Below are 57,954 nucleotides of genomic sequence, written 5' to 3' on the forward strand. Positions count from 1 at the left end.
ACAAAATAAAAGATTATTTCTGGTTAATAACATTGACCTCTTTATTTGTAAAAAAAAAAGAGGTTATTTTGTATTTGACGCCTTTCAGAAGAGTTAACAAACATCATGAATGTAATTCATGGCTGTAAATTACGTTATTTTATAGCGATTTTCAAGTGAGTGTCGAAAGTTATTGCGTGTTTGCTTTGGTTTTGCATTACGACGCTCTGTGATTGGCTGATAAAAAGTTGCGCCTCCAGTTTCAACCAATAAGATGTAAAACCAAAACCAATCGTGCCTCGCTCGCTCGCGTTTTCCCGCGCTTGGCGCCAGTTACATGTATTTGCTTTGAATTCTGATTGGTTCAGTGCGCTGTTTGCACCTGTTGTGATTGGCCAGAGTAATTACTTTGGTTTTGGTTTTACGTCACTCAATTGAAAACCGCTCTATCATTGCTGTATAATTAATACTATACTTTTGCTGTTCCTTTTTTTATGCAATACCATCTATGTATATGGGAATGCAAATAAATTGTTTGTTGTTACTAGTTTCTGTGCATTAGTGGGATTATTGTTAACTAAACTGAGTCATTATTTTGACGATTCCATCAATTCAAATATGTCTTTTGGTTATTAAAAGTAACACAAAAATAGGTTACATTGCACGCTTAAAATAACAGCGACCCGAGGGGATAGTTAGATTTTCGCGCTATGCTGTTCACCAGAATGGCAGAGAAGACAGAGTGGATTAAACATTATTAAATGGTCGCTTGCACTTTAACTAAGTTACGTTTTCGGCTGGATAGAAATGAAACATTCCGACTTGATTTGGGATGGTCGAATGATTTAGGAGCTAGAGCAATTCGTATTTCAATGACATTAAATGTGGCCATGATGATAATAGGTATATGTGAAGGCTCGGGAAATTATTAGAATTTTGAGAAAACGCGCTTGAAATTATTTCCCACTTTCACGAGTATGCCATTGATTACCCTCATGGGTGACAAGTTACGCTCCCAGTTGTGGTCGGTTCCGTCTTGTTTACACACGCAGGCAAAAAACCGCTCGAGTACTTTCATCCAACTGCTCAGGACGAATCATCTCAGGGTTTTAATTTTTCTGAACTGGCCATTTTCATCACACTAGTTCTCAAAAACCCTCACCCAGTTAATTGTGCTCTTTCGCGTATTTAGGTTTTCTGTAGCGTCTTTTAATGCCTTAACTTCTTACATCCGTAACATCTTTAAACCTGGACGCCATCTAGGCACTGAGACATAGGAAACGTTTCCATAGCAATTTTGTAATTTCACGTGTGAAATTATAAATTAACGCTGAAATTTCGCGCCAGAATTAAGGAGTAATTTGTCAACCATGATATTAATCGTTTTATTTGATTGAGTTTCTGGTGGCGACCTATCTGGGAGGTAAGTTCAATTACAAATAAGAAATATTCAGTTATTACTTTAATCAATTTTGGAAGATATGGAATGTAAGATTTGTGCCATTACCGTTTAGTTCCTTAGTTCAATTTTATCGCAGCACTCCTTTCCTGTAGCTATGAAGTTTCGGCTAACCCCTTCCATATTGATGTCGACACTAGCACTAATCCCTTCAGAGATTAAAATATCAAGCGTTTAGTGAAAGCGGTATTCTATTCTATTTAGGTATTAGTCGTGAAAGGGGTATTCAAGAAAGTCGCTTTTGTTTTTCTCGGCTCTTTATTGATGTTCTTGGCCGATTGTAACCCAGTCGTAACGGCAAATTCTGATTGCACCACTAAATACACAAAAAAGGTCTTTTGGGGGGCTTAGGCTGAACGTTCTTATTATTTTTGGCAATTTGAGCATGAAAAGTTCTTAAGATGTTCTTAAGTTATCTTTTATATAGTATTTCAATAAATGTATGCGGACGTGACCAAGACACCTATTATTTGGATAAATTGGACAATAGAGACTGAATTTTTTCATGTATTATTTTATCCGTATTTATACTTTAAATTAAAAGGGATTTGCTGAAGCAAGACATGCAAAAATTACAGAGAGATTTAAGGCTCGACGTTTCGGAGTCATCTTGACTCCATTATCAAGCGAAAAAATCAGTTTGTGAACGCGGATATTTAAATAGGCTAGAGCTGAAAATTAACATATTAATAGATGGTTAAACAAATACTTTAGCGCGAATTGAATCAGTTTGCACGTTCAGTTCTGGTTTCAGTTTGCATATGAATAGCATCTCATGAATGAGGCAATCAAATTTGCTGGTGCATTTCGCAAGAACGTGAAACCGTTCTAAAAAACGCTGTGGTATCTGGTCATTATGTTATGTTCAACAAAAAGTATTTGTTTAACCATCTATTAATATATTAATTTTCAGCTCTAGCCTATTTAAATATCCGCGTTCACAAACTGATTTTTTTCTCTTGATAATGGAGTCAAGATGACTCCGAAACGTCGAGCCTTAAATCTCTCTGTATTTATACTGTTCATTTTAAAAATATTTGGTTGGAATAAAAATGTTCTTAACTGACTCTCAGCCTGGGTAATGTTCTTAGTATGTTCTTAAATTTTAGTTAATCTCAGCCTCAACGTTCTTATAAAAAAGGTTCTTAGAAAAAAAAGTGTATTTAATCAGTTAAACTAATTGTAAAATTGGCGCGAAAACAGTACGCGCTCTTCAGTTAATTTATTCCCCGCGTAAATCGTATTTCGCATAATTATGCCATTCCGCAAGCCGTGCCACGTGCCATTCCCCAAATTCATTCCTCGTTTTACCCTCACCGCTCTCAGCCTGAGTAGTATTCTTAGTATGTTCTTAAATTTTAGTTAATCTCAGCCTCAACTTTCTTATACAAAAAAGGGTGTATTTAATCAGTTAAACTAATTGTAAATCGCTCAAGACTTTCAGACTTATTAAAAGATCAAGCGTTTAGTGTGGATAGACGTATTTTCCATACTGAAATTTGTCTTATCCAAGTTGCCTGCTTTCTTTCAGAGGAGTCCAAATACCTTTATTTATCAGCGACCCAATTGGCTAGTAAAACTCTCGCGGTATGATATCTACCATAGTAAACAGCATGGGTGGATTGAGACAATACTGAATAACTTACACATAAATTAAGGTGCGCCCCGTTGGATAAAGACAAAGGGGGTGTTTACTTACGCATTTGATGAGGCGTTGACTACACTTTTCAAGACGTCTGAAAAAGTGCAGTTGGTTATCGCGTTTGAGTATACGAAGAAGCAAAGACTTAGAAAAACTGCGAAGGCGCCATTGAATTTTTACGTTTATGTTTGAACTTTGGTGTTACACCAACTTTCGCACAAGTCGACCGTACAAGAGCACGCAAATGGAAGAAATCTTCAGAAACTTATCAAAAGGATGTCATCGAAGAGGAATTGAGTTTCAAACTCTCCCAGCTCAAACACCTCAGAGAAGAAGTACAGAATGCTTACAAAGATCTCCGAGATAAATGCTCTTTGCTTCGCTTCATCGCCATCTTGCGAACATTGAGTGTTCTACGCAACAACCAGTACGAAGAAATGATGAAGGGCCATGTCAGCAAAATCTCGCGATTAATATCAAAGAAGCTTGATGTCAATGAGCATATAAACAACCTATCTTCTTATCGCCTTACGTTCTTCGAGAAGCTTCTTATCTGCAGAGGTCTGAAGTTTTCAGTACCACAAAAGGTCTCGCCCATCGACATACATGCGAGCTTTGAGAAAGCATATTGGAAAATAGAGCCGTTGTTGTATGATTCTGAGAAGGAACTGGCAAGCTCAACTCTACGCTCAATCGCCTTGAACTATATCCATCGTACAAGCCCCAAACCACCAAAGGCTCTTTTGAATGCTCTTAATCGCTTGAAGAAACGTGACGACATCATAATCACCAAGCCTGATAAAGGTTCTGGCGTAGTGGTAATGGACAAGACCGAATACATCCGTCTTCTAAGCGCTGCTTCAATCGATAACACTTCTAAGTTCGTACATGTTGATGAAAAGCGACCAAAGAGGCGTGGACGTCCAGCTCAACATTTCCACCCGCTCTTACAGAAAGAAAAAGAGTTGCGCACAGCCTTACGTCAAATTCTACCTGAAGAGATCGCTAACTCGCTTTCTCCGAAGAGTTCCAGATTGTCACACTTGTATGGCCTTCCGAAGACCCATAAAGCCACACTGAGTATGAGACCCATTTTATCAGCAACTGGCGCCTACAATTACAATCTCGCCAAATGGCTCGAAGAGAAACTTAAGCCACTCTCCATCAATGACTACACAATCACTGATGCCTTTGCTTTTGCTGATGAAATCCGTACCATTTCCGTGAATGAGGATGACATCTTAGTCTCCTATGATGTGACATCACTTTTCACCAACGTACCTTTGAGTGAGACGATTAACATCCTAGTCCACAAAGCGTTCACCAACGATTGGTTCAACAAGACCTACGGCCTTAACTTGCAGAAGGATCAGCTTGCCAAATTACTGGAAATTGCTACAACCAACCAGCTTTTCCAGTTCAATGGTCTTTTGTACGAACAGACTGATGGGGTGGCCATGGGCTCCCCTCTTGGTCCTCTGATGGCTAATGTTTTTATGTGTCACCTGGAAGAGAAGCTCTCCCGTGATGGTCTGATGCCTGACCTGTACAAACGTTACGTGGATGATACCCTGGCTAAAATGCCTAGTGGTGACGCTGCCTCTGAGTTTCTCAATACTCTGAATGGTCTCCATCCCAGCATGAAATTTACAATGGAACTCCCTGTCAGTGGTAGGATTCCTTTTATTGGCATTGAAATCATCAAGTGTGGGACTAAACTTGAAACTCAAGTTTACAGGAAACAAACGAACAGTGGCTTACTCTTGCATTACCATAGCCATACCGACAAACGATACAAGGTGTCTTTAGTGAAAACAATGTTACATCGCGCGTACGCTCTATGTTCCACAACAGAAGCTTTCAATTTAGAATGTAACAAATTGCGCTCAATTTTCAGTCGCCTAGATTATCCTAGGGCTCTCATAGATTCCATCATTAGTGATTTTCTTCGTAATGTATCGGAACAGGCAGCGGAAGAGAAGCCTGAAGGCGGTCGTAAGATCAGAATTATCCTTCCTTTTAAGGATCAAGTAGCTGCCAATGCGGTTCGCAGGCAATTTAACGACCTAAGTAATAAGATTGGCCCCATATTGCAGCCAGTTTTTGTTAGTAGGAAATTAGAACATGATCTTAAGCCTAGGGAAGTTAAGCCGTCGATTGTGAATCAGCAATGCGTTGTTTACTATTTTGCATGTGATCTGTGCGATGCAGATTATGTCGGCTATACAGCCAGACACCTTTTTCAACGCGTTGCTGAGCACAAGAACTCGGCAATTGGCAAACATTTTCTTGAAGCTCACGGGAGCAAACACCTATTGAATCAGGGCCATTTTAACATCTTGAGAAAGTGTCAGAGCAAATTTGATTGTTTGGTATTTGAAATGCTGTACATCAAGAAACTTAAGCCTTGCTTGAACACTCAAACGGACTCTATACGTGCGAAACTTTTTGTTTAACCGGTAGCATTTTTCAATGCTACTATTTTAATTAATATCTATTGTCCATTTTTGTATTTATAGCCGCAATCTTGCATTTTTAATTTCACTTGATAATGATGTAATGTACATCGAAACGTCGTGTTTTTTAACCTTTTTATAATGTTTTTACGAAACGTTTTATCGCAATTTTTTATAGTCAAATGTTTTTCTAAGTCTTTGCTTCTTCGTATTATTTCCGTTGAAGTCAGTTTAAGTGGATGCACAATTGAAGGGTTGAGGAGTATACGTTTAGTGCTTGCTCTATTTTTTTTCCGAATTCCTTTCCGGTGCTTTTCGACTAAGCGCTTGATGCCGTCACAAGTCTGTAGGGTATTTCTTACGCCCTAGCTAGTATACACCTTCCAAGGTATTTCTTGAGAGAGGACCACGGGTTTCCAGGCTAGGGTGGGCTCCAGATGTATTATTTTTATACTTGAGCAAGTAAAAACTTCATATCTTAACTATTTTTGGTCTAAATGGTGAACCAAATATGCTCTTATTATTGTTTCTTTCCTTTCTTAATTACTCTGCCATCATCACAACCGACTCAATTCACTGCAAACTGTGATCCGTTCCGATGAAGCGTTTTAAACACTTGAAAATTCAGCTTTCATATCTCTCGGTGACCAAACTTAACCTTATCAACTCTGTTTCATAAAACCAAGCATTCGTCTTCACTCCGCCACCGATGCAAAAACCACAATTTAAAATCTTTAGAAACTAGCTCGTTATTTACACTACAAATCACTTTGCCAATGAAAAGCAGATCCTATGCGCTGCTGTGAATTTTTAAACTCGAATGAAGTTTTGTGAGAACACAATCATAATGATCTCTTGTTTCCAGTGAAAGGGGTATTCTAGAAAGTTGCTGTATTTAGACTGTTCATTTTAAAAACATTTCGTCGTAATAAGAATGTTCTTAACTGACTCTTAGCCTCGGTGAAGGTACAACCCAGAGGACCCACGATCCTGGAAAACTATCTGTCCGTCATGTAACGTTTCACGTAATGTGTCTGTCCGTCTTAGTTGTTGTTTTTAATCGCTATATGTAGCCTCATCTGTTTGCTTTTTTTAATTTTTTTGAACTCTAGGACCACTACAATTGGCCTACCGCTGTTGTGGTATCCCTGGCTAATTTAGCATTTATTATACTTAATCCTTTATTACACTTATTCCTTTATTTTTCTGTATCATATATTAAGCGAAGCTAATAAAATAAAATATAAAAAAGGCGGAATAATTTTGCGGAATAGCATGTTGCACGGCGTGCAGAATGGCATAATTATGCAAAATACGATTTACGCGGGGAATTGAAGAGCGCGTCATGTTTTTGTGCCGATTTTATAAGAGCAGCAGCTTTTTTGATGCTGCGGATTCTTGCCGAATACTAACAACAATTCGAGGATTAGACCATCAGAAGACGTGAGGGTGAAAAAATCGATGAAAACTGTTTGTAGTTTTCGCATTTAAGGAACTATGGGTAAATCTGTAGTAAATTAAATTTCATGTTCACTTTGTCTCCTTGCGACTTCGGTTGACAAAAATAACGTGGCAGCGTGTAGTCTTATCAGGACTAAGATTAATCCTTTACCGAGGGCAAATAATAAACATTTATCTTCTTTTAAACCCTTGGTAAAAGATCAGTTCTCATACCCTGTATGCTGGATGATTCATTTACCATGAGCGGTAAAATTGGCGCTGACTAATATTGAGATTTAAAGGATTTGAACAACAATTTGACCAAAATGCATATGATAAGAATAGTTTCACAACCTTTCCCACAACCAGTGTCGATAATAATACACCATACATGTCATATGATTTTTTGCTCTAGGGATTTTTCGCTTTTAAATCTGGAGTTAGGTTGGGAGGTCTGGCACTTAAACACCTTAATTAAAGATGGATATGTGTAGTTTGATAACGCGTCACTGAACTGCCTGAATCGCCGTATTGAATAGCTAGCTCAGCAGCTTAACAGTAACTTGTTTACTCGTAGCTAAAATGACCGAGTTTAAATTTAAAATTTCTCACACAATACTTGTGCCCTTAATTTATTCAAGTTCATTGAATGCGTTAACTATTGACAGTGTTCATCGATTTCTTCACTCTCTCTTCCTAACCAGCGATCAGACATGTTCTATCCCAGACCTTTATTTTCTAATCCTCGATCTGTTGTTTGGTTGTTTAATATTCTGCTCAAGTCCGCAACATCGAAAAACTGCTGCTCTTATAAAATTGGCGCGAAAAGAGGACGCGCTCTTCAGTTAATTTATTCCCCACGCAAATCGTATTTCGCATAATTATGCCATTCCGCACGCCATGCCACGTGCCATTCCCCAGACTCATTCCTCCTTTTACCCTCACCGCTTTCAGCCTGAGTAGTATTCTTAGTATGTTCTTAAATGTTAGTTAATCTCAGCCTCGACGTTCTTTTAAAAAAAGGGTGTATTTAATCAGTTAAACTAAAATTTGTAAATCCCTTAAGACTTTCAGACTTATTAAAAGATCAAGCGTTTAGTATGCATAGACATATATTCCTTACCGAAATTTCTGTTATCTAAGTTGCTTTCTTTCTTTTAAAGGAGTCCAAATACCTTTATTTATCAGCGACCCAATTGGCTAGTTAAACTCTCGCGGTATGATATCTACCATAGTAAACAGCATGGGTGGATTGAGACAATACTGAATAACTTACACATAAACTAAGGTGCGCCCCGTTGGATAAAGACAAAGGGGGTGTTTACTTTGATTGGGATGGTTAAGCTAGGGCGTGTCACATTTGGCTTTCAATGATATTAAATATATCCTTGATGATAAGCAGTCCTTTTATTTTCTTGAGGATCTGGCGACGACATATCTAGAAGGTAAGTTCAACCTCCAATAAGGAAACATTTTTTTTCCGCAGTCAATTTTAGCAAATGCACAATGGAAGAGTTGAGGAGTAATCGTTTAGTTTACCTCAGTACCCCTTTGATGTGCTTTTCAGCTAGGCGTTTTCATAATAATGTCGACAATAGCCTGTAGGTTGTTTCTCATCATATTGACTAATTGTCTGTAGAACCCCGGAAAAATTTCTTAAATGAAACGGTTCGCCAGCTCCTAAAATCAGTATTTTAATTCGCGCGTTCACACAGAAAATGAGATGATAACAACTCGACCGTTAACTCGTACCTCACTTGTGATCAATTAAAATAATAGCTTTTTTCTGAATTCACAATAACGGTGCAGAATAATGGAAAAACACTACATTGTCTTCAATGGAAGCAATGCCAATTATCACCCGGTCGTAATGGGAAATTTTTCTGACTTCATTAAATCCCTAACAATTTTAAAACAAACCTAGAATTGAGGACATTTCTTTCCTTGAGACTCACCTAAACAGCAATCATTTAGTGTGCCGGATGGAGATATTCCCGATAATGGAAATGTGTCGCGTTCCAGTTGATTTGCCTATTTGGAAGAATCTAAATACCTCTAATTATCAGCGCCAAGGGCATAATTGAATAATTAATTTGAAGTATAAACAGTTCATTAACATGTCGTCCAAACTGTGTTCTCTGAACGCCGTAGTAAACGGTGATTGTGGAATAAATCGTAGCCTCAAGGAGCTAACCTTCCTGAGAGAGTGCAATGAACATCTTAGCACGCACCTTACCAGCCACCACTTGTCAAAGGAATGTTTAACCTAGAAGGACCCCATTTTAGCACGACCTGTTCTTTTCTCACTAACGGAAACACAAATTGAAAACTTGTTAGTTTGTCCAAGGCATGCGCATAGGCATCTCGTGTTCTGCTTTCGTAGAATGAGACGGGTAGGCAATATGTTAATTTCAGTATGTTGAGGAAAAAGCTCCATTCCCAGCAGTAGTTGAATTACCCAAGCTAAAAGATAATCTTCGATCGGTGTAGTGGAAAAGCTTCTCTATTTTTTTCAATTAGAAGGACGATTTAATCAGTTCATCTGTACAGCATTTAAAAGCTGGATGCGAATCTTCGAACAGTGTTTTACACCATGTATCGATTAACAACATTTTGGTGTACGATTTAGTCTAGCTTTTATTTGTACTAAATTCAACTCATAATGATCGAAAACGTCATCGAAGGAATCTTAAACAAACTTTGAAAAGAAAGCGAATTTTCTGAGTTGTTAAACATAAAGTTGAATTTTCGGTAACTTGCTTGAATTTTTTGCACTGCAAACAATGCCCACAACTTGTAATTACTATATTTGCTGCTTAGCCTTAGTACCAGAGAGTGAAAAAAGTCATTGTTCAAGACAAACAGGGTTTGGTTATTTGGAGAGAAGAAACAATAATTTAGTAATTCTGAAAGAATTAAGCTGTTTCACTGAATGTGCAATTTTTAAGCGACTTTGGATTAACCCCAAAATCTTGTGTTTTAATCCTTCAGTTTTATGTACTTTTTGAGGTGGCTACAAAAAAAAAAAAAACAGCAAATCTGCCTAAATAAACATCATTTTTGTTCATTCTATATGTTGCTTGTTTTGTGCAGAAAATATGAAGGAAAGCTGACCCTCAAAGCTACTTTCCACCGAAATTTGAGTGAATGGTTCTTACGAAAACACGCTCTTAAATGTACGCAAATTTGAACTATTTGAACGATTTGTATTCATACTTGTATTAAAAATATTTATACAAAGGGAGTCTATTTAGGATAGGCAAGTTTAAGTAGAGCCTATAAAAATTTACAACCAAATAGGTAAAAAAAGGTGCCTGCAACTTTAATCAGGGTAGCACTACCCCTCCCCGCATACGGCTTTTCTTTGATTGTTACTGGTTTTATAAGCCAAAAGCCCCGCTTCCCTCCTCCAAAACACCACCAAAACATTACCATGATTTTTTAATACGTAATGCATCAATATTCCTTGGTTGAATTTCTGTTGATCAGCTAATTCTTTCAATATAAAGATTAGCTACATGCAAGACCATTAATTGCCATCTGTATATACATACTTCACATCTCTGTCTGACTACCTTGATTATTCCCGAATTGAAAGATGTCCGCTTTCACAATGAGATCAATCGCGTTTATGGCGTGGCCACGCGCCTGTTGGCGTCATCAAACTTAATTTCATATGAGTAATATTTTATGGCTAGTGTTATTTTCATCTGTGTAGCATCCTCCTTGGCTTCAAATTGACAAAGTCTTATGGCATTTGGAATTTTTCAGGCGCAAAGGATTATGAGAAGGCTCTTATTACAATTTCATATTGCGTGTATAATTATTATTTATTAAATTTTATCCATTGTAGAAACCCAGGATGCTCTACTTCATTATTCTTCAGTCCTTTGTGATACCGTTTGCTTTTGATAGAACCTCAGGGTTATCTCATTTCACTCGATGTAAGTACGTATAGTTAACACTGTTTTGTTTTGTTTGTATGTTTGTTTGTTTTTTGACAAAGCGCATGCAAGATTTGTGACGGAAATGTGAGGTTATTTTTTTAAGACTAGTTCTTAAAGACCATTAAATGGAAAAGCTTTAGGTCTTCGCGCGCACATCGCGCGCACACCTTACAACTTTAAATCTGGCTTCATGGCGCAAGCCAGCTTTTTAACGTAAATCTTTGACTTTTCCACTGATGAAGGGCTAAGCCCGAAACGTCTGGACTTATTTCAACAAAATGACACTCAACACTCGTATCCGAGAACTATATTTTACCTTTCACTGTTTATAAGTACAAGTGCCTCGCAGCTAACGGAAATTTTTCCGTTAAACTTTTTTTAAAGCTATTTTTCAGTAGGTGACACAAGCATACTAGGTGTTTTACACTGTTTATTGCATAAATGCAGATATGTCTAAACTCGTTACAGCTGTTTTTACCTTTCGTGGATGTCCTATGAACCCTCCAAGATGTTCCATTATCTACTTCCCAATCCTGTAAAATACCCTTGCTACCAAAACCGCACAACCGTACCCACACTAGGGGCGATAAAGATTATAAAGATACTTAACAACAAGTGATAGAAAATATCGATTATTGTTGGTAGCATTCATCCCATAGGCTTCTTGAAACAGACGGACTTTTCACCACAGTAGAGAGACTAACCTTGTCTCGGAAACTAAACGTCATAGTATGAAAGGAAAAATAAATTCATTGGAGAAAACAGGGGCTCTAGAAAGCCAGTAGTACACCACGCTGAACAGTGCTAAGGAAAAGAGTTTCTGCACGAGATAGTGAGGGATTGTAGATGGCAGTTTCATGAGAAATAACAGTAGTCGCTGCACATAGTTCACCATAAATGTCCTATAAACTCATACGGAATTTGTAATTTCTTACCTTTTTCTTAGCTTCCAATGCTCCTGAACCTGTTGCTTTCTTCCCTTTGAATGGCAAGTATGGAGCCAAGGAAATCAATAACCGCTATCAGGGGTACCCCGGCATTGTCGATCCTGCTCCTGGCCCCAATGGAGAACCTGAAGGATCCCTGCAGTTGATGAACGATATGGACAGTTTTATACGACTGGTTGGATTAGACAATCTGTGGACGAGAAGCTTTACTGTTTCTTGTTGGGTCTACCCTGAGCAATCTCACGTGAATATCATGACTACCCAGCAGGGACATGGAGGATTCCACTTTCAGATCGAAAACTGGATGTTAAAATCCAAACTTAGAAGCCAATACGCTAGTTATTCACCATTATATAATCGCATGAAAGTGGAAACCAATAAATGGGCTTATGTCGCGTTAACCTACGATTACGATACTGGCATTCACCGTTTGGGGGTTAATGGGAGTCCGAATACTCAACATTTACCCGCGAGGGGCCAAATAGATCCACCAGCCACGTTCCAAGTTGGTGTCATTAACAAAAATGTACGAGGCTTCAGATTCAGAATTGCACAGTTGAAATTCTATGACGTTGCGTTGTCTGCAGACCAGCTTGAGGCTACGAAAAACGTGGGCGTAGGTAATGACCTCTATTCTTTACAGACAAACACCTTCTTTTTAATTTGTTCAACGAGACCAAATTTTATAACCGTTTGGATAAAAACCTTCAAGGGAGATTTATAACATGTTAGCATTCGTACTCATGATAACATAAGGTAAGAATAAGAATAAGACTTCTTGGAGACAAGGAAAGTGTTTACCCAGTTAGTCTGTTCGGGAAGAGAAGTTGCCATCACTGCAAGTTGTAGTAATTCAAATTGTTATATGCCTTAACTTTCACTCAACAAAACAAGCACTGTGATTGGTTGATTCTTGGTCACGTGCCCCTGATCAAATACAAATGTATCCCGACAGGGATACAATTCCGCAGTTGTTGCCCTCTCAGTTGTTTGTTTGTTTTGCTGTGATTGTTGAAGGGAAAGTCTAAATATATAACAAAGCACTTAATCTATGGTCCCTCGGGAAACTAGTTAGTTTTGTTTTCCCTTTGAAACATCAGGACTCTCGGGAAAACAAAACTAACTGTTTCCATACATTAAGTGTATAATATTATTGCTCGCTTAGCATGGATAATTTCTGTTCGAAAGCAGGCACTGTCAAGCTTAATATACACTCATTACCACCCTGAGAAGATAATTTAGTGCTCATTTGGTTGAAGTACTGAGTTTCTATTGGCTTGAACGAGTCTCGCAGGAAATTTATTGTAGCTTTTTTTCCTGCAATTTGATTGGCTAACTTTGTTGATGTGTCCTCGGTAACCATAGCAACACTATAAGGCCCTAACGTGCATCATATTGTTGCCTTAAAGATGAGTGCCAGGCAAACAACCCATGCAAGTTTGGAGGCAAGTGCACGAACAGTGATGGAGGTTATGAGTGCGAGTGCCCGAGTGAACTCAGCGGTAAAAACTGTGAAGAAGGTGAGAAAGCAGTGACATTGTTATGTTCCAGGATTAAAACAATAACAGCTATACAGCGAACTGCAGATTTTTCAATGACGTTACCCCCCTAGAGAAAAGGACTTGCGGGTGGTCACGTGACTACACAAATGCAAATCAAATTCTCCCCAGTCGGGGTGTCTGTTATTTTGTTTGGAAGTAAGAGAAATGTGAGAGATTTGGTGCAGTTTCATATAAAACTATATTCAACTATTTTAATTAACGTTGTCGGATCAAAGCTTAAAGCTTAAAGACGTCTTCAGAGAGGCTGCCACCTCATCCACTTGATATCCTAACATTTCTTTCATCCAAATGGCTCGCCATCCTATATCTTTACTGGAAAGACGAGGCGTAGGTGATTTTGATTAACTTATTCATAAAAAATCCACAGAATCTTGAGTTCTTGTCTTATAGCTTTATTTGATCCGACAACGTTAATTGAAATAGCTGTATACCGTGGTCACTAAGCCAACCAAAAATCCCTGGAATTATACAATAATCCAGTTTTTAATAATAATTATTATTAAAAACTGGATCATTGTATAATGCAATTCCAGGGATTTGATTGGCTTAGCGGCCATGGTATATTTAACAATTATTCCACGAGCGCGCGTTGGATATGAGATGATAGATAGCCAACGAGGCGCGTAGCGCCGAGTTGGCTATAATCATCTCATATCCAACAAGCGCAAGTGGAATAATTGTTTTATTAAAAACAATCAAGAAATATTGCTAGATCTTACAGATTTCGCTTGTGAAAGAACAACTAGAAGACAATTTAATGATCGTCATTTCTCGGCCATGGTATAATGGCTCATATACCATGGCCTCTAAGCCAATCAAATCCCTCGAATTGCATTATACAATGATTCAGTTTTTAATAAAAGCCATTATACCATGCCCAAGAAATAGCGACCATTAAATTGTCTTCTGGTTGTTCTTGCAAAGCAAATCAGTAAGATCTAGCAACATTTCTCGAATTTTTTTAATAAATCAATCATTCCACTCACGCTTGTTGGATATGAGATGATTATCATCTCATATCCAACGCGCGTTCGTGGAATAATTGTTAAATATACCACTCTACAGTTACTATCAAGGGATTGTCCTAGATTTCGCGTGAGAGTGTTTCCGTTGATTTGATAAAAAGGTAATGAAAAAGTTGGCTCGATGTTTTTCAGTTTAGTAGTTACTTAAATAAGTTAATCGGCGAAGTGACTCGTTGAGTGCTCTTATGGCAAACTTTCATTAAAAATAATGCTAAATGAAAAAACAACAACAACAGCATTATGAAAACAAAGGTATGTGGAGTATATAGTACACCCAAAGATGTTTCCTTTGAGTTCTTCAATGGAAACTTATGACGTCAAATGACGTGTTAATTACGTCAGATTGCTAAATTGCGGGCCATCTGTTATTTGCCAGACCAGTTATCTTTTTTAAAGATTTTGTCACAGAAAGAAGCTTGTAGCCAATCGAATTTTCCATCTCACTCTAAGAAAGAATCCCGGATTGTTGATGGTGTAGCGGTCACACACCCTATCACTATCAGGGGTACGCGGGTTCATATATCACGCAGGTTACTTCTTTCTGCCCACTTCATTTTGACATGAGTGCTGTTACTTTTCAGACATTGACGAGTGTATTATCAAGAAGCCATGCAAGAACGGGGCCAAATGCATAAACACTCTGGGAGGTTATCAGTGCGAATGTCCTTCTGGGTTTATGGGAGCTAACTGTGAGAAAGGTGAGGATCATCTGAAAGTCTGAATTATCCAGTGTTATGGACATAAACTTACTGATTCCCAACTTATTAACCCCTGGCCAGCGGAACAACTTTATCCCTTCACCGTAATACAAGGGACAACGGAGGGTGGCTAGAACTCACCCCGAGGTTGTTCCCACTCTTGTACCGCAAAAGATATTTCCAAAACATTTTGATCGGGGTGGAGGACGACTAAATCAGTAACGCATAATTATTTGTGTGGCGGCCATATTGATCTCCACTCTGGCGCCCGGGCGTAAAGGATTCCAAAACTTTTTAATTGTCTCGCGGCGATCACTCTATTTCATTTCTTATTGATTGCAAAGAAAGGTTTTCTTGTCAAAGTTACACATACTGTTGCATGTGCCAAAAGTAACGTTATAGAGAGTGCCGGCTTTAAGTTTTTTTTTTTCAGATTTTTGGCATTTACATTAAGCAGAAAAATGTCGATTTCTAACTATGTCAACTATCGAGTGCTTAAAACCAAGTGAAATTTGCCATGGAGATATTTACCTCTGTCTCTATCACAGGGCGCAAAGGAAGTCAAATTTGTTGTAAATGAGCGGCTAAATTCTCCGGCACAAACCGATTTTGTTGATTTAAATACAAGAACGTGATCTAAAAAAGCGTCATGGGATCTTATTACGCATCTGTTGGTCTGTCGGCTTGAAATAACCCTGCTCTTTCTCTCTACTCACATCAGCGAGCTTCTGTCGGGTCCAGGCCCCCCCCCCCCCCCGGGGGTCCAGGTACTCCTTCGATTTGGTTATTATTATTAACACACTATTCTAATTATGTTTTTGCAGGCACTAATTTTTGTGAGAGAGAAAGTCCATGTAAAAATGGAGCCACATGTGTAGACAGCTGTGGAGGTTACGTGTGTGTGTGTCCTCCAGGATTCAAAGGAAAAGACTGTGATGAAGGTAAGATACCTTCTGTCTTTCCAGTCTTGGATTTTTGAGACAGTGATATTTGGAACAAAAGATTTTGACGGAATTTTTGACTGAATTTTCGGAATTTCAATCAAAAAATAAATAGGTCTGCTAAGGACGGTGTCTACTAATAAAGACGTATTCTTGTGTGGCTTATGACTATGTGGGAAAGCAGATCTTAGCAAGGGCTATTGAAATCAAAAAAGAAAATTGGGGGTAGCCTCGCATTTCTTAGAGATAATTAAGCAACAATTATTCTAAAAAACAGAAAAATACAAAGCAATGTTAGCGTTTTTTTTCCAAATTTGTAACTTTTTATCTCTGAAAAATGCATGGTTACCCCAAATTTTCGTTTTGGATACCAAGAGTACTTGTCAAGTTCTGCTTTCTCCGCATAATTTTAAACCGTGCAAAAATATCCCTGTATTAGTAGGCACCACCCATAGGAACGAGAGTATCTCGAGATGCGCAGAACGTATACGCAGTAACAAAAATAGGCACCGTCCTTAAAAGGCCGCTATAAGAATATATAGGAGTTGTACGTTCCGGGTAATGGGTTCCTGCCTATCATTTATCATTGCGCCCGTGACAGACAGACAGACACCTTATCTAGACTGTGCTTTTGGGCTTTTCTTTTTGGGGGTAGGTGTGGGAATCCCAGACCCCTCGATAACTCTGCAAGTATTCAAGCTATAGCTATGACAATGACATAGAGTAAATAATATGTCTAATGGTGTTCCATTTGAGGTCCGCCATATTATGTGGTATTTGCGTCATGATTTCAAATAAGGCCATCTTGGATCCGCTATCTTCGTTTTCTGGATTTCCCCAAAACTTAAGGAAAGCGCCAAACTTGAACTACCAAAAGAACACTAATTATTTTAATAATATATTTTTGGCCTTTACTTAAGCAAAAGTTGAGAACAATAATTTTTCTGTTTCCCTGAAGAAAGCAGACACCTCTAGAAAGATTTAAGGCTGATCAGAAGTTACATACTGTCGGCATCAAGCAATTTCTTAACAATTTATTACTTAGTTTAAACATTTATGAACATTTAGTACCTCTCAATCAACCAATAAATCAAGTCAATGGTTGTGAACTGAACACTGTACAGTGCCTCAATGGGGGAACCTGTGTACCAAATGGCAGAGAATTTGAGTGTCAATGTGCGGATGGATTTGCTGGAGAATTTTGCGGTAAGAGAAAAGTTTTCACTTTCATACATTAAAACTTACTGTTAAGAGTACATGATCTGAGTTGATATATAATCGCAAAAGGTGACGCACATTTCAATATTCGTAGCCAGTATATATACCAGGCTTTTTTTTTGTCTTAATAAAGAAACAAAAGAAGTCAATGGTTGTGTACTCAACAATGTCGAGTGCTTCAATGGAGGAACGTGTGTACCAAATGGCAGAGAATTTGAGTGTCACTGTGCAGGTGGATTTGCTGGAGAATTCTGCGGTAAGAGAAAAGGTTTTCACTTTCATACATTTAAGCTTACTGTTAAGAGTACATGATCTGAGTTGATATATAATAGAAAAAGGCGCCACACGTTGCAATGTTCGTAGCCAGTATCTATACCAGGCTTTTTTTTGTCTTCTGTAGCCAGGGTTGGGCGGGGGGAAGCTCCTTTTTGTGCAATTTCATGTCCTATCCACCAACGTTTGGGCTTCAACCGTTTGATGCATGTTTAAGCGCCATGAGCTCAGGATATGAGCGCTATAGAAATAAAGCTATATTATTATTATTATTATTATTATTATTATTATTATTATTATTATAATTATTATTATTAATATATTATGCGCAGTAAAACTATCTGTATGCACAGTATAAGAAAGCACCACAGGGCGCGTAGCGTATGAAAATTTTAAAAACTGCAAAAGCCGTGAACGAAGATCCTGCTTGCTTGTACGTTGGATCTCACAGGAGATCTAATCAGCCAAACTTGAAAAATAGACGATGAGAAGTCCAAAGACTACTGCAAAGCTGACACAACGTAATATATTTTAAAACAATATTTCGGCTGGCCAAACCAGCCTTCTTCAGGTTTAGATGTTACTAAATTATATAAATGAAATTACAATATTATATTATGGAGGATGTTGCAATACATAGGGGCGGCGGAAATGACGTTTACAAGGTAGTACCAAAGGATAAGGAAATAAGTAAAATAAAATAAAAACATTTTTACAATTCATCACGTCTATTCAAACCGTGGGGTTCCAAGGTCCCCGCTAAATCTATAAGAAAAGACTCTCTGGCTTTTCTGATTGAATCACGTGAGGAGTGGATAACTTCAAGTGGTATTAGTTGCATGTCAGTGTGGCAGTGGTTAGGTTGAGAAATAAAATGTTCAGAAACAGTGGTTGGTTTGGATGTAATGTTAGTTTTGTCAACTGGGCGTCTATGTTCGTTGAATCTGTCTTTGAGACAGATTCAACGAACATAGACGCCCAGTTCCAACGGACCGTATACTTGCGGACTCTGGTATTTTCCTGTGTTTTCGGATAAAACCTTATCTTAGCTTACTTTAGAGAAAAAAAAAACCTAGATTGGGACAAAAATGGTGATGTTGATCTTTGGTTGATACTTTGACAGCATGGGAAGTGATTGGATGCTTCAAGGAGTCGCCCAGAAACAAGGACAAAGCAATGGCCCAGATTGTTCATCGATATAAAAGCTCCAGTGATATCAAGACAATCGTGAACCTATGCTTAAAAGAAGCTTCCAAGTCTGGCATCAACGTGGTTGGTATTCGCCGCAAAAGCAAGTGCATGACAACCAAAGGAAATTCAAAGTACGACCGCCATGGAGGCTCCAATGATTGCGAGATTAAAGATTCGGTTGGTGTTGGTTTGGGGCTGGCGAACTACGTCTACGTGTTGAAAGAATAAGATTGGGCGTTTATGCAACAAGGAGCAGGTAAAATTTGCGGATACATTAAAATATTGGGGTTGCAAAGGTTCTATGACGATCGTTTGATATAATATATCAACAAAAAAAGCGTCTGTTAGTTATTTCCAGCACTTTAAAGGCAACTAAAAGATACTTTAATAGTCTGTGATGTCATCTGTAACATCAAGTTAAGGGTTCGAAACATGACACTACGGAAGACCTGGGTGTCGTCTTCAAATTTTCGAAAATTGAAAAAAAAAAAAAAAAAAGAATCGAGGTTACAATACGATAGAGCAAAACACGTCTAGCTTTTTTTTTCTGTTATTTCTCTCACTTTCCTTTTACTCAGCAAGGGTGAAAACACACATTTTAGTCTCAAATAAGCGTGTCTTTTGTTTTTTTATTTTGCCATATCTCTTCACAACATTCAAATGACCCTCACCAAACCGCCCCGAAATGTTTGTGGGGAACTTTATCTAATTACTCCTAACCTCCTTGACACTCGAAGTTTCAATTATGATCGTGATAATATAAGTTTTTCCCCAGAAACATTGCATTCTCACCAGACGTTGAAAATAATCTCTCTTTGGCCCATTGACGATTCTCTCGAATTTTCTCTGAAAAGATGACGGAACGAGAAATATTAGACGAGAGGGTTGAATGCCATATTAGGGACAGGCGTGGACAAGAACAAGCCCTTAGCTTTTGTGATCGTTGTTGCCTGGTTTACGCCTACTAAATATATCGGGGTTTTTTTTCTTCCGGGGCCGGGGGAGGGGTCATTCTGACTAAACAATTCCGTGGAAACCCCTGATCTGAGAACAAAAACGGGTCTAAAAGTAATCGACCGACCTCCAGGAAATATTTCGCGAGAAGAAAGAGTCTATCAAGCTAGACCGTTCGAATAAGATTCAAGGTAGAATGTTTGTTACTTTCGAAAGAAATTGAAGTTTCGACGGAGGAGTCATTGTTTGAGTACTATGCAATTTTAGTTTAAAGCATATTTTAATTTCTCTTATTTTTTTAGGAGTGATTATGGAGCCGGATTCAAACAAAGACAGAGATGTCAGAACGGCCTTCTTTAGATGACTCACACTGGTAACTTATTTAGTTTGCAAACGGAGGAAAGATTGAGCAATCATTTTTAATTCGTGGAATTTTTTGTTCTTTTTCAGTTAAATATCGCTTTGTAGAAGATAGGGTTTTATTTCCTTTGCTCAAATAAACGGCTTTTCCGTGATTGAAGTTTGTAATTTTATTTTTCTGCTGGTATTTGTAACCTTACAAACCCTAGCAACGTCTGATGAGGTGATAAAACTGCCGATCCATCCCTTCCCACTCATCCCACCGTTTTCTTCTATTTGCTGACCAGTTCTTAACAGAAACATCTCTTGGTTCAAGCATTCATAACTTGCAAAATATACTACAATTAGATCTAAACAAAATGAATCCCTTCAATAGCCTACACTGCTCCTTTTCGATCACAAATTTATGTTCTAGGATACACCCTATCTAAACCGGGTTCTTTTTCGTCCTCTGGGACGTGAACCGTTGAAAGAGAGATTTCAAAACATATTGTACTGTTGAACACATGATTCATAGTCTTACTTTTAGAATTGAGCAGTTGATTAACTCTTCCCCAATAATGACCAATAGTGAAGTTCATTAGGATAGTGGAAATGATCAGCAAAGATGAAATGTTTTGAAAATAGCACCCAACCGAAATATCCTATCTTTATTTTTAGGGAGGGGGTGGGGGGGGGGGGGGGGAGTTTGGAGGCAATCATAAAATACAAAAATTTCGAGCAAATCCAAAGCTAATTGATGTTTCCCTTATGTACATCGGTTATTAAAGCATCGTTAGAGCTACACCGCGGCGTTCTTGAAAGTGGAACAATTTCATTTCCAGTGTCTGTGTAGTGTTTAGCTATTTCTCGACAGTAAATTAAAAGAACTCCATCGATCGCTTACATTTCCAATTGCTTTGTTTAACTGATTTCCCCCAGCTTACCGTTTGCATAAAATACAGTGCGTTTAACTTGACGCATTTTTCTCTCGATAAGCTTTACATTACCCTCGTGTTCATTAACGTTTATTCTTTGAAACTCACCACCGCAATTAATATCCCCTTATGGCATTCGGACTTAAGCATGAACACTAAAAATTAATTCTCCTATTTTCATGGAGTACGACAGTTAGCCACAGTTCAACCAGATTTCGGGGATACCGCTAGTACGACGTGTTAACATCCAGTGTTCTACGCGGTTCCCAGGAGAAGAGGTCCTCAATACTCCCAGCATATCTCTGTAATTTTGGCTTGAGCCGGATGGGCAATTAATGGTTGGGGCTGAAATTGAGTAATTTTGTCACATAAGGAGCACGTCTGTAAATGTCTGTCATCCAAGAATTTTAATTGGACGATTGATGTCCTCACGCGCACTATTGCAGCTTTGTGTTCTGAGAAAGATCATGCGGGGGAAGCGGTATCTTTCCGTCTTCCCCATGCTTCCCCTCTGCAATACGCCTTCATCACCGAGCAATAAAGTGCTTGAACATAGGCGCTTCCTCACAGGTCAGTAGCACATTCCTATTCCTAACAGCCGATGTAATCTGTTATCGCTGCCAAGAAATCCTCGGAAATACCGTGCTTCAATTTTCCCTCCATTCCCTTGTCTACGACCAAACCACAGAGAAAGCACATGTTCTCGTTTGATCACCGTGGTTAAGCTTTGTCGGGCGGGGTTAGTACCCGGACGATTGATCGCCTGGGAATACCTCGTGTTGTAGGCTACTCATTTTTGCTTTCTTCTTTTGTTCTTCTTGAAATTACATTACTCCTCTCGCCGTTTTCTGTAGAAATATACTTTGTTCCCCAACGACATTTTTTTGCGGACAAAGTTTAACCCATTTAAGGAAAGAGCAGTTCGAGAAAACAGTTTAAAAACTGAAATACTTAGTTTTTTGTTGATGAGCGCGTGCAAAAATTGGCATTGGAATATGACGTCAAATTAGCGCTTGTGACATAAAAAAATTCGAGGCAACGACAGGTTCTCGCCTTTGACGGCCTTTGAAATGCTTTAAACTAGTCGGGGTAATGCCACAGGCACAAAATTGTATTTTTTTTTTTTTTTTACAAAATTGTATTCTGAACACCGGAGAAGATAAACGAAAAGGTTGCCATTGACACAACTGTGTTTCTTTCTTACATTGCCCCTCTCGTCGTTTTCTATGGAAATATACTTTTGTTCCCCAACGAATATTTGTAGACAAAGTTAAACCCATTGAAAGAAAGAACAGTTTACGAAAGCAGTTGTAAAACTTAAATACTTAGTTGTTTGTTGATGAGCGCGAGGAATAATTGGAATTGGAATATGACGTCAAATTAGCGCTTGTGACATCAAAAAATTCTAAGCAACAAGTTATCGTCTTTCTCGGCTTTTAAAACGCCTTAAACGAGTGGGGATGATGCCACAGAGAGAAACTTCTGGCCAAAAATCTGCACCGCAGAAAGGACCCCACAGACACTACAGTGTCTAACAGAGCGAACGCCGCCGAGATACCTTTACAAGCAATGCGGAAGCACTTTAGCCGTGTGCTCACAGTTGAGGCTCGTCTATTTCCTTCCCGCTTGAGCTTTCCAGGTCTTCCAGGTATTGTCAATTCAAAATTTCTCAAAGTACTTCATTCTTAAGTCCAGGGCTAGATTTTGTGGCAAGATTCGCGCTTGCATGAAACTATAAACGCAGAAGCCAACATCTTTCTCGTGCGGCCAAGGTTTGAGCAGCGATATGACATGACTCAAGAGCTTACGTTATTACCATAAATCAGTCAGTTTTCCCTTCATTCTCTTGTCTACGATCAAACCACAGAAAAAACACCGGTTAAGCTGTGTCGGGCGAGGTTAGTACCTGGACGATTGATCGGCTAGGATTACCTCGTGTTGTTGGCTACTCATTTTGCTATATAAAAAGTATAGCTTTAGCACCCCTAGACGGGTTGTATGATTTCTTTTAATGTTAGCTGAGGAATAAAAAAGGTCATTCCTTTGTCCAACATAGCACGACCGTTTTCTTATGGTGCACTAAACTTCATGATAGTAAAACAATTTGCCTGTGACGAAATTTGAAATCGTCATGGCAACATCCTTCAGTGCGAGAAATTAGTTACGCGCATTATTATTTATGGCGGGAAAATACTTTCACTGGAACGAACGGATCACTTACTACAAATCCAGCGTCCTTAATCCTACAAGAAGATGCGCAATAGAAGTGCAGAGAAGGTGGGCGTTGCACCCAGTTCCCAGTTCAAGGAGATCATTACGATGGGTATCCCAAAGGGTAACTGAGAACAGCGAGATGGGGAGTATGCAGTTTGTGGGACTCTCCGCACTAATACAAGTTAACATTTAAACCAGAAAGGAAAGAAAGACTGGAAAAATTAAAAGAAAAGAGGAAAATAAGTGTTAAAACGATTCACAAATCGAGTGGATTCAAGCCCATAAAGTATTGGTCCTAAAACGTCCCTACCAGATCAAGTTGCTATTTTAAGAAAACGAAGTGTCTACATATCGCCAAGTGGGAACTGTTTTGAAAGCAAAATGAAAGAAGGAAAGAAAACATACCCAGCAGTCCGTTACATTGAAAGCAGTTTGGTTTACAATAATTGAACAATAACCGTATGGTTTAAGGTGTCATTTCAGTGGGTAGCTAAGACATGCACCTTCACCACCCCATAGAGGCGTGGCGTGCTCATAGGATACCCGGTACGGTTGCTTTGTTTCTTTTTTTATCGTTTTACAGGCTGACTCGGATGTTGTAAAAAGCGCTCAACTCCTAGAAAAACAATTGGTAAATGAAGGAATACATTTTATGTGCTATTCATAATTGGCAGGTCCGGTTTGCTAATGACTCGATGAAAAGTTGCTGTCACCGGTGTTTTGTATCACTCACAAATTTACGAACTGCTAGGTATTCAGGGTTTTCAAAACAGTTCCCGGCTGTCGGATGTGTACACACATGAGAAGTACTTGACATCTCCAACGGGACACAGGTGCTCCGTGCATTGAGTTCGTTTAAAAGTGAATGGCCTCTGAAGAAGGATAGGCAGTACAGCATGAGGCAAACTATTCTACTACAAAGGAACAACAGTATGTGCACTCATGCCATTTAATTCCTTTTTTCCCTTGTTAAAACTTTCTACCGCACATTCCTGTCATTTGCCGCAATGATATGGAGTTAGAGGCTCTTTAGTTCGTTCAATTGATAGACTTGTTTGTTCGCTTCTTCAGTGTGTCAGCTTTCATCTAGTATGCTTGGATCCAGTGACAATATCCTCAGCATGTCTTTTTCAATAAAATGTAAGTGTCCAGGAATTACAAGCGAGTGTAAGGGCGGACCAAGGTCATGTGACAACAGCTCCTTCATACTCCCACATACTATCTGCTGATTGGCTGAACCGACTCGTGCCAGTCCCACTGCAATTGATGACTCTGTGTACGCTAACAAAAAGATATCACAATTTTCAGCACGCCATTGAAAGCCAGTGAATTGATGTTGAAATAAGCTCCTAAGACTTTGTTCAAGGAAATACAATTATGGTTGTTTCAATGCAAGCAATCCAGCAGTAGAGTGCTAAATGACTGTCCAGAATCAATTTGTTAATTAGGTGTCTGTTGATTAGTTTGTAGTTTGTACTCATGTGTGACCAAATCAACGCTATTGAACAGTACTGTTTATTGTACTCAAGAGGTCAACTGAAGGTGGTTCTAACTTTTGATGTCCAAACACTTAATAGAAAGCTTTTGGGCAGTACTTTCTTCAGTTTGTAACCTGTTTGCTTTCGAAAAGTATAACAAATAGAAATTTGAAAAAAGAAAAAAAATCCGTGTATCAGAAACCCATAAGAGTTGAAACGTGTATCCCCGATATCTTTTGTTTACAAAAGCATTCGAAGATTCAAACTCACATGCACCATATTTGGAAAATGAATAACAAACTAATAAATAAACCAATCAAATTGCTTTATTATAATAATTGTGACGTAGTTTCCGAGGGAAAGTTCGCGCTTTGTTTTTGTTTTTTCCCAGTATATTTATGTAACAATCACGTTACCATCACAAGTTCAAAGAATAATCAAAAGTATAGCAAATTAATCACAAATCAAAGAGAGTTGACGTTAATTTTGTTAAGTATAATTCGTCCTTCTTAATCATTGCATTTAGAATGATAATGATAATGAAAACGATGATGATGATGATGATGATGATGATGATGATGATGATGACAATAATAATATTCAGTGGAGCCCTGTAGATTAAAAAAATTACAAATTACAAATACAAGTTCATAGAAAATACAAAGACAGAAATGGGGAATGAGAATTGAGAATGTGAATTAAAAATTAGCTAAATTTTCTAGCTGAAAGTTATTGATCAATGGGTTGATTAGAATACACACGTTTTCCAAATATGGTACTTCCCAAACATGAATATTTGCCCTCTGTGAGCGCGTATTTCACATTCCAACTCCTTTTTGAGCTTCTGTCTGTGTTTAGATACTCTAGAGGGAAATGGGGTCAGGTAAAGCTGATGTCCTATTGTCTGGTTTGTTTTGTTTGCTCCCATGTTACAGATTGTTTGTACCTGGTGGTTCTCCTTTCAGATCCCTGGTCTTGATAACATCCAGCAACTGTCTGACAGCCTCATTCACGCTCATGTAGCGCGGTGGTTCATAAACCTTTTTTCCACTGAAAACATTCAAACAATCACTTCTGAGGTCATCAAAGGCAGGACAGTTGTTATGGATGCCTTTGGGTGACTTGATTTTGTATTGGTAAGAAATGTAAGCTTCACTCACACCCCTCCCTCAGTAGAAAAATGGATTTTCCCTCCTGGGTTCTTACTGTTTCAAGGTAAGGCAAGTTCATTAGGTTTCTCAGTTACCTGGTACCCATCATGGGTTGTCTTTCCCCATCACTATCCCCCATCCCTACTTTCAGAAAGGCTGGGTGGAGGAGCCAACTACCGGTAATTAGGATCTCCTCTGTATCTCTATTTTGAGTAAGTTCCGAGTGCTGACCTAAATTTTCATATCCTATTTCAGACCTGAATGCTGTTAAAGTTTAACCTCCTTTTTGGCTAAAACAACAGATCTATAGCTTATTTGGAACAAACCAAAATTATCCAATAAACAGTGTAAACCTCGCATTTTGATTGGTGTAGTGGAGCTTATGATTAGAGTATAGATATACAAATGACATCATTGCCTGATTTCATACTGTGGGGGTCTGGGTACGAGTCTGTGTATTATGGGTTATGGGACTCAACACCCACATAGTCAGAAAGAGCACACCGAACCTTACAACATTCTCAAGTTTGGTGTTAATCAAGCTAATATTAAGAAAGATACAGCCATTCAAAAACTCCAAATTTTACTAAGAAATGTATGGAACGCCGGACGTGACGGACGATTTGTCCGGCGTTCCATACATTTCTTAGTAAATTTTTTAAGTTTTTGAATGGCTGTATCTCACCTAATATTAGCTTGATTAACACCAAACTTGAGAATGTTGTAAAGTTCGATGTGCTCTTTCTGGCTATGTGGGTGTTGAGTCCCATATCCCATAATACAAAGACTGGTACCCAGACCCCCACGGTATGAAATCAGGCAATTAAGTAAGTGATCAGAGTCTAGATTGAGTCCAGCCAGAGTGACTGGTTAACAAAGTTTTTCAAACTGTTTTGGCAAGTAGCGGACAAACATAGGCAAATTTTCACAGGAAAGCAAAACTGTCCGATGTTCTTACCACGTTTTGACTTCATTTGTGCATTATCAGAGTACAGACACACACAAAACGGAATCTTTTTGTAAAACACATACCCATCTCAGAACAAACAAAAATTCAAAATTATTGGATGGGGGGGGGGGGGGGGTAGTTTCTTAAGAAACTATGGTGCTGCCTTGGTGGGGGAGTGGAAATCAAATATTCGGTCAAGATTAATTTACTGCTGGGGCCACCGATACCAAGTTAGTTTTTTTAGTTACAGCATCAATGCTGAAAGCAGGGTGTTATGTTTATTAATTTTTGCTACTTCTAAACATAAGGCAAAGGTGAAGCATACTAAATTTTTAAAACTGGTGCTGTTTTATAATTTTATTTTCCTCATCTTGAATAAATATTGTGTTATGTTATGTTATGTTACGTTATGTTATGTTACGTTATGTTATGTTATGTTATGTTATGTTATGTGAAAATGATCAATAAATAGTTGTTGCGTGGCTCACCGCATTAAATTCTCTTCAGACTGCTCCTTCACCTTAATGTCTGCAGAAAAGAAAAAGTCAAATAACTAAAATGTAAAACATATGCAATAACCAACCTCTTGATTAAAAGGAATTGGAATGTTGAACATTTACCTAATAAGCAGAGAGTATGGAGGCCTTGTTTTCTGTTTGATGCAATTTTATCATAAAAGCTGTCTGGTTTCCAGGTGTCAGTCCAAAGTACTATAGATACTGTCTCTCCAAAATTATATAACTGCAAGTGAAAGTTAAGATTAAATAGACAACAATACATAAGAAATTTGAACTGGTTGCTTTGTTGATGCAACAGGTATGATAGCTCAAAGTTAGTTGTTAGCCTAACAATAATATTATTGTGTAGGATAGGTGTTCATCGCGATGTTTCAGGGGTCTTGACAATCTGCAAGCCAGCGAGCAAGCGAGCTATGCGAGGCAGACGTGCGAGGCACTCAGGTTAGCCTAAAAAACACTCCGGTTAGCCTAGAAAGCACTCCGGTTAGCCTAAATAGCACTCAGGTTAGCTTAAATAGCTCCCCGGTTAGCTTAACGGTTAGCATTTATGTTGGGGGCTGTTCATGCCTTGCAAGCCTCGCATGTTTTGTTCGTGCCTCGCACGTCTGCCTCGCATGCCTCGCACGTTTGGCTCCCATGGCTCGCATGGCTCGCACGTTTGGCTCGCTGACTCGCTGGCTCCCACATTGGCCACACTCATGTTTCAGCAACTGTACAACTAGTCTTCATTTGGGAAATGGTGTGAACAGGCTGTGTATCAATTTATTTAAGTAGCACTATGGTTGGTGGTGATAATGGCACATTTCAATTGTCTCTTTGGGTGTTTAAGTGATAAGGATTTAAATCCTCATTGTTCAGCCTACACTCTTATCCCTCTGGGGTCTACTGTGGTACCAAGTGGCTCTTGTGCTGAAATCTTTTGTGAATCCAGTGCCTCTTTAACCACACAGTTTCAATAAACTTTATCCCAGAGCAGATAGTGTATAGTCTCAAAAGCATGTTCTTAAAACTGCTGAGGTCTGAGTATGAGCAAACCATATGTCTCTATTAGATAGTAACAACTACCTGTAGTCCGCAACATCCCACTGCATTCATGATGGAAGCATTGTGGATCACATGGTAAGGGATATTTAACTGGTGAGCTCGTAACACAAGGTCAGTGTGAGTTGTGGCCCTGAGGACAACATCAGAGAAAAATAAGAAGAAGTTGCACACAAGCCAAAGGTGGCCTTGCACACGGCCTGAACTTTAAACCCACTCTGTAACATAAAGCAACTGAATTAGGAACATCCTTACTCCCCCTTGGTTGGGAGATGAGCCAAACACAGAGTTACGCCTAGCACTGTGTTACCATTACTGATTCATCGCCCTGCAGGGTGAAGAGAGGCATTGTGGAGCAAATTAAGTTTCTTGTCAAACCAAACAAGGTACAAAGACCTCGCTTGGGTTTAAGACACTACAGACTAGTGTCTGGGTCTTTTTTCACTAAGAAATGTTCTGTTGGACTTTTTTGGGTACAGATTTTGGCACAGCCTTAATTTAATGATTTTATATAAATTAGACAAGAATGGATATTTTGGGGTTACTATCTGGGCCTATCTGACCTCACTTGCACACCGCCTTGAGTACCGCCATCTGGGGTATACCTTAGCTGTATTAGTGTACCCATTATATTGTTCCCTGAGACAGAAATCTTGTTAATCACCTTTTAGCTCTTTTAGACCCTGTTCAAGAAAAAAAAATGGCTGTTTTGATGGGTTGATAATTAGCAAGTGTAAGTTATGCCATATTAGTTATCTTGCACGAATTAACTAATCTTGAAATTTTAAGACTTGGTACACAAACAAAATGTTACTGTCTCATAAAACGATATGTGACTCACAAAATTGAAAAACCCACAATCCACACAATTTCAAAAACAAAGAGTGGAGACCTTTGAAAGCACATTGTTTCAGTACGTACAGGTGAAAAAACAAATTTGTACAGTTGTATGTTGTAAAAATATGCATGTTATGACTTGCTCACCCAAAAGGATCTCCAACGACTAAGAAGGCAACATCTTTGTCCTTGGCATGCTCCAGAATGAGATCTGACAAGAAATTATGAACAAAATAACATTTAACAAAATAACTGATTCTGATTGACTAAATGATAGGGCTACAATGAATCCCTCCTACTCCACATAGTACTCATTATGTTTCTATGTCATCAGAGTTAGACGTAAATCTCCTGAGGATTTCCAAAGACCAATAAGGTCAAATTGTGTCCTTTGAAGATTGCCCCTTTCATGATCAGCTGGGCCAAAGAATTTAGAACTCTGAACTTCTAAAGATTTCTGAAGAATCTGAAGTCTTTCAAAGGTTTCCAGAGATCCTGGAAAATCACTCAGCTACACTATTGTATGCAAACTTTAGCAGTAAAAATCGTCTGCAAATAGGCAAACATAACACATACAATCATGTTCTTTTGAAATTTATTCCCAAATTAGCCTTGTTTGAGAGCTAAGCTAATTCAAGATCTCTTGCAGTAATCATATACCTGCCAACTCTCATGCATTATGCGTGAGTCTCATGTTTGCGGACTTAACACATCGATCTCACGCATCGAGGACAATTTCTCACGCGTGACTCACAAATCCGCACGAACTGTTCTTAAAACAAACTTCATTTCATTTCACATTTGTTAATATGTATTATTTCTTTGCCCTTTATAACAATCGCAAAAGCTTTCAAATGTCTACAATCCGTTTAAATCATATTAACGTGTTCGAAGGTCATCGGAATATCTTCGGGCATTTCGGCAACATTCGTAAGTCTTTGAAAAATCGTCGGAAATCTTCGGAAGTGGCTCGGACGTTTTCGGAAATCCCGGTCATGACGGGACAAAAATCCACGCATTTGACTCAGAAAAAGTTGACAAGTATATAATCATGAATTGTACCTGAGGTCATACCAACATCTTCCTATGCCAATAAAAGTCCAATGATCAACACTGGTTCATGTTATCATATCTCTCAGTTAGTACCCACAGTGTGATTGGTCAATTTTATGGGCTATACTTCACTGTACAGCCTTCTAAATTGGAAAGTTGTTCCTTTCCCGTGCACCCAATTGACCTCAGAGATCTAATAAAATATTACTAACCTCATTTTCTCGGTCTGTAATGTAAGTTATGGATCGTCATTTTTTCCCTGTTGATTTATGGCCCGCACACTTCACGCATGGGCCATCAATCAATGGGAAAAAGCTTGGTGTGTACCAAACAGTACCAACCGAGAAAATGAGGTTAGTAAGAGGTATGTACAGAACATTAATTAAGCTACCAGAATTTTGCTCCACAGTTTCCCTGTCAGCTAACTGTATTTTGCATCCATAAAATTCCTCCTGAAATAAATTTTAACAAAAAAATCCATTATTCACAGACAAGCAATGTTTTATGATTTGCAAATACTGGTTTGCCTATTAGGTAAGTTGCTTTTGAGTTGTACTTTCCTGCAGAGGCGCAATCCTGTTTGATGAGGGGTCTAAATTCATGTTTTGTTTATAATAAAAACTCAGCTGTTATGGGGCTTATGGACAACTGATGATGAAAACGGAATGAAAATGGAGAATGTATTACTACTACTAATACGACTACAGTAAGTGTTACTACAATGTACATCCTTCATCTGTTTGCCATTATGTTGTCCACAAGCAGCTGGCATGCTAATTGCTTTCTGTAAGGTCTCTGATGGATTGTCTGCCTGGGAAAAATTCTATGACCCAGATTTACATGTAATCAAAAGCCAAGAGTCAAACTTTTTTGATTGCATTTGGTTCCCAACAATTCTACCACAAACATCTGATTCTACACTTGTTTTAAGGCAATCATTTTATAGTGTTAACAGCTTTTGATTGATTTTCCACATATCACAATTGTGGGCTAAAGTTTTCAATTACTTCAGGTATGCACTGCAAGTTGGCAATGGTGAATACTTCTCCTAAAAATTGTTGAAGGCAGGCAGGGGAGGGGTGGGGGCTATGGCCCCCTGAGCACCACTGGTTTCCCAGTCTCCGTAAAAAATTAATAAAATAATAATAATGTTTTAAGAAAAAAATTCAAAATAGCAGCAATTACTGTATGGACATTATACGGAAGAAGGAGTATGATTCAGATGACTTTTCCTTTAATATATCTTTAGGATAATTTTGTGAACATGTAGATCTCTAACCAGGTTATAAACTGAAGTGTAGCAACCTGCACATGTCCATGCACATGGGTAACTTTGAAGATCATATTGTATAGTACTTGGTGCATGGCAGTAAAATGCCTTTTCATGCTTGAAATCTTATTAAGTTCTGCCATACTCTGTAGGCTGGATGATCCCCATTAAATGGGGTATTGTTTACCTGGGGGCAGCGGGGGGCACTGGGGAGAGGGGCGGGCATTCTTCTTCCCTTTCCCAAGTCCCCCAATTACTTCCTAACCAGGGGTGGGATGGACCGGTGGGGTGCCTCTGCTGGCTTCAAATTAAATTCCAGATTTCATATTTTAAATAAAGATCTTGGCGAGCGGTTTTATAAACATGTTCCAGTTACATTTAATTCATTATCAAACAGGAAGAAAATTTAAAAATCATGCTCGTTGATCGTTGTCTGTTTACCTTGGGGATGGGGTAGAGACTTCTTGTTTTATTATTTAGATGTAACTCATGGTGAGTTTGTAAGCGTTTTCATAGTGTAAAGCTTTTTACCTACCAGTACTTGCTGTCCTACACAAAGGATTGATGTATATGCTTCAAGGAAGACGAAATCTGCTTTCCTGACTATTTCAAGTCCTTTTACTGTGATATCTTTTGCATCACCCAGTCCGAGACCCACAAGGTACAACATACCTGCTTTTTGACTTACATGAACGGACACAACACGTCAGCTTACATCAAGTACCTGCTGGTTCCTTCGATAGAAAAGGACTGGGTTTCTATTGTCCTGTTCCTCGTGTTGAGAAAAATGGTGCGTAAACTAAAGTTTCACGAGAAGAAACTTCTTAAGAAGGTTGACTTCATATCTTGGAAAAGCGACAATAACATCCGCGAAGTGAAAATCCTTCGAAAGTACCATATACAGAGGAGGGAAGATTATACGAAATATAACAAAGTGTGCGGTCTTGTGACTTCTCTCGCAAACAAAATCAAACAACTCGATTCCAAGGATCCATTTCGAGCTGAAGCCACTGAACAGTTATTGGAAAAACTGTACTCGCTCGGTTTGATAACGTCTAAAAAGAGTTTGTCTCTATGTGAGAAGTTGAGTGCATCTGCACTTTGTCGGCGCCGTCTGGGAGTTGTGATGGTGCGTTTGCGAATGGCACAGGCCATCAGAGACGCAGTCAAATACATCGAGCAGGGCCATGTGAGAGTAGGTCCTGAGGTGATTATGGACCCTGCTTTTCTGGTTACAAGGAACATGGAAGACTTTGTCACTTGGACGGACACGTCGAAAATAAGGAAACATGTGATGGAGTACAGTGACATGAGGGATGACTTTGACTTTTCATGAAACTCAACTGAGGTGGACTGGGTAGAACTAGCCCTGGTTGCTTCATACTCTGGAAACGATCGCATCTATTAGGCTGATTTAGCAACATAACAGAATGGGAACGTCATTTGAGGACGAGAGAGTGCGAGGAAGATTGTCTCATTTGCTGTTGTATAATTATGCCGATTTATTTGCCAACAAGCCAAGCCATTTTTACACTTCATTTCGGTGATGGAGCTTCTGTGATAGAAGCAAAAGCTCCAAATTTAAAACCTTCACGTTTAATTTTTTCTTTCCGGAGATAAGAATGAATTTTGCCGCTAAAATTTAAACTTGGTTTTGAACATTTTTTTCCAAAGAAGGTGGTTCAGCTTATAGCCGAGAGTTGAAAATAAGTACTTTTCTTTCCTCACAGTATCAAGAACAAGTAACTCTGGAAACAAAACCAAAATAAACAGCTGGGCCCAGTTGTTCAAGTTAATCCTGGATTAACATGAACTTTGATTCGAGTTTAATTACTAACCAAGAAAGATTCTTCAAAAAGATTCTTGTCCCTCAGTTTTGACTTAGACTTTCTTTACCATTAGCTTAAAATTAGCTCTTAGAAACGTATTTAACAAGCGAGATAAAAATCTTGATTAACTTTAAATTGTGGATTAGCGTTAATCATCTTTTGAACAACCGGGTCCTGATCTATAACAAAAGATTCAATGACAATAATACCACTGGTAGTAATGTTGGTGGATCTAACAGAACAACACGGCAGCAATTATGATGTAAAATCAAGAAATGTTGTATACAATACAGAGCATCATGATACTAATCCATTTAAAAAATACTTAGTTAAAATTACAAATTTAAGGCCTTTGGAAGCATTTGGCAGGTGGAAGCATTCAGATTTTTCACCAAATGACAACATTATTATTGTAAAGTTTAGAGTGCAAGCTATTAATGGAAGCATCTTCTCATATAAAGCAATGGACTCATTCCAATTCTTCAGATGTTAATTAAATGCTTATAAATTTTCCTGTATTACTGTGGATACAGGATTCCAGACTGTCCAATCTAGCCTTAAGTTACACCTTGCCAATAGCTTGCAGTCTTCTGTGCAGGAAGAGTGATGTCAGAACATTTTTATGAAGTGTCTTGAGCTGCTTGTGTAGAGTGGAATGGTACTTGACAACTGTATCAGCACACAACCTAATCAAAAAGAACCAGTTAACAACATGTCACGGGTGAATCTTTACCATTTAACAATTAAACCTCGATCTGTCAGTAACCTGAGGAGGGTCCACTCAAATGGAGTGTAAAGTATTAATGAGTCAATGAGTCATGAGTCAATAAGTCAATGAGTCAGGTCTAAAAAAAAAATTCTGTAGAAACAATAAAATTATGCGTTACGTTTACTTATTTTGTCTAGTTGTTTTATTGCTGCGTGCACAAGGCAGCTAGTTTCCTTTTAAATCTCGACCCGGGCTGTTTGTTTGTAGTTCCCAGGCCCTGCCGCGTAGCACCCGATCAGAAGCGAAAAATATGGCGGCCAAATTATAAATGTTGTGACTGCTACGGAAGAAAGTCTTTAATTCCCTTTGAACACAGCGCTTAAAGTTAATTGAGTTAAACCTCAGTGTGGAGTTTCCCAGTGCTCAAAGACTCAAATCTGTGAACAGTCGTTCTTTGACATTCGGTGTATAGTGTGTGTGCGGACACGTGACCCTTGATTTACCGTCCGCCATGTTGGAGGACCACTTTGATGGGTTTTCCCTGTGTTTACCATTCAGAGTGCGGACATCGCAAGTGCTTTCAAGATATACCTCGCATTTTCCTTTCCTTCCTTGTGAATTAAAATCGGAAAGGTAGCTAATTTACAGTGCCCTTTTGTCATTTAAGGTATATTTCAACCACAAAGCCCCTTTATATCGATTTTTTGAGCCCTAGTTTTTTCAATTTCTAAAACCGATTATTCCGCTCACTTTGTTTTGTCGGCCCGATTACTTTTAAATTTGAAAACATGATCCCGGTGTTGAAAATCGGTGAAACTAATAAAAATTGGTTTTAGTGCAACAGTTTCTTATAAATTGGGCACATTTTCATTTTCGACATGACTACGAGTGAAGAAATCATGACGAAAAATTGTAAAATCTACCAGTCTCACGGCGTATCTCTGCGCGATTTGTCTCGGTTCATTGATTGCACGCTACAATTTGTCTGCCTGAATTTTTTTATTCGAATTTAAATGGTTTCTATGAGAAAAATTGCCTTGATCCACGCGCGTTTCAGTGCAAGCAGCCTTCGAACGATCAAACTAGAGTGTGAATTGGTCTTGTTGATATAATGCCGTCGTTTTGTTTAATTGTTGGTTGTGGGAACAAAAGCGACAAGTGTCCGAATGTAGCGTTTTGCCGTGTTCCAAAAGTTTTAACAAACCAAGGAGAACAAACGGAAAGATTGTCATCAGAAAGACGTACTCTTTGGTTAGCGGCAATCAGCAGAGATGACTTGACAGAAAAGATTTTAGAAAACGACAGAGTTTGTGGGAAACATTTTATCAGTGGCAGAGCAGCCCAACTTTGGGATAGATTCAATCCCGATTGGATCCCAATTGTGCACCTTGGTCACGAGAAAAAATCAATCGACGAAACAGCAAAATCACAAGCTAATCTGGAGCGTAGTGCCAGAATCAAGGAGCGCAGAAAACGTAAAGCCGAAAGAGAAGAAAAGGAAAAAGTGAAAGCTATGAAACTGGAGGAGGCTAGCGAGCCAGTTGAAGCGTTAATTGATGACATCGACGATGTTACAGCTGATATGAGAGAGTTAAAATTAAAACATGTTGCCACAAATACAGACGAATCTGCCTGTCTAGCTGGTCGGCAGGGGGCGCCAGGACAAGTTTATGATGAAGAGTATTTTTGTAATGATGATGACAAGGTCAAATTTTACACTGGATTGCCTTCATACGAGATTTTGATAAAAACATTTTCCTTTATTGCTCCTCACGCAACTAGGCAATTCTCCCGTGCTCGCTTAAGCAAGTTTCAAGAATTTATTATGGTCCTTATGAAATTACGGCTAAACGTACCTCACCAGGATCTCGCCTATCGGTTTGGTGTATCTCGATTTGTTGTTTCAAGAGTCTTCAATTCATGGATCGAGGTAATGGATATTCGCTTGTCTCCTTTGATAGTGTGGCCTGAGTGCAAAGACCTTCAGAAAACCATGTCGAAATGTTTCATAGATGCATTTGGTCTAAAAACAACTGTGATTATCGACTGTTTTGAGATTTTCATTGACAGGCCTACCAATTTGCTGGCAAGGGCACAAACATTTTCTAATTATAAGCACCACAACACCGTTAAGGTGCTCATTGGCATTACCCCCCAAGGATCAATTTCATTTGTCAGTAAAGCATGGGGTGGTAGGGCATCAGATAAGTTTGTAACTGAAAACTCTGGTTTCCTTACAAACTTGTTGCCTGGAGACTTAGTTCTTGTCCATGAAAGCGTATGGTACTACCAGGCAAGCTTAAATATCCCTGCTTTTACCAAAGGGAAAAGTCAGTTAGATCCAATCGATGTGGAGAAGACAAGAAAAATTGCAAACGTAAGAATACATGTTGAAAGGGTGATTGGAGTTTTGAGACAAAAATACACTATTTTGCAAAGTACATTACCTACAGATTACCTCACATGCAGGAAAAAAGAAGAGAAGGAAACCCCTTTGATTGATAGAATCATCAGGGTATGTTCTGCATTAGTGAATCTGTGCCCTCCAATCATACCATTTGACTAAAACTCACTCTTTGTAAGTGAACTAAACATGGCTTTGCATTTCAATTTGGTACACTTATTGAAAAAATAATTGATAATGCTCATAATTCTAGGGTCATAACATTAATGCAATGCTATAATGTCCTGATTGACATTGTCCCTTATTTTATCAGATATCAGAAATATTGCTGTAAGGTATTTTAAACATCTTTTAATTTCAACAAACTTAGATTAATGTTGAAAATTTTAAAACTCTCAAGATCACTGTAAACATTGCCACGTTTGACATAAGAGTCAAACTCTTTCGCATCAATGCAGTAGGGACACTTAACCTCACCCAACCCAAGGCCACAACAGTCATAGGAACAAATGAAATCGGGAGTGACATGCAAAAATGGGTAATCTTTGTTTATGAATGTACCACACTTGACTGCTTTAAAGTTGTTATGTTATGCCTTCATCTGCTTTTCATATTCAGCGATTGCCACTGTTGCCAACTCTTCATGTTTGCAGCCATGCCTTGTAGCTGCAGAAGGGAAGTTAAACACGTCGGGATAACAAATTGTTTTGATAAGAGATTGTGATGGCTGTGCAGGATCAGTGTGACATGCTGCACGCCATTGAGATGCACCAATTCGTCCAGCCCTGTGATGATAGAAAGCACTGCTTTTTGCTTGGTTTATGGTTTCTTTCTCAATTATTTCTATTCGCTCATTTGTGAGGCTTATTTCAACTTTGTAGCACTGTTCTAGTAGCTCAGTATAATTAAGGTTTATGTATTTCTCATCAAATAAATCTCGGATAGATGGTATCCCTCTCGTTTTGAAATAAATTCATCTGCATATGTTTCTACTAAACTAAGACAAACAGGTTTGACTTTGCATTCATTGAGAGAACTGTACAACTGTTCAAGTTCATCCTTAGTTGGTTGCTGCACTGACCCCTGTACTGTAGGTGATTCTCTTATCCCTATAGAGGATTGATCACTGTTATCATTCTTGTCGCACAAACTAAGATCGTTTAAAGACTTCTCCAGGCTGCCTTCAGTTTTCTTGCTGAGGAAAAGTTGATGTCATTAACTCTGGCGTAATCAGCCTTTTCAACATAACTTGGCAAAATCCAGCCACACTTAACCTGCGTACACGCTAACCTTCCGTTTTGTCTGGTGACAACTTCAAGATAGAATAGTACACTTGCTATATGTGAGCAACACTCACCCAGGCCAGCCATACACCCTGCACAATGTGCTGACATCACAGTACCTTATTCGTTTGTTATAATCCACAATTGCACTAGTGGTTCATTCAGTCTCTGCGAATGTCTTACTTTGGCCAACACCACAAACCTCTTGTTAATCATACATCCAAGGACACTGGAAATGAAGCCACTAACCATCTGGTTGTAAGCTTGAAGGCTTCTGTAAGCTTTAAATTGTGCGTTGGAATAAATCTAGTATCGAGCATAAGATACGAAAGTAAGTTTTAAATCCATGGATTCAACTGGTGGAAGGCATTTCTCGCTCAACGTTTTAGCTGGGATGAGAAGCGGATCTATACCAATCTCAGAAATTTTATCGAGATACCTATATTTTACCTTGCCTTCAAGATTTTCGCTATAATTTGAGAGCATCAGAGGCTCAACCCCTGTTGTTTCAGTCGCCATTTTGATTACGTAAGTCCTCCAACATGGCCGCCAGTAATTTTGTGACGTCATCCGCACACACACTATAGGCCTTATCACGGTTTTGACGAGTAGGCAAACAGGCTTGAAATAACAGTGTTTGTAAGGAAATCCGATGTCAAATAAGTTTCATAAAACATCGCTTCTGAAAAATTCATGAATTGGAAACTTTTGGCACTAGGAAAAGGATTTTAAGAAAAAAATTTGAGGGTTGTAGCTGTGCCAGAAAGCGTGCAGTCGTGTTCTGAACTTTCCATACATTTCCCTGTATCTTTTTCCTGCGAGCTATTTTTAGAGCAGTTCACGGCTGGTTCGCTTTACAGACAAATGTATGGAAAATGCTGCCGTGTAACCCACCCATTGCGATAATTGCGCGAACTATAGTCTTGAATCCTTCACGTTCTCGCACTTTGAATATCCTGTATTTAGTGGAAGAACTTGCGTTTGTTCGACTACGACACTGACATAAAAGAAGACAAAAGCTTTAAGCTACACTTTAAAGTAGGTAAAGTCCGTGAATCGCGCTTCATGAACATCCTTTTTTTTTTACTTGCGGCTGAACGTTTTCAGATCACTTGTGTTCGGGTGCGTAAAACTTACAAGTCTCGGCAAGCGGAAACAGAACAAAACAACAATTGGAAAATAACGCTAGCATGATCTTTTCTCACGTCGGCAGTCGCCATAAGCTAACTAGTAAAGGGAAAGTCGCCGCTTTTGCTTGTAGCGTTTTCACAAAGACTTACTGTATTACGGTAATTTCCAAAGCGTTAACCGGAGTCAACTCTTTTAAACGGTTCCGTTTAAACGTTTTCTTGCAAGCGTCAAACGGATACTTGTTTCCTATTTGCAGCATTAACAATTTGGGACGTTCATTCAAGAGCGAATTTTCACCCGAACTTTCGATAAGCAATTTCGAAACTTCGCAATTCTTAACAATATTTAGCTCGAATAGATGTATTCGCCGGCTTTTCGACTGAGGAGTAGCAAGAATTTTCGTTTTGACTGAGACAATGCATGCGGTTACGGTGGTTGCCCGATAATTCCGTAGCGCTTTGTGCTGATAATTTTACCAGCCTCAGCCGCTTCTGCTTCGGCCCAACAGCTTTGCTTGATGAGGTCGGCTTCAGTCCCTATTTTGTTTTTCCCATAATCATTGCAGATTACAAAATCGACGTGCGCGTACAACAAACACCGCAGATACCCAACAAAATGGTGAAGGAATTGATTACTCTGGAACGCGAGTACGTGCAAAACTGCGAGAAAATTTTCACAGGAGGTGACCGAAAGAAAAAGTAGCTTGCAAAATGATTGGCTAATTTCCCATAAAGGCGTTAACCTATGTTTACCGATAGCTCGAAACCTTTTTCTTTGAGCTGTTGGAATGTGCATGGATTATCAAAAAAATTTTATTTAGGAGATAAATTATCAAATGACAATTTCTTGTGCTCTTTCAAAAACAATGATCTCATAATATTGACGGAAACATGGTCAAATGAAGAATTGTCAATTCCTGGATTTCATCTGTTTACAATACCTGCCAAAAAACACCGCATGAAAAAACATGGACGATTCTCTGGTGGAATCGCACTTGGGTTCAAAAATAACCTAAAGCAAGGAATTACACTCGTCTCTTATCACGCTGATTATATTTGGTGTAAACTAGACAAGCATTTCTTTCACACGAAAAAAGATATATTTGTTTGTGCAGCCTACATACCCCCGAAGGAGTCACCATATTTCAATTTAGATATTTTCCATGAACTTGAGGGTGATATTGCCAAATTAAGCAAAGACGGTTATATACTGTTAGCAGGTGACTTCAATGCAAGAACTGGTTGCTTGCTCAAGAGATTTTATCGATAGCGACAGTTGTCACCATATCCCTGGTGACAACATCCCTTCAGACTCCGATTTTAAAAGGAGAAAAAACTTTGATAACCACATAAATGAACATGGCAACGCCTTACTAGACATCTGTAAAACGTGTGACTTAAGAATTCTGCACGGCCGCACAAAGGGTGACTCCTTCGGAAAAAATACATTTCATTCACCACAAGGAATAAGCACTGTTGACTACATAACGGCAAGCCAGGAAATGCTAAACTTAATCGAAAGTTTTGTTGTAAAACCACCGTGCATATTCTCTGACCATTCCCAAATCATGTGCTCGATAAAATGCTCTTCATTAGACTTGTCTCAACCTAAATCCAAACACAGTATGTTTCCTTTGCCGAAACAGTATACCTGGAATATAGATTCAGCACAACAGTTTTATCAATACTCTAAAAACGGACGAATTCCAACCGATTTTGTATCAGATAAGGCAGGGGTTGAACTAGCAACCGAACAGTTCACTAACCTATTAAATGAAATCTCATTAAACTCCCTAAAAATATCTTATCGAAAGAAAATACAACGGAACAAACCCTCAAAAAGATGGTTCGATAACGATTGCAAATTAGCGAGAAAGTCTTTAAAAGTGCTCTCTAACAGAAAACATAGGGATCCATGTAACCAAGTGTTAAGGCAAGAATATCACACTGCTCACAAAAATTTTAAAAAGTTAATTAAACTTAAGAAAAATGCTCTTCTTAACTCGAAAATCACAAACCTTGTCAATAATAAAGGCAACCACGAATTCTGGACTTATCGAAAGTCAATAAATGAAGACAATCGTCCTAACAAAACTGAAGAAGAAATACCCATTGATAACCTTTTCACATATTTTAAGAATTTACATGGGAAACCAAATCCAACCCGCTCCTTAACAAATGAGATATCCACATTAGAAGAACTTAAAGAAACTCACAACTACTTAGATGATCCATTTTCCTTGAAAGAAATTGAAACCGCGGCCAAACTCTTAAAATCCAGAAAGACTCCTGGTTCTGATCGAATTCGCAATGAAATGGTTAAGGCAGGAATACAATACCTCCGAGTTGCAATTTGCAAACTATTTAACCTCATACTAAAATGTGGGTTCTCCCCCACATCTTGGTGCCAAGGTATTATAACGCCTATCTACAAGTCTGGGAACAGATTAGACCCCTCAAATTACCGAGGAATTTGTATTAATAGTTGTCTTGGAAAACTATTCACTTCAGTACTGAATATCAGACTGCAACACTATTTAAGTGAACGTAACATTTTACACAGAGCTCAAATTGGATTCCTGCCAAACCACCGCACATCTGACCACATCTTCACCCTTCGAACATTGATTGATAAACATGTAACACATTCTACTAAAGGAAAACTATTCACTTGTTTTATTGATTTCAAAAAAGCATTCGACTCAATTTGGCATGATGGCCTGTTTTATAAACTTCTACAATATAAGATTGGAGGTAAATTTTACGGCTTAATTAAAAATCTTTGCTCAAAATCTAAATGTTCTATTAAAATTGGACTCCAAAGAACAGAATACTTTGAATACGCAAATGGTGTTAGACAAGGATGTATTCTTTCACCAATGCTTTTTAACCTCTATTTGAATGAAATTCTTACCCTTCTCGATAAAATGGATGCAGATCCAATCATATTACCAGACGGTTCAAAACTTAATTGTCTCCTATATGCTGACGATTTAATTCTGATTTCTAACACATCTGAAGGATTACAAAGATCACTAGATACATTATCCAAGTTCTGTGATGACTGGTTACTAAATATAAATCTCAAAAAAACGAAAGTCATGATTTTTCAAAAGAAACTCAGAAAATCCACTTTCAATAATCACCATTTTGAGATGAAAGAAAAAATAGAAGTTGTCAGTAACTACACTTATCTTGGTGTCAATTTCTCATCAAATGGAAATTTTCGAGATAATAAATTAATTTTAAAAGAAAAAACAAGAAGATCTATATTTGCAACACGCCGTTACCTAAACTTCTCAAACTTACCAACTGACATTGTCAACAAGTTATTTGACTCTTTATTCCCACCAATCCTCATGTACGGTTCAGAGGTTTGGGGAGTTTATGACAAAAATGATTAAAGGAAATGAAAAAAGACATAATCGAACGAACACATATCTATTTTTGTAAACTCTATTTAGGAGTCAATAAGCAATGCCCAAACATAGCATGTAGAAATGAACTCGGCAGATTACCAATAAAAGGAATAATTGACATAAATGTTATTAAATTTTGGTTACACTTGGAAAGCTTACCAGAAGATAACATTGCCAAACAATGTCTTTACCTCTCAAAAGAAATGGCCGACAAAAACCAACTGAGCCTAATGCAAAGAGTTAATTCATTATGCAATTCTTCAAATTTAAACGTTAGCGATTTCAATAACATTAAAACACATATTCGATTAACTGTTACTAAAACCTCAATCAACCATCAACTTAATTTATTGAAATTAAATAAAAAACTGAAATTCTACTCTACTTTCCAAAAAGGTTGTCACAAAACTGACTTTTTAGATCCAATAAAAAATACACTCCACAAGAGACAAGTCAATAAATTTCGCCTTGGAAATCACGATTTACGAATAGAAACTGGAAGGCACAACAAGACACCTGAAAATCTAAGAATCTGCTCTCTTTGCCATTTAAATGAGATTGAAGACGAGCTACATTTTTTATTTTCTTGTCATTATTATAATGACATAGATATCAAAATTTTAATGATCTAGACAATAATTCAAAAATTTTGTTTCCTTTTAACAACGTTGATCCTTTTGTCTGTAGGACAATCGCTGCTTATAAATGTTAATACGACAATCAATGTTAATTTAATTATTCAAATACAAACTATAATTTTATATTATATAGCTCTATTAAGTCGGTAATGCCATGTATACATATGGAAATACTGAATAAACTGTTGTTGTTGTTGTTGTTAGGGGGCGGTGCTTGTTTCATGTTGTTTGTGTAGCGAGAATTTTTTTCAAGCGCTGTTTTCTCAAACTTTAATTTTCGCTTGCAGGGGACACTTTCAAGAGTTAAAACTCAACAATGATTTGGCCGATTTCAGTAAAATTTGGCCTGGTGCTAGAAAAATATATAACCAACAAAAACGTATCGGTGAATTCGATAATTCTAAAAATTCTTTCCTTGAAAGCCATTTCCGTGCGTTCACTCCGCATGGTTTTCTCGCAGTTTTGAAAATGTTTTGTAACTTTTAAACGAACTCGAATTAAGGAAACCCCCGACACGTTTTTTAAGCTTTTAAAAAACAAACTTCCAAAATATAAAAATCGTATTGAGTTGGAACTCTTTAACGGCGATCTGGACCTTCAAGTTCCGACTTTACGGAAAACCTGGGAATTTGTTTTCTTGGAAACAAAATAAAATATTTGAATAACCAGTTTTATAAGCTTTAATTTGATATAGGCTTTTGGGTATCTGTGATGTAGCTGAGAGGCGCTATATCCGTTTAACTGAAGCCACCCCTGAAGGTACACGGTAACCTTAAAATCCTTTTCCTAGTGCCAAAGCGTGCAGTCGTGTTATGAACTTTCCATACATTTCCCTGTATTTTTTTTCCTGCGAGCTATTTTTAGAGCAGTTCACGGCTGGTTCGCTTTACAGACAAATGTATGGAAAGTTCAAAACACGACTGGACGCTTTCTGGCACAGCTACATCCCTCCAATTTTTTTCTTAAAATCATTTTCCTAGTGCCAAAAGTTTCCATTTCGTGAATTTTTCAGAAGCGATGTTTTGTGAAAATTATTTGACATCGGATTTCCATACAAACACTGTTTTGCCTACTCGTCAAAATGGCGTCGAAAACCGTGATAAGGCCTATTTCCTAAGACAATAACTACTAATACACTAGTGACATTTTTTGACTGATAAAATACGACGAATTAAGACTACAAATAATTAACAATATCCCTAACTAGTTTAGATAATGAAAAAGAAACGATTAAATTTCTACATGCAAAGGAAACACATGAAATGTAAACAACGAAAACATGAATATTATTGGAATTTTGTGACAACCACTACGTGACTACTAATGTTGAATTTCATTGGCTCGTTCAATTCTGGCTCGGAAATCAGAGAGTTTTACCAACATGCGAGGCAGCGCACCGTGCGAGGCATGCGAGACGTGCGATTCGAAAAGAGATTCAACCACGATGTCCGAAGATCTCAGAAAGGCACGTGTTATTGCACAAATAAATAACAAGTTTATCGACGAGTAAATCAAAATGTTCTTGTAGCTCAAGTGGATAAGGCGTTTCCTCGCATGCCTCGCTGCCTCGCACTTTGTAAGGACCCGAAATCAAACGAGTTTACAGGCGCTAGGCGACTGCAAGTCATGTTGAAAGGTAAAGCACCACCACAGGAAAAGAACATTCAAGTTGTCGTCCGATGTCGGTAAGAATAGATATATGCGTTATTGACCAAGCTTGTTCGGTCAAGATGGTTGGATATTGGCCAAGTTCTTTTTTTGCGTTTTTATGGACCAAGACGGATTTATTATATGGCTTTACCTTCAAGTTAAGTTAAAACTACAACAACAAAACAAAACAGGACATGAAACTGCTCTGCTCGGAAAGAAATTCTGGGTGTTTCGAAAACGAAGACCCCAAAACCGAAGACCGAAGACCCCCTCATCGAAAACGAAGACCCCCTCATCGAAAACGAAGACCCTCTCATCGAAAACGAAGACCCCCTCATCGAAAACGAAGACCCCCTCATCGAAAACGAAGACCCCCTCATCGAAAACGAAGACCCCCTGATCGAAAACGAAGACCCTCTCGTCGAAAACGAAGACCCCCTGATCGAAAACGAAGACCCCCTCGTCGAAAACGAAGACCCCCTGATCGAAAACGAAGACCCCCTCGTCGAAAACGAAGACCCCCTGATCGAAAACGAAGACCCCCTCGTCGAAAACGAAGACCCTCTGATCGAAAACGAAGACCCCCTCGTCGAAAACGAAGACCCTTTGATCGAAGACGAAGATACTTTCACTAGCACTTGGTTGACTAGCACTGTCGATCACAGTAAGATAAATCGCGACCTACGTATTGAGACGACTTGAATGACATTTTCCCTTTGTCTAGAATCTCAAGGGAGGTTATGTTGTGTGTCATTGTTCGGCGGCATGACACATGTTGGCGACGGGTAGTTGTCTAGCCTCCTAAACAGACGTTTTGTGGGCTTGTCGCGCATTCCACCCCACCAAATAACGTCTGCGTAGGAGGTTCGGTTAAACTAGAAAGATGAATTACTCGAAGACTTTGAACGTGAGCGCTTAGAAATGGCATAGATTTGCATACAATTTCACACCGCACATGGACACCAACATGGCGGAAACCTAATTTGCATAATTTAATGACGTCAGCTGAAAACCGAGAATATTTCCGATGTGAACATGTGTTGCGGTTGAATATTCTGAGTCAAATATTTTAATGCCAAGTGTTTCAGTTTTTTAGCAATCCATTTTTATCCAATAGCTGTGAACAACTGAGCTAGATACGTTGAAGTTCTAGCAGCGTATACCACCGATGAATAGTCGTATGAAACAATAACCCTTTTTAAACTTTATAAAGGAATGTGATGCTATCGTATACGTAAGTGGCGGTAAATCCGTTTTCTTATCAATATTTCACACCAAGTGATTCACTCACGCGGTGAGAGTTCGAATTACGTGGCGAGCAACTCCCTTGGTAATCATGGCGTTTAAATTGCCATCTATCAAACCTAGAGCCGTTGACTGCTCAGGTCTACCTATTTTTGACTTGAAGCTCTTTACAAACAAAGAGGAAATCGGAAAAGGTGGTTATGGAGCCGTGTTTACAGCAGACTGGCCTGGAAATGGTAATGCACAAGCAGAGAAATTAGTAGTGAAGAAAATGTTGGGTGAAGATATTACGGACAAGAAAAACTTTGTTAAAGAGGCAAGAATGCTGAAGAATCTCAACCACCCTAACATTGTAAAATTTAAAGGGATTTGTAGCAATCCATTTGCCCTTATTCTCGAATATGTTTTTTTCGATTTCACGCCGTTTGCCATGGAGACCCGAGTAAGCTCGAAAAAAAAAACCACACACACCGGGCAATTTCAATGGATTCGACATGGACATATCGAGCAGAGAGGACGACATGTGCAGGGAAACAATTGGAAATTCGCACTACTAAAATACCTGAATTAATGTGGGTAACTTTCGTGAGTTCTAATTGGTCCATGGTTTCCAAGGTAATCGTTAACCAATGGAATCTCACGAAATTTACCAAACGATCCTAGAAATTTTTGTATATCGAACATGAGTATTGTCAACCCACTCCTTCCCCTCCCAGGATTTGTAATGATACCTAATTTCCCCTAAATCGCAGTTTAATACAAATGCTGTCTTGTGTATGTCAATACCGACAAAGGCACTTGAAAGAATTTGTCTTTAGGTCTTCCGCTAAACTCCACCAAGCTGAGGCGAAAGGGTCTTCGTTTTCGACGAGGGGGTCTTCGTTTTCGATGAGGGGGTCTTCGTTTTCGACGAGGGGGTCTTCGTTTTCGATGAGGGGGTCTTCGTTTTCGACGAGGGGGTCTTCGTTTTCGATCAGGGGGTCTTCGTTTTCGACGAGAGGGTCTTCGTTTTCGATGAGCGGGTCTTCGTTTTCGATCAGGGGGTCTTCGTTTTCGACGAGAGTGTCTTCGTTTTCGATGAGGGGGTCTTCGTTTTCGATCAGGGGGTCTTAGGTCTTCGGTCTTCGGTTTTGGGGTCTTCGTTTTCGAAACACCCAGAAATTCTTCATAGCCGGCCGTTGCAAGATTTCTTTTCAGTGCATTTTTGGATTAGCATGTAATCGCGGAAAACAAATTATCTTAGGGCTCTAACTTTATAATGGCTTAAAGGGAGTCTACAATTATTGAGAACGAAAAATTTAGATTTTCGCAAGAGCGGGAAGATTTGAATAGAATCCGGCAAACTCGCCATTTTAAGCCGATCGCGCGTTGGCGTAAATAATAAACATTTTTACACAGTTTTCGGCTTCCAATCATTTATTCTTGAATGAAACAATAGATTTTGAGATTATATACAAACATAACCCGAAAAAAAGAGCGGATAAATAAAAAAGCTGGGCGAAACTTTGATAAGATTTTGTTGTTTACAACAAGCAAGACGCGGCTAAATTAAAAACGTGACTGAGCTTCGAAAGAGACGTTACATCTGTTTATTCCATTTTCTTCGTGAATTTCTCGTATATAGCCGTATATCTGGCCGAATATTAGCCACCGACTATTTTGTGATTTGCCCTTTGGACTTGTTGAATATGCATTTGGGTGAGGGATTTCCAGAAATTGCTTGGGGTGGCTGGGGTGGTGGGTCGTGGGCAGTGGTTTCCACAAATGGATGGTACTTCTGGAAACGGCAGTATTGCTGGGGCACTTACCATTTACACAGGCCACCTGGTTAAAAATTTCGGACATAAATGTTAAACGATTTAGCTTGTCTATTGTGGAAAATCTGACGTGCAATGTACAGTGTTGTACTAGCATCAAAAGGAAAGAAATATTGCGTGCGGTGGCCATAATTTCAGAAATCCTTCAAGAATTACATTTCCACCAGGGGTTTTCAGGTTCCGTGTAGATGGGAGACCTCCCTGGTTGTCCTTATTTTCACTGTCATAAGGCAGGCGCTAGACATTGCCCTTTTTCCTAACTAGATTGAATGTAACAGTAAGAAACATCTGGCCCCAGTTGTTCAAAGAGTGGATAACTATCCAGTGGATAAATCGTTATTGAACAGATAAAATTGACTCCAACCAATACAGCTTATCTGCTGGATAGTGACTTATCCACTGGAAAAGTTTATATCCCCTCTTTGAAAAACTGGTGTCTAGAATAGTTACATGTATTAACCCCAAGCATCAACAGACATATTCTCCCAGCCTGCATGGCCAGCATAATCAGGGAAGGGGATGGGGAGTGAGGGAGGCAAGAAAAAATTAGGGGGGGGGGGACTATATTCTCCTCACTGTTATTCTTATCTTTCTTATGGCATTAGTTGGGAGAAACTGTTAAAAAATCCAGACATTTTTTCCTTAATGTTCAGTCCATTGATTCTCATGACCTGTATAAGCTGATTAAGTTGTGATATTGTAAGGAGAAATTAGATGTTGATCACTTTTGGGACTTAAAGGTTAACTTGATGGGTTTGTTAAAAAATGCTCTGAACTCAAAAAGGAGACTAAAAAGCAAAATATTGTTAACATACTGACAAGGCTATTACCTAAAAAAATTCCAATAAACGAGAAGTTAGGAGCCCAACATGTAAAGTGTTAGATGCTGCTGCAAAAAACTTAGTAGACTGTGTGGCAGGTGCACAAAAATATAAAGGGCGCGAAAAAGAGTGGGGAGCGCAAGGGAGGAAGACATTTTCTTGGGTGCCCCAGGCTAACAGGCTCCTGTTAAGCAACAGCCTTGCATAGACTCCCACAGCCCTCAAGCAAAACGGCAATCTGTTCAAGAAGGATAAATTAGCGTGTTCAGAGTGGTATGTTTTTCATGCCATGTTGTCTTTGTTCTTTGCAGGCCTGGAAATACAAAAGAAGTAAAAGAAAGCTCCCAATCAGTGGTTAAATGCCATCCAGCTAAACGGGAAATTGTTGTTAAACATGACATTGGAAACATGTCCTCTTTGTCAACGACAACAAAAACATTTACGTTTGATCATGTGTTTGCCCCTGATACCAAGCAGATTGATGTGTATTGCTCAGTTGTCGTGCCAATCTTGGATGAAGTCTTGATGGGATACAACTGTACTATCTTTGCGTAAGTTTTCTCTTGACCCGTACCTGGATAATTTGCCTAAAGTTTTTAGCTAGTAGTATTGCTGTAAAATGGTAATTTTCTACAGTTTTATTAGAAGTGTCTGTCTTTTCATGTAGTTATGGCCAGACAGGTACAGGAAAGACTTACACCATGGAAGGAGAGAAAAGTCAAGATAACTTTTCTTGGGAGGAGGTGAGTGATAAGGTTGACCATAACCTCAGACAGGTGACTAATTACTGAGTGCGTTTGATGTTATCAGTGACCTCAACTCTTATGTAAATGTAGTACATTCACAATCCTGGCCAAAATGTTCGGGACAGAGGCCAAGGTGGGGCCAATCTAGACATGGTTCCAATCCCCTCCCCCCACCCACAATGTTGATGAACAAAGACGAATCTATGCATGTGCTATCCACATGTGTTAACATTGAATAGGTGGTGGGAGGGGATTGCATCAATAAGCGACATACAGCAAAGATGTTGATTCTGTTGAGGCAAAGTTTAACAAGTCATCTTATGTAGCTGTTTTACTACTCTATGTTTCATAATTAAGGTTGACCCCCGATAACTAGAGCCTTCAAGGGAAATTGAAAAAGGTTCGAGTTAGCTGGAGTTCGAGTTATCGAGGGTAAAATTATATAGAAAATGACCTGAAAGGAAAGGAAAATTGGGTCGAGCTAGCGCGAGGTTCAAGTTAGCAAAGGTTTGAGTCATTATGAGTCGACTGTATCTTCTTTTTTAAATTGCAGGATTCCTCAGCTGGAATAATTCCACGCACCATGCATCAGTTGCTGGAAAAACTCAACAGTCGAACGGTGGGTAATCAGGCTGGGTTAATGATTTGTTGATCATGTTTGGCCTTGACTATAAATGCTGTACAGTCATACCACCATTTAGTCCAGTAACTGCTTTGTGCTTTTGAGATTCACTGCCTCCAGGGTTTTCATACATGTAATAATTTTTGTAGCAGAAGATGAGGTTCCTAATGGTGAATATACAACAACTTGCCAAGGGGACCCCTTGGGAAGTTGTTAAATTATTTAGACTGGCTCAGAACCCCCCAGGGCTCAAAAGCAACTTCCATGTTTAGATCACACACCAGCCGAGGTACCAGTACCCAGATCCCAGGTTCTGATAAAACCTTTGTACCTGGATTTTCATTTTTACCTTGAGCCACCCGTCCCAGTCTCTACCAAAAAAGGGTGTTAGCAAGGGTTTGCTCTACGTGTTTGGTAATTAGTCCTTTTTTTTCTCAGGAATGTGAGTTCTCTGTGCGGGTTTCGTTCTTGGAAATATACAATGAGGAATTGTTTGACTTATTGTCCCCAAGCTTGGACAATAAAAAAATGCGCCTTTTTGAAAATTCTGCCCGCAAGGTAAGAATGGGGATGTGGATGTTTCAAAATAATGAGAGGGAAATATAAGCAAAAAATTATTACACTGTTTGTTATTAATATTATTTCCATCAATGACATATTCTAAATCATTTGAAATAACTTGATACATAAATCAATATTAAAATACAAATTAAAATTATCACAATACAACATTTCAATGTTGCCACCATCATTTATATAGAGACAAGAGTGGACTGAAAAATGACAGTTTGAAGTCATTACTCTGCTGTCAGATGAAGTAATTCTTCACCAATTGATGACTTAACCATTTAATTGTTTCTCCGTCTATGTGCTTGCCATTTGGACTTCACCCCACCCCTCTTATTGTTGGCGCATATTTTTCTAGGGTTCAGTTGTCATCCAAGGACTTGAGGAGCTTGTGGTCCATGAGAAAAATGATGTTTATGATGTTCTTGAGCGAGGCAGGGCAAAGCGGCAAACTGCTGCTGCTCTGATGAATGCACAGTCAAGGTAAAGTACTTCCACAAACAATTTTTTTTAACATTTTTTTATTTTCACTTAAAGCACAAATACTAGAGTAATACAAACAAAATGACTGTCAGTATCATTACCCAAGTTATCTTACTATTGCATTTATTTACAGGCTCGGGTTAGCGTTAACTTGTAGCATTTGTGTTTTGGGATGTGTAAGGGTATGAATGTGCCCGTAATTTTTAAGTTTCTTCTGGCCATTTGATTGCAATATTATTTTATTTTCCCTTTCAGTTGTTCCCATTCAGTGTTTTTTGTGACTATTTACATCAAAGAGAATTCTGTCACTGGCGAAGAATTATTGAAGATTGGCAAGTTGAACTTGGTAAGTTTTTTGTTTAAAATGCGGATTTATTGTTAGCTGATTGTGTTTCAGAAGCACATTTTGATCCACGGAGAAAAAGCCACAGAAATGACCACTGACAGAAAGGACATGCAGCTTCAATCAAAAAAGCAAAACTTTTGCGGTGCCAGCTTACTGTCTTGTACCCAAAATATATTGCAGTGTATTGAGAGGCCCATGCATGCATTTTAACAAAGTTAGTTGTCTGGTGACTAACATCTGTTTGACTTCTTTTTAAGGTTGATTTAGCAGGAAGTGAAAATGTTGGGCAATCAGGTGCTGTAAACAAAAGAAGCAGAAAAGCAGGTAGGAAAAGAAAGTACATTGTAACCATTCCTGGAGTTAAATGCTCAGCTTAGAAGTGTATATAAAATCACGTTTCGCCAGAGCGAGTGTTTTCAGGCAGAAGGGGGAAAAGCCTGGCACTGCATGTCATTGCAGGCTTGTACAAAATCAAGGTGTTCTAAAGCCGCCGTTACATGTTGAAACTTTTAGCTGAAATTTGTGCGCAATGGCGCTGCGAAACAAATTTCAGCAGGCGTTGCACTGTATAACATGGTCGGTTTGGTGAAACTTTTTCGAACTTCTGTTGCAAGACAAGTTTCACGAAAAGTAGAACCACTTTCTACTTCTGCAACGTCTCGCAATGGCTGCAGTGGTGAAAAAACAGGAGTTTCACCGTGTAACACCACTTCGTGAAACTGGTCTCGTTCGCCATTGCACACAAGTTTCAGCTAAAAGTTTCAACGGTGGCTTAAAAAAACAATAGCTCAAAAAATCTAAAATCTTATAGTAGATATAGAATTTCTACTGTAATAAACTGAACTAAACTTACAGGTATATTATTGCTGTATTTACAAATGTGAGGAAGATCATCACAGTTCATACGATTATATTAGCGAAAGTCATGTATACTAGTATGCAACTTTAGCATTTGTGAAAAGAAGGCCTGATTGATTCAAACCCATGACCACTGCAATACTGGTTCAGTACTCTTACAAACTGACCTATACAACCAACTGGGGTCTGGTCATTTTATGAGTTTATAATAAAATCATGGAGGATGTACAAGGATACAGAGGGTCCCCAATAGGTTTTTCGGGATCCGGGATTTGGCTTTTTTAAAGGTCGGGATTCGGGATTTTAGCGGAAAAGAGCGACGATATTCGGGATTAGAATCAGGGACAGGACGCGGGATTTGACGATTTTACGAAGCGGGATACGGGAAATGTTACTATAAAGAAACGAGATCTGGGAAGTCCGGTGTCGAAAATGTACAATAAAAATCTAGTTGTTACCGTCCTGGAAGAGTAAATATATTTAAAGGGTCCTATGTCTTTACAGTTAAAATTTCTTTGTGCTCCCTGAGACCTTGCAGTTAACTTGAGCCGTTAAGCCTAAACAAATGCCACAGAACTAGCGTACATAACGGTATTTACGAATTAATTCAAACGGCTCCGAATGATAAGAAAACCTCCACTCGGTAAATCTGAGTGGTTTCCTTCATGATCAAAATGAAAAGGTCGACAGAGAGATCTCACCACATTTTGATGGAAAAAAAATTCTCTCAGAAACGTACTCAGGAAAGCACTTAATCCAGAAGTCACCTGTCACCTTTTCAAATATCTGTTGCAGTCCCACGTTGTGGTACATGTACGTGAGTAGCAATGCTCTTCAGACTTTGATGACTGAAAAGTTTTCCAAGGATCAACGTGATAAGAAAGGCAGCAGTCACCATTCAATTGAGAGAAAAAAGAAAAAAATGGAAAAAAAGAAAAAGCTCTAAAGAAATTGCTAACGACTTATCAGTTGACTGACGTGATTCGCGGGAAACTTTGAAAACGTCTAAATTAAATGAGCGATGTTATGGTGGAAAGAAATGGAAGAAACAATCTCACAGCTAATTTCTCGCGTGACCAAAGACCAGTACAAAGATCACTCCTCAGATTTGCAGTGCGAATTTACACCAAATGAAAATGCCTTTTTGTCGAGGTAAGGAGCTTGAAAAAAATTATGAACTGACCGGGATCGGGATTGGACTAAAACAGCGGTCGGGATTACGGGATTGAGGGAAAATTTTTTCCGGGATGGCGGGATTGAAGAACCCTATTGGGGACCCTCGGATACAGTGCTGTATAAATTAATTTGTCATTTATCATTATTTTTCAAATGAAGTACTACATGTTAACTTATTGTGTTTTGATAATTATTATTTTTCTAGGTACAATCAATCAGAGTTTGTTAACGCTTGGACGAGTGATCACATCACTGGTTAATAAAGCAACTCACATCCCTTACAGGTATGTAAACTAACTAGTTGACCCCATCACCTGATGGAGACCAAAATATCACACTCCATATCAGAAATGTAGGGAAGTTCAATTAGATCATATTGTGTGTTCAAACAAAATTTATTAATCACATCTCGGGGTAAAATTTTAAAATTTTACTTTTTTAACAGAGAAAGTAAGCTGACAAGACTTCTGCAGACTCTTGGTGGCAGAACAAAAACCTCCATAATTGCCACCATTTCACCTGCCCTCTGCAACTTAGAGGTAATTATTTTTAGTACATTAGAGTTGGTTTTTTATTAGCATAATGTTACAATTATCATTGTTGGAAAGAACAATATTTACTATACAGTATTGTGTTGAAGGCATCCATCTTTCTAAGAAGACCATGAAGTCGCACTCTGGATTTTCAATCCAATATAGCATCGGGTGCGCCTGGACAAGACGACACCAGAGTTGCAGTCCTTCTCGCACTGAGTGCAAGACAACTGATTTTTAACAAAGAATTTTATCAATCATTCTTTTAGGAAACTTTGAGGACTCTTGATTATGCACACCGAGCAAAGAATATACTGAACAGACCTGAGGTCAACCAAAAACTCACCAAGCAAACTCTGATTAAGGTACATAAAATGAGGTTTGCACAATTCTTGAATGGGATTTCTGACTATCACATTGCCTTGGAAAGTACTAATTGAAATTTGTCTCTAAACAGAATCTACATAACATTGTAGAGGCTCCCAAGTAGGGTATAGGGAGAAGAAAAAAATCTATCCCAGACTGCGTTTGGCTCGTTGTGCTCTCCTATTCAGTTTCTCTTCACCGTATGTCCCACTTTGGGAGCCTGTTAACATGGACAAATTTAAGTACATGTATTCAAGGTGAGAATTCTTCACTGCACTGATACCAATACGTTTAAATACATTTTTATTTTTATATACAATCAGGTACATTGATTTGACCAAGTTTTTTACTCTTTGTACGCTCTTTCATTACCATGATAGTGTCTATGGTACAATAAATGTAGACAACAGGACACTTTGTGCTGTCTTGAACATTAAAAAGTTCTGACTTTCAAAAGTTTTCACTCATTTACATAATATATTATATACTTGAAACAATGGGTTCATTGAATGTTTTCCTAAAGTAAAGTTCTGTCTTTATTTACTTATCAATATCTATTCAGTTACCTGGGTTTGTACCCGGGAGGGAGGTGCTCCCTTATATGGGCTATATAGGTATGTGCGGCGCCAAAGGGTATGGTTTTTCGGCTGTTTTGGTCATAAATAGGGTATCGCTTTTAGTCATTTTGCCGCCATTTTGGTAGTAAATAGGGTACAGATTTTTGCACTCTACTCCTGGGTTCGATTTTTTTTTAGAAGAAGCTACTTCAGGTCATGAATAGGGTAGGGGAAATCGCAGATTTTGGTCATAAATAGGGTAAGGGTTTTGGGAAGCGGGCCGCACACCCCTACCCAATTTTTTGGAGTCCCCCCCCGGGGTTTGTACATCACTTACAAAATTTATACATTTAAGGGCCGTTTACACGACCGAATAAATTGGAACGGCTCGGATAAAAAGACGAACGGCTCCGACAAAATTTGACGTGTAAACAGTACTTGACCCGTTCCAGTCTTATCCGTTCCGTTCCTAAAAAGGTCCATAGGCGGCTATGGACCCCTTTCGGAACGGAACCGATAAAAAACGGTTCCGTACCCACATTTTTGTTTTCTTTTCAACGTGTGAACGCTCGCCCTTTTTTCGGCACCGTTCTGTTAGGTTTTTTCTGAGCCCGTTGTACTCCATGTCAGTTGTTTAGCATACCATTAATCGTTAGAGTAAGGGCTGTATGCAAGATCAAACCAAGCGCTTGTTCTTGGAATTTGCCACAAGCTCCGTGCGGTGCGACTGTGAAGTGCGATACAAGGGCTGTTAATAGGAGAACCGTAAGCCTTGTTTTTCTCCTAATTCGGTACATTCTCTCAGAAGCATTTCTTTGAAGAATCACTCGCGCTGTCAAACGTGAATTTCGTGTTCTCTTCTTCAGAAGAAACCAGAAAAGTGCTTGTAAATTTATGATAGTCGGAGATACGCACAGTGTACTGTATGTGTAAGCGCATATGAACAACTAATCGAAGCAGTTTTGTTTAATTATTGCGGGCTTTACCGTTACCGGTCTCGATGAAAACAACGTGTAAACGGTCTAGTACCCGTTCCAAGGGGCTCTCAAGTACTGTGCCTTTTTCTGTTAGGTACATTACAGAATTCGTACGTGTAAATGGAAGATTTCGTCTGGAACCGGTACTTGTTTCTAACCGAGCCGTTCCTTCTCTTTTAACGTGTAAACGGGCCTTTAATGTAACACCCATTTTTCAGGAGTACACTGAGGAAATTGAGAAACTCCAAAAAAGACCTTTTAGCTGCCAGAGGAAAGGAGGGCTGTTACATTTCAGAGAAAAAGTATGTACACTCCAGGAATGGATTACAGTGCTAACAATAATAAATTATTATTTATTAAATTATTATTTAATATTTATTAACTAAAGACTCTAATTTTATTGTAAGATTTACATATACGGACTGTTAAAAAATAATATTAGTTTCTCTCTCAATTTTGGTGCAAATTGTATCAGGCTGTGTTCTAGTCAACTATCACGTAACAGAAATCTCACAAAATCTAATTGAATCTAAGGCCCACTGGGAAAAGGGCGGAAGTAATGATTTGGCCTTTAGAATCCAGATTTCTCTAAAAATGCAGATACGTTAGCTTACTAACTTGTTATTGTGCTAAAACTTTTGTTTAGCTTTAAACCAAAAAGAAAAGAAATCATTCAAAGCATCACTCCATTTGGTTCAGTTTTAAGCTAAAGTCATCAGCTATTTTCGTACATTTGAGCCCTTAAAACACAATGTAAATATGCAACTGCATTTCTGACACAATAAGCAGTGTTTGTGTGCAAATCAATAAGAGCAAATTTAGAGAAATCTGGATTTCAAAGCCATGTCATCACTTACACCCTCTTTCTCCACCAGGCCCTTCAAGTTTGAAATGTTTGTCATCAATTCATGGAACTGTTAAGGAATACAATATTTTTCCCTTATCACTGCAGAACTATGCAACAAGAGATCAAAACACAACAGGAGATAATTGCTGAAGAAAAGACCAAAATCTCTGCTCTTGAAGAAGAACTTAGGAAGCTAACTTACCTTTTTACTGACACACGACAAAAACTTGAGGATAGGTGCATGGAATTAGAAGAAAAGGAAACTGAGCTTCACCTGACAACTTGCACGCTGAAGCAAACTGAACACACACTAAAAACAACAGTTGCAGAAAGAGACCAGAATCAGTACCTCATAGATGAACACAGTAAAAGTGAAAGTCATCTACATTCTCAAGCAAAAGACCTTCTTCATGTAGTCAAGGACAGTATTTCTGATGTGGATGGTCTTCATCAGAAACTTGGTCGTAAACGCAGTGTTGAGGCTCATAATGTGAATGCTCAAGATTCCTTTGGCAAGGACTGCAAACAGCTGATCCAAGCAGGGAAGCAGAATCTAAACCAGTTTCAAGGAGAGAACTTTGTATTTTGTGATGCAGTGAAGAAAACCTTACGTAAGTGAATATCCTTAACACCTCATCATATCAGTTGCATCAGATGCTGGGGGTTCGGACAAAACGTGGGGTAGGTCATGGGGTAGGCCATAGCCTACCGGTGGTTAATTTCATAAAAAAAAATCCCAAACAAATGTGTTTGTTCCCGAATACCGTCAAATTCCTATTTTGATCCCCAGGGGGCGATTATATAGTTTTTCGTTACTTATTAGTAGGAGTGGGGAGTGGGGGTTCCGTTATAGCTGAGTTCCCGCGCAAACGTTTCTTTGCACGCATTCCGCTATGGGGCGCCGTTTGCAAATTTATTATTTAGACCAAATTCATGCTGTTTCTCCATTATTTATAAATAACTGGAAATGATGGAAAAATTATTTACAAATAAGGAATTAGTATTCGTCAAGTGATATCTAAATCATTAGTTCTTGGCAAACCTGATATGTATATAATATGAATCACAAAACAAATCATATGTAAATAATTCGCTTGACAACTTTCTTTATTTATAAATCAGGTTGTTTCTTAAACATTTATTTACATATCATGAAGTTAGGCAAAGTAGCTGTAAATCTATTATATATAAATAATGAAGTTCACCCGGCGCGTAAATTCATTATTTATAAATAATAACATTTCGTCTTGCCAAGTAAAAACTATTATTGCGTTCGCAGAACGCCATCCTTATCTTGGTTACGGCTTTCAATCGAGATTTTTTTGTCGTCGATCGATGGATGGATGGATCTTGGGACGCACATCTGGCATCCCCCACAGATTTTTTTGCAGGGGCGGATGACATCACAACG

General features: G+C 38.6%; 7 protein-coding genes and 1 pseudogene across 7 annotated transcripts in view; 7 read left to right on the plus strand and 1 right to left on the minus strand.

Annotated features, from left to right (window-relative positions):
* The first annotated feature begins 3,243 nt into the window (after window positions 1-3,243).
* Window positions 3,244-5,743, plus strand: LOC146474297 (uncharacterized). The gene has a single exon (XM_085117149.1). The coding sequence runs from the start codon at window positions 3,518-3,520 to the stop codon at window positions 5,534-5,536; it is 2,019 nt and encodes a 672-aa protein (XP_084973275.1). The 5' UTR covers window positions 3,244-3,517; the 3' UTR covers window positions 5,537-5,743.
* A 5,095-nt stretch (window positions 5,744-10,838) lies between these two features.
* LOC146474298 (uncharacterized) lies at window positions 10,839-20,247 on the plus strand. The gene is made up of 9 exons (XM_085117241.1): window positions 10,839-10,920; window positions 11,870-12,490; window positions 13,280-13,390; window positions 15,039-15,155; window positions 15,980-16,096; window positions 17,165-17,302; window positions 17,448-17,570; window positions 18,711-19,034; window positions 20,035-20,247. Exons 1-8 carry the CDS (start codon window positions 10,839-10,841, stop codon window positions 19,004-19,006), a joined length of 1,605 nt encoding a protein of 534 aa, XP_084973367.1. The 3' UTR covers window positions 19,007-19,034; window positions 20,035-20,247.
* A 1,431-nt stretch (window positions 20,248-21,678) lies between these two features.
* LOC146474299 (5S ribosomal RNA) lies at window positions 21,679-21,797 on the plus strand (annotated as a pseudogene).
* Window positions 21,798-24,158: 2,361 nt separating this feature from the next.
* On the minus strand, window positions 24,159-32,190 carry LOC146474300 (diphthine methyl ester synthase-like). The gene is made up of 8 exons (XM_085117219.1): window positions 32,056-32,190; window positions 30,642-30,702; window positions 29,345-29,408; window positions 28,385-28,493; window positions 27,422-27,542; window positions 27,290-27,329; window positions 25,648-25,751; window positions 24,159-24,504 (listed from the first exon to the last, which is right to left on the minus strand). The coding sequence occupies exons 1-8, from the start codon at window positions 32,188-32,190 to the stop codon at window positions 24,299-24,301; spliced, it is 840 nt and encodes a 279-aa protein (XP_084973345.1). The 3' UTR covers window positions 24,159-24,298.
* Window positions 32,191-32,208: 18 nt separating this feature from the next.
* Window positions 32,209-34,241, plus strand: LOC146474301 (U3 small nucleolar ribonucleoprotein IMP3-like). The gene has a single exon (XM_085117227.1). It carries the CDS (start codon window positions 32,209-32,211, stop codon window positions 32,854-32,856), a length of 648 nt encoding a protein of 215 aa, XP_084973353.1. The 3' UTR covers window positions 32,857-34,241.
* A 290-nt stretch (window positions 34,242-34,531) lies between these two features.
* Window positions 34,532-38,051, plus strand: LOC146474302 (uncharacterized). The gene has a single exon (XM_085117209.1). The coding sequence runs from the start codon at window positions 35,170-35,172 to the stop codon at window positions 36,622-36,624; it is 1,455 nt and encodes a 484-aa protein (XP_084973335.1). The 5' UTR covers window positions 34,532-35,169; the 3' UTR covers window positions 36,625-38,051.
* Window positions 38,052-44,436: 6,385 nt separating this feature from the next.
* LOC146474303 (kinesin-like protein KIF11) lies at window positions 44,437-56,087 on the plus strand. The gene is made up of 12 exons (XM_085117210.1): window positions 44,437-44,617; window positions 48,777-49,016; window positions 49,133-49,208; window positions 49,765-49,830; window positions 50,272-50,391; window positions 50,759-50,883; window positions 51,139-51,229; window positions 51,487-51,553; window positions 53,469-53,547; window positions 53,709-53,802; window positions 54,066-54,161; window positions 55,915-56,087. Exons 1-12 carry the CDS (start codon window positions 44,487-44,489, stop codon window positions 56,080-56,082), a joined length of 1,353 nt encoding a protein of 450 aa, XP_084973336.1. The 5' UTR covers window positions 44,437-44,486; the 3' UTR covers window positions 56,083-56,087.
* Window positions 56,088-56,094: 7 nt separating this feature from the next.
* LOC146474304 (kinesin-like protein KIF11) overlaps window positions 56,095-57,954 on the plus strand; it is a 7,507-nt gene continuing 5,647 nt past the window's right edge. Inside the window, exon 1 of the mRNA XM_085117224.1 lies at window positions 56,095-57,154. Within this exon, the coding sequence (XP_084973350.1) occupies window positions 56,605-57,154 (550 nt within the window). The 5' untranslated portion in view covers window positions 56,095-56,604. The remainder of the gene's footprint in view (window positions 57,155-57,954) is intronic.

The sequence above is a fragment of the Pavona decussata genome, unplaced genomic scaffold (genome assembly GCF_977016875.1).
Source record: "Pavona decussata unplaced genomic scaffold, jaPavDecu1.1 SCAFFOLD_90, whole genome shotgun sequence".
Classification (NCBI taxonomy): domain Eukaryota; kingdom Metazoa; phylum Cnidaria; class Anthozoa; order Scleractinia; family Agariciidae; genus Pavona; species Pavona decussata.

Bases quoted from the DNA above. Each gene is read 5' to 3' on its own strand.
- LOC146474298 (XM_085117241.1), top strand. From the start codon at position 10,839: ATGCTCTACTTCATTATTCTTCAGTCCTTTGTGATACCGTTTGCTTTT. The intron at 13,391-15,038 runs GTGAGAAAGCAG...GTTACTTTTCAG, and splicing joins CGGTAAAAACTGTGAAGAAG to ACATTGACGAGTGTATTATC. The intron at 15,156-15,979 runs GTGAGGATCATC...ATGTTTTTGCAG, and splicing joins GGGAGCTAACTGTGAGAAAG to GCACTAATTTTTGTGAGAGA.
- LOC146474303 (XM_085117210.1), top strand. From the start codon at position 44,487: ATGCCTCGCTGCCTCGCACTTTGTAAGGACCCGAAATCAAACGAGTTT. The intron at 51,554-53,468 runs GTAGGAAAAGAA...TTATTTTTCTAG, and splicing joins CAAAAGAAGCAGAAAAGCAG to GTACAATCAATCAGAGTTTG. The intron at 54,162-55,914 runs GTACATAAAATG...CCCATTTTTCAG, and splicing joins CCAAGCAAACTCTGATTAAG to GAGTACACTGAGGAAATTGA.
- LOC146474302 (XM_085117209.1), top strand. From the start codon at position 35,170: ATGCCGTCGTTTTGTTTAATTGTTGGTTGTGGGAACAAAAGCGACAAG.
- LOC146474297 (XM_085117149.1), top strand. From the start codon at position 3,518: ATGATGAAGGGCCATGTCAGCAAAATCTCGCGATTAATATCAAAGAAG.
- LOC146474300 (XM_085117219.1), bottom strand. From the start codon at position 32,190: ATGTTGTACCTTGTGGGTCTCGGACTGGGTGATGCAAAAGATATCACA. The intron at 29,409-30,641 runs GTAGCTTAATTA...ATTTCTTGTCAG, and splicing joins AACTGTGGAGCAAAATTCTG to ATCTCATTCTGGAGCATGCC. The intron at 24,505-25,647 runs GTACAAACAATC...TCTTTTTGTTAG, and splicing joins TCTGAAAGGAGAACCACCAG to CGTACACAGAGTCATCAATT.
- LOC146474301 (XM_085117227.1), top strand. From the start codon at position 32,209: ATGAACGGACACAACACGTCAGCTTACATCAAGTACCTGCTGGTTCCT.